Raw genomic sequence first — 70501 nt, 5'->3', positions numbered from 1 at the left:
GCTGACATTAAAATGTATATTTTGAGAATCATGATTTTTTTTATTGAAAAACAAAATATTGTTGTTTACGTTAAATAAAATAAATTAATTAATTAAAAATATATAAACTGATAAATCAAAAAGAAATTATTGACATTAATTAAATATTAAAATTAAAAAGAGAGAGGATATTGATTAAAATTAAAAACAATTAAGAGTAAAAAAAACTTCAGCCTGTGCACCTGGTTAAGCATGAAAAAGCCTGGGCATGCCTGGATCTAGAAGGTCAAACTCGTTCGCATGACCAATTTTTTTAATAAGTGGACTACACATTGTCCACTTTGCTTTTTCTTTAATGGACAACATGTCGTTTGTTGTTACATATGACCATCTGCTAAATAATTTTTTGGTCATCTTTGGTGATTTAAAACCTATGTCCGAGTTTTGTATTCTAAAAAGTTAATTTTTACTTTATTGTCTAAGAACCCCTAATAAATCTATTTTCAAACAAAAATACACTTTAATCACTCTAAAAAAAGTTTAAAAAATGAATAAAAAAATTATGAACTCAAATGTACTTTTTCTAGCATGGTTAAAGGCAATACTATCTTCATTAAAATCCACTTGATAAGATAAACTCATGATATCAAGACCAACTTTTTTAGTAGCTAAAATATGATCATCCAAATACTTTTCTTTTCTTTTAACATAAAAAACTGAAATGTAAAACAAATAAAATCTAGATTTAAATTATAAATTTATAAATAATAGAGATTAAATAATACATAACCTGAAACTTCTAACAACAAAGTGAATTTGTCCATGGAAAATTCTATATGGGGTCTATTTTTTCTATTAACCTTGGTCCCTTTTCTTTTAATTTATTTTTTTTAACTATAATCTAAAGTTTTATTTTGCAAAATTAATTTTTAATTATTTGTTAGACTATCTCTCTACACTTCATATATGAAAGTATGCAAATTGAAAAAAAATCTAAACACATAAACCATATTAATGTTATTTAAAATGATGAAATTAAAAAAAAAATAATGATAAAAAAAGTAAGAGGATCTAAATGAAAAAAATAAAGGATTACACTGTTCATAAAAGTACAGTAAATCCACCTGAACTTTTTTAATTTTGTTAGTAATTATGAGATCAATTTTATATATCAAGATTGGATCTGATCAAAAATTAATAATCCACCTTCAAAATTGATGAATGATTAAAAAAAAAAGTTATTACAAATGACTCCACTAAGAATTTGAATAAAAAAAACCGTCATGGATTTTACATTCATCTAAATAAAAGAATAAGAATGCATAATATTTTCCATTTTAGGTAAGTGTTAGTTTAATTGCTAAGATGGCATTAAAATACATTTTAATAATAATTTAAGTTATCATACATTTGTTTTTATTAAACCTAGATTGGATTATATGGTCCCAGAGGAAATCCAATGACTTGGATTACTAAAAACATCTCAATTTGTTCACATTCACTAAATATTTGTTTGATATTATAATAGTGGTTATTTTTTAAATTAATTTTTATTTAAAAATATATTAAAATAATATTTTTTTATTTTTAAAAAAATTATTTTTAATATTAACACATTAAAATAATAAAAAACATAAAAAAATTAATAATTTTAAAAACACCGTTTATATCACAAATACAAACATGCACTAATATAATAATTACTGAAATTTATATAATCGTTAATTTTAGAACCTGTAAAATTAATTAAGGTACGCGTAAACTGGTTCGGACATTCATATTAATAAAAAAACAAAAGTCAAAGATTAAGTAAGATTTGCTTGATTTAAATCTGGAATTAGATTTTAATTTTAACTTCTTGTACTGTATTTAATGATAAATTTTTTAAAAAAATCCTTGTGAACTAGAATTTTTTTATATTAAAAAAAATAATCCTAGCAAAAGAAATAACCCAGTTCTAACTTAAATCTACATCCCTGGGAATCAAGATTAAAAAAAAAAATTAGTTACCAATTGCCAAAAACAGGTACATGATAACCAAATCAAATTAATACCCTTTGGAGAGTTAGAGTTTAGAACAATTTCAATGAAAGGCCTTGGATCATAAATAAGTTAGATTTCATAAAACCAAACAAGAAATTAAACCCGCTCTAATCTTGTGGGTTAACTTGATAATTCTGTTGACCTGTTATTTGATTCAAGTTGAGTTTTTTAAAAAATTCAAATCACAATTCATCTTGTTTTATATTTAATTTAATTAACCCGATCCAAGGGATAGAAGGACTATAATATAATATAAATTATAATTAAATCATGAATTATAAATTTTTTTTATAATTAGGTCCTCTAATATAATATAAATTTATAATGATTTTAGATAGAAGGACTCAATTAAGGAATTTTAATAAGATGGAGACACAATTGAAAAAAAAAGGTTGAGGGACCAATTCAAATCATAATTCTTTGTCCTTTCTATCACCTAAAAAATGAGTGTACCATTAGAGCATAAGTCAAACAACTCCTTTTATAGCAAGATGAAGCATCCAGATCTAGATATGTATAAATACATAAAATACTTTTAATCCAACCTCCTTTCTTATTTTCCTTTTTCTTGTATTTTGGGTTTACAATCAATTTTAGCATTACTCTCAGTGTTTGCACTACATAGGTGGCTTTCACTATGCCGCAAGTTGCGTTATAATTTCTTATCATTAAAAAAAGAAATTAGACGGTAATGTTTTTTAAAAAGTTAGAAAAATCTAACAACCAAGTCATTGACTCAACTTGGTTCAGTAAGTGCAGTTAATTTAACAATATAATTACAAAAATAAGCAATAATAGAAAATAAATAGAACTATATGTATATCAACTAAAAACATAAACAATTATCAATATTATAGAAAGATATCCTCTCAATATTTGATAACGAAACAAAAATCAAATGAGAATGTAATAACCCATATAAAGCAAAATGAAAAAAATTCAAAGCTTGATATCAAAATAATACATTCAAAGCTCAATTTTCAACAAATCAACTGTGGAAAAATAAAATTAAAAGAAAAATCAAATTAAGAAAAAGAAAAAAAAAACAATCTGAGTCAGAGTGATCAGCCAACCAAATACGCGTGTATGAAAATTGAATAAAATAATGAAACTCAAATATCAAAAAACACAATATTGAAGGGCAAAACTGAAAAAAAAATCTCATCTAAAAAAACAACAAAAATAAAAACATGAGTTAACCTTAAGTTAACTTGTTAAGTCCATGACTCAGGATATAAAATCAGGATAATTTCATAGAAAGGAAATGAAAAAAATCATGAAGTTTAATCCCTAACTAGCTTAATGTTGAAGGATGAAATTAAAAAATAATAAATTTTAAAAAAGAACCTACAAAAGATTGAAATCAACTCGAGCTAATCTTCAAAACCCGTGACTCATGTCATGAAGCCAGGACCAACCTTATACAAAGCAAACCTGAAAAAAGCATGAAATCAAATCTTCCATCAACAAATTGTCGATGGATTAAATTAAAAAAAAAATCCAATTAAAGAAGGAATAGAAAATATATAGCAATTAAAATAATGAGAACTAAATTTGATATAAAAATTAAATGAATCTAAATACTGATGGATAAAATTAAATAAAAAAATTAAAACAAATACATAACAATAAAAAAAATATACCAAATTTAATACAGAAAATAAATGATAGGAATATTCTCAATTTTAACAGGCTAGCACCATTCCCGAGAGAAGAGAGAAAAAACATGAGGAAGAGAAGGTAAAAAGTTTGCAGGGGCTCAACTGCTATGCCGTCATCAACACACACGACACCATCAAAAAAGTGCGACACGAGGATTTGAACGCCGGCGTTGAAGTCACCATTTGTCCGGCAAGAGATGCTGCAAGAATCGCCTGAACATCGTCAACGCAATTTTTCTATTGAAACCCAAAAATTGCATTAAAGTATAAACCCACAGCTTTTCAATGATTTCCAGTTGCATAGTACTGCAATGCAAACCAAAAGTCTAAACCCACAGATTTCCCTGTCATAGGGTTAGATTTTTCTATTGAAACCTTCAAAACAAATCCTGACAAAATATAGCGATAACGAAAGAGAAAAAACCATACAATAACATAATAATCCATGGCAAAAAGTCCACCAATTCACCAGTCCTCCTGATCTCAAACCAACAAATAAGACTTTTCACAGTCAATCTGGAACTTGATTTGAATAAGAAGAGTTCCAAATCAATGAACAAAAGGCACTTGCCTACGTTATATATACATGAATACGAACAAATTTATCGCCCAAACCAAGCCTCGATGCACAGATCATACGTTATGGCCACTATGAAAACACTTCATGTAATGGAACGAACATCGCACAATGGAATCAACATTCTGTTCCTTGAACATGGCTTTGTGCATCCATTGATCATAAATTACAATATTTAAATAACTCGACATCAGCATGGAACAAAAAAGAGTTGTCAAAGATCCCATGCATCCAAAAAAAAAAATTAATTACAATGTTTTTTTGTATAAAAAATTATCAGATTGTTATTTTTGAATAATTTTAAGGTGCTGGTATTAAAAATTAAAAAAATCTAATATATTGTTTATTAGAAAATACCTCGTACCTTGCATTAAAATACCACCGAACACTAATAGACTATAAAAATATTACAGCAACTCACAGCTCGATCCCTTGAAGAGGTATGGCTTAGCCAATGACCATCTTGCTGTAGTCTTATTTTTAATGGCGACATTTCATTCAACGAATAGAGACACAGATCAGAATCGAAAGTCCAGTCCAAGTTTCAATCTTCATGCCCTTTCGTGGCTCTTTTGGCTTGTGCAAGACCAACACGTTCTTGCTGTCATCTGGTTATTGGATCACCTAATGAGGACATTGCTAGGTCACAGCTGCTAGCTGTGGTTGGGCAAAATTAGCAGGCACTACTTGCATTTCTTAGAACTCCAACCTCAAAGTTTATCCAAGTATGAAAAAGACGGGCGCCGCGCCCTTTTTTATCCTCTATAAAACAATGGCATGGCTAGCTGTGGTGACCCTCCCTTGAGTGACACCATTGCTTGCGGTGACCATTTTATCGCATTGCATGGCCACATTTTCATGTCTTGTTCTTGCTAATACCAGAAGGAGCTTGCCAGTTTTGACTGACTCCTCAACCCAGGCCGAGACGCTTTGTATACAACCGTTCTACTATCTGCCTAGCCACCACCACATTGCATGCACATTAGTGCCGTGATCCTTCCTCTTCCCTCCATCTAAAAATGGAAAAGAGAGGAGAGAACCGTTCTACCACCACCACATGGCATGGACATGGTTCTACATTGGTGCTATGCTTCCTTTTCCCTCCATGTAAATAAGAAAAAGAAAAGAGAGAAAATATATGGTTGCGTTTGTGGGATTTTTCAAAGTGGAAAATTCTTTATTCGTGTATCAACGTAGAAGTTCTAATTGGATTTCTTTTCCAATTAAAATTCATTTATTTATTATTTAGATTCATGCACAAAATTCATAATGAAAGAAAATATTTTGTGAGCTTTGACATATTTTAGTCAATAATTTGAAGATCTTGCTCTTATCTGTAAAGCCCTTAATTTATTTGACTAATGTCTTGTTGGCAGAACAAAATTATTATTTATCGTAAAAAACATTTTTATATTCCAGTGAGATTATTTTCAAATGTTTTTTTATTCTTCAGTTTTTCTATTTTTCAATCTTCTTCTCTCTTTTTTTCAGTTCTTTTAAACTAGCTCTTTGATCTATGACTATAATAGTTGTAATGGTGGCTAGAAAATAAATCTTTGATTCAAAAAAATATATTAAAATAACTGTTACAAATATTATAAATTTTTGACAGAACACAACACCATTGGTTGGGGACATGTCAAACTACGTCACCTGCGGGTAACAACCTTATTCGCCGTTGCTTCCTTCTTGAAGACCTTCTCTTCATTCTTCAATTTTGCCGCTTCCTTGATCCTCTCTTCATTATAAATACAAGGAGAAGAGAGAAATGGCTTCATGAGTATAAAATCTTGAGTTTTTCTTCTTTCTAGAAATGGCTTCTTTCAATGTTTCTTCTTGCCCTTCAACAACCACAAGAGCAGCTCGCTCTGGTTCCCTGTAAGTTTTTTTTTTGTTTTTTTATGCTTATTTTCGTGTTTTGACGGCTCTCTTAATGGCTTAACGTGTTAAAGTTTTCTACTTTTGGTTTTGTCTGCTCTTTTTTTATTTACATGTGTTTTGAAGGGTGAATGGTTTTCCATTTTGATTGTGCAATCTAGAGTACCGGTGTTTGGATCAGTTGAACCTTGTGTTTGATTTTATATTTTTGTTTAAGAACTTGGTTTTTTCTGTTTTTCTTTATGATGTGATTAGATCAAGAGTTTTTCGTCGTGTTTGATTTTAGAAGAGGAGCTAAAGAAAGGATAGGAATGATTGTTTGACTGCTAATGTCTGAGATTACTTGAAAAGAATCGAAATTCTTTATTGGTCATTCCGGTGACTGTATAGGATAGTTGACATGAATAATACTTTATCATGATTCAAAGTTCTGATTATTTTTTTGCACTTCTTAGCAATCCAGTGTAGTGTATGTATGTTGCAGCTTGATTAGTTTATTGTTTTGGGTTGTGAAATTTGTGATTATATGAAATTATCAGCATAATGGCCATGCTCTGTCTATTGTTTCTTGGTATTTAAAGTAGTTATTGAGCGATATTTATGTGTAGGGCATGTAGGAACTTCAGATTGTTTAATGGATTACATTGTGTGAATTCATTTTCTGCAAATGGGAATGCATTGAATTTGGCATTGATCCGGCTGGATGGTAGTAAATCATCTTTTGGTATTAAGGGTGCTAGCAAAACTCGAGCCACGCTGATATCTGGTGATGAGCTACTGTCCTATTCCAATGACAATGGTGTTGTTGCAAAGAGTGCTCTTCTAGATAATGGTTCTGTTGGGGTTGACTTACAGCCTGAGGCAGTAGCATTTGGAGCCCTATCAGCGGATAATGCTTTCAACACTAATGATTTTGCCAATGGTAATGATGACCGTCAATTGGATCGCCCCTCAGAAGGGTTCTCTTCCATCCCTGACGCCATTGAAGATATTCGCCGAGGAAAGGTAGTTTTTTCCTGGATTTTGTTGGTAGTTTATAGTAGCATTTTCATGCCTTATTGCTTCATAAAGATTTTTCATTACCGGTTTTCATTGCAGATTGTAGTGGTTGTAGATGATGAAGACAGAGAAAATGAAGGGGATCTCATTATGGCAGCAGAGTTGGCAACACCTGAAGCTATGGCGTTTATTGTAAAGCATGGCACTGGAATAGTTTGTGTGAGCATGAAAGGTGAAGATCTGGACAGGTTACAGCTTCCTTTGATGGTTAGGCAAAATGAAAATGATGAAAAACTTCGTACAGCTTTCACTGTGACTGTGGTATGTACTTTTCTGGCTTTGAGATTTCAAATCTAGAATATTGAGTCTCTCTTGTCAACATCGTTTATGAGGATTGCAGTTCACCAGAAATATAATAATTTTTTTCATTTCACTAGAAGTATATATAAACGCCCTGATTGTTTTAGCCTTGGAAAACACTTTCTTTGTAGAACGATATATTTGAAAAGTATATAAAATGATTATATGCAAAAGAATGTTTGAATTTTTCTATTTTTATCTGTGATGATCTGTTTCGAAGAAACAGAAATACCACACTAATAAAATAGTTCATTGCTCTACTTTCTGCAAAGCTTCACATTCAATGGTTTCTTCTCTGTCATGACAGAGGTTCTTAAAGTCATTCGCGGTCATTTCCAGACATGTGTGGCTACACAAAGATATTATTATTAATTGATCTTCTTATACACTACACCGTCATAGTTCTCAATTTTTCTTTTGCCTGTAAATGACGTTTTATTAGGATGCTAAACATGATACAACAACTGGGGTTTCGGCTAATGATAGGGCAACAACAGTGTTAGCTCTTGCATCCAAAGATTCAAAACCTGACGATTTCAACCGCCCAGGCCACATTTTTCCATTGAGGTATAGGGAGGGTGGTGTTCTGAAAAGAGCTGGACACACAGAAGCTTCTGTTGATCTTGCCGTTCTAGCTGGATTGGATCCTGTTGCAGTTCTGTGTGAGGTTGTAGACGATGATGGCTCCATGGCTAGATTACCGAAGCTTCTTCAATTTGCAGAGAGGGAGAACTTGAAAATTATATCTATAGCTGATTTAATCAGGTAAAGTGTTTTTCCATCTTCCTTCTTCTGTAGGAGCTTTATGTTATCATCATCATACAAGAGATTATGGTTGAGTAACTTTATCGGTGTCAGGGGTTGATCTGGTTACTTATGTAATAAAGGAATTATTTGCCATTCTGGGGTGTCTTAATGTGATTCTGTGGTAATATCAGTTAACTGAAGTACTATAATTGACAGGTATAGAAGGAAGACAGATAAGTTGGTAGAATATGCTTCTGCTGCTCGGATACCTACAGTGTGGGGACCGTTCACAGCTCATTGTTACAAGTCAATCTTGGATGGCATTGAGCATGTTGCAATGGTTAAGGTGAGCAATTATCATAATTTAGAGATCCAAACTCACAAATGTTACCCGAGTTGGGAAAATAATTGTGGTCATTTTCTCACAGCAGAAGACTAACTGCTTGCAAGGTTTTTGTGCTGTCGTTGCTACATTTCCCTTCAAACTTACAAAATGGCTTACAGAAATAGGATCGGGGAAAGGTATCTGAACCCCATGATATCAATTGTTAGAATTATTATGATGTAGAATAGATTCTCTGGAAAGAACCCAGGTTTGAGACCACATCTTGAAAGAAATGGGAATGAAAGAATGAACTTTAAACCATGCAGGAGGTCCATGCCAAGCCGGTTGGAACCTAGCTAATTCATAGCTTAATGTAGTTTGGTTGTTAGAACAGGAATACCTACACACACACACGCTCATGCAATCCTTCAGTCAACATATGATTTCGCTTCCAGTCAATAATGCAGAGAATGGGGAGTCGAATGTTTTCAATTTTCTGGTTTTTGAAACGCGAGAAGTCAGATATTTGGCTGTGCAGAGGCAAAAATGAAAGCAATTGTCATTTTACTTTTCCAGCTAGATAGAGTTTCTAAGGTCAAACACCCATTTTCAAACCTCTCACAAAAAAGAACTCCTTTAAGTATTCCATACTTTCAAATTATTTTTCTGGTTTATACAGGGTGACATTGGAGATGGGGAGGATATTCTTGTGAGGGTACATTCAGAATGCCTCACAGGAGATATATTTGGATCTGCTAGATGTGAATGTGGGAATCAGCTGGCACTTGCAATGCAGCAGATTGAAGCTGCTGGCAGAGGTGTTTTGGTCTATCTCCGCGGGCATGAAGGGCGTGGCATTGGTTTGGGTCATAAACTCCGTGCATACAACCTACAAGATGATGGACGTGATACCGTGGAGGCAAATGAGGAGTTGGGGCTGCCTGTTGATTCACGAGAATATGGCATTGGCGCCCAGGTATACCCTAAACCACACAAAATGAAAGCATTCCATTTGTAACTCTAGGCTCTCATGAACCGTATCCCATGATCAAACTGAGGTGATAAAGGCAGCTGTGTTTTCTCCTAATCTTACAATGAGATGCTCTGCATCCAGAGGTTTCAATCCTAGTTTCATTATGTAAATATGAACCACTTGGTTTCAACCCATTGGCCCATACCCTTTAACCATCTCAAGACATACTATCTCCACGTTGATGGAAATGAGTGTGGATCAACAAAAATGCAGGGGATCTAGCAAACCACCTCCATACCATCTAGTGTTGCTGTTTCTCCTCTTTTGTTTTTCTTAAGGTCAGAACAGCATGACATCAATGGAATTTCTTTGCAGATGTTACGAGATCTGGGTGTCCGAACAATGAAGTTGATGACAAACAACCCTGCAAAGTACATCGGGCTCAAGGGTTATGGATTGGCAGTTGCAGGAAGAGTTCCGCTATTAACTCCCATCACAAAGGACAGCAAGAGACAGCAATGGTAGTGATCATGGCAATGGTAATGGTAAATCCAGTGTCGACATTCCACCTGGTGTTGCTTCTGACAGGTAGACCAGTTGCATCCTCGCTTCAGACAGCCAGGAGTCAATTATGAGGTTCCAGTTGGGTTCTTTAACATGACAGAACGGCAAAATCATGAATTGGATTATGAAAAGAGCATAGATTCTTTCGTTGTACTCAACTAAAAATCAAAAACTATGATTACATTGCTTTGCGAGAGAAAAATTCAATGTCTTAGCGAGTGTATTGAACAGCCATTCATTCTTTGTTTAATGTGTAAAGTAGACAGAACAAAATAAATCTCATTTAATGCATTTGTAACTTGATCATTGTAAGGAAGTTGAAGCGATCTCTCTTGTTCACCCCATCAATTTAACAGTTTAAACATGAAAACATGCGAGGCAGAACTTGATTACTGTATCAAGATAAATTCCGTAATTTTTTTTTTCTTATCCGAGTATCTATATACCCTTTCAAAGAATAAAACTAGCCTCGTTTGAGTTCGTGGTTGCCTCTTCCAATAAATACGTTTCCCGAATAAATTTAGTATGGATAAATAAAACATGTTTTTGTGGATTTTTTGTTTTTAAAATATAAAAATTAACTCTAAAATTGTTTTGGAAATAGGTTTATTTTATATCTTTTTTCTTTAATGAATCACGTTTTTATCTCATTGTATTAATTTATTTTTTCGGTTTTGAAAAATTAACCAAACACATCTCAAAAGTTTAGTTTGATCTTGTTTTGGTATAAAAGTTTTGAATAATAAAGGAAAGTGGGTAACACAACAATTATGAGCTGGAGTGAGCTTTCAAGCAGGTACAAAATTGTGATTGTACAGATGTGTTTTTAAAAAATTTAAAAATATTTTTTAATTTTAAATTAATTTTTTTATTATTTTAATATTCTAATATTAAAAATATTTTTTTAATAAAAAACACTATTATTTTATTATATTTTTAAATAAAAAATATTTTAAAAATCAATATCTGTAGATAACCAAACTCATCTAATTCCTACAAAACAATTGTTTATTATCCAACTCAGTTTAAAAGAAATATTACCCAAAGCAGCAATTCTCCCATGAAAAAGTTTTTTGGTTGACTGTGTCTCTAAACTGTTAAAAAAAGTTATTCATGAACCCAAGAAAAGAAAAATAGAACTCATGGCAACCTGCAGCGTTTTCTTGATTATGGTCATGATCTGATTTGATTTGGCTTGAAAAAACTAACCACATCAAGTTATATTAATTTTAAAAAATATAAACAAGATCAGATTAAAAATCAAATTAAACCGAATTGGTTCGTTTCAATTAAAGCTGGTTTTTTTGGTATAAAACCAGAAAACCTAATTTTAAATTTAAAGGATTTGACTTGAAGGATTTAATTCACCAAACTGCAAGGAAAAATAATAATAAAAAGTACCAAGAACAAATATAGTCATTAAATTAAAAAAACTAAACCGAATCGAGTATATTTTATGATTTTAAAAATTAATTTAATCAGTTTTTCATTTAGTTTAGTGTTTTTAGTTAATTTTTATTTTATTTTCTCATTTTTCACTATTGAATGGTTTTTTGAACACCCAAGGTAAATATTTCTTTAGCTAGGTTTATATTATTATACTACTTCTATTTTAAAAAACTTGGGTGTCATTATAAAGGTAACCGATTATATAATCAATGAAACTCCTTTCTTTTTTTTCTTTTTAATTTAACCCTTTATTTTTTTTTCCTTTGTTTTTTATTTTAATTTCGTTATATTTTTTTAATTTTATCCTCGGATTTTTTTAACAGTTGTTTAAGTTGTCTTTAAACCAATCAAGTCTACAAAGTTATATTAGAACAACACTTACATTATTTAATTTTAAACTTGGGTTAGGTAAGGAATTGAGTTGAGAGGTTTTTTATATTACTCTCATCATTGTTTTTTTATTTCAACCTCAAATTTTTTTTACTAGTTAATCAAGATGTTTTTTTATCAGTCAAATGGATTGGATCAAGTCAGGGTAACTCTCATATTGTTTAATTTTAAATACGGGTTAGGCAAGTAGTCGAATTAGAAAGTTTCAAAGTTGATATATTGGGTTAGCTTAATAAAAATATCAAATAATTTTCTATAACTTAGATATATTTTTGTTACAAAAATTAATATGACTTGCAAGGTATTCATGTAAACTAGAAAAAAACTAAAAGATTTAGGTTTTCCTATCCATAAATTATAACCTCTTTCACATTACTGTTTATAGCCAAGTTTTTCCTTTCATAGTCCCTTAGTTTTTTACTATTTCATGATGCGGTCATTCCTTTAAAATTCTACTTTCATGGTATTGTAATTTAATGAATTAATGAATATATATATATATATATATATATATATATATATATATAGATTGCTTTCTACTTTACTATAGTACTAGATAATTGGTCTCCATTATATCATGGGATGATTCAAAAAAAAATGTAAAAAAAATATATCTGGGAGTTGTTAATGCTTTTTTAGTTAAAAAAATTTAACTATATAAAAATTGATTTGATGTGACTCGATCATCTTGTCGAGTTTAAAACCAATCTAGATAACTGGAAAAAATATAGTTTAAGTCAAAATAACTATTTTATATAAGATTTAAAAAAAATAAATATTAAGATAACAACATATTGGATTGATTCAGATCAATCAAAGTTAACATGTTAATTTATATACCGAGTCATAAAATCATGATAACCTCAAAGAAAACAAATAAAAAAAATTATAAAACTCAATTTCCAACAAACTCAATGTTAAAAGATGAAACTGAAAAAATTAATTAAAAAAAACCTAAAAAACAACTGAGATTAATCCGGGTTAATATGTCAAACTCGCATCCTGAATCATGAGGCATATATATATATATATATATATATATGGTTGTTATTATATTTGAAATGATTATTAAAGTGTCCCTAAGGTCTAAAAATAAAAAAAAAATCTACCAAAAAAAATGAAAAAAAAAAGTGAAAGAGAGAAAGCAAGAGGAAACAAAGAAAAGAAAAGGAAAAAAGAAAAAAAGGCAGTCCTTCTCTCCTGTTTTGGTACCACATCCAACTCCACCATTAATCACTCTACGAGGTTCTACAGCAGTCTTCCTTCCCACATTACCTTATAATTTTGGGTCTTCGTGTCTTTTAATGATGTCTTTAGAATGGTCCATCACAATTTATTAAAGGAAAAAACTTGTAATGAGAAAAAGCTTCATCGAGGTGGGGTGGGGGTGATGCCACATGACATGGCCATACTTTAAAATTGCTTGGATTATAATGCTAAATATGTTATTTATTCTTCCACTAGCTAGCATTAATTTATTTAAATTCATTTAATTCTTATATTTTTAGCATCTAAATGATTTTAAGCATATAATAAGAGGGTGTTTGATTTAGAGGTGTGGATGGTTTCTTTTTATGAAATCCACATAAAAAAACTTATATTTTTTATTTTTGTAAGGCATCGTTTGTGCTTTAAAAAGATTGTACTTAAAAAAATCATACCTTTAAACCAAACAGATATTAAATCCAGCTCGATCATAAATCCTTCTCTAAAGTTATGTAATCCTCACCCACCAAAATCTCTCCCACTCCACCATCAACAACCTAAATCAATGGCGAGTGGAGCTTTTCTAAAAGACATAAGATAAAATTGACCTTGTTACTTTGATTCGGACTTTGCTTCTAGGGCTAGAGAAAAGAAAAGCTAGAATTTTTAGGTGATTTATAATGAAATTTATGGTAGAAGCTCGTGTCGAAGAACAACTATTGTAACAAGATTAAGACGTGAGTTTAGAGAAAATTAGCGTGAAGAAAAAGAATAAATTGTGTGATAATAATTACTTTAATATTTTAATATATAAAATAAAGTTATTGTTATTTTGTTGATTTTTAAAATTTATTTTGATTAAAATGGTAAAATATAATATTAAAAAAAACTTGATTTTTAAATAAAAAATTATGAGATACTTAGGGTAATTTAAAAAAAAAAAAAAAACTAACGAAGTAATTGATGCGCTGTCCTTTAATAAATCTTACTTAATAAATTTATTTCCAAATAATGACCACGCGGCACCCTACGCGAACACGCTTTCCTTTTTCCGACCGTTAGCACATGGCAAAAGTTCTCTAATTATCTTTGCTGTCCAAATTTCTCCGACTTTGAAAACTCCTACGCGCGTGTACGTTCCTGATTCATTTGACAGCTGTACTTAAAACCGTCTGATTGCTTGCTTGGCCACCAACCCAAAAGGACTTAAAACCGTGTTTTTTCCTAATCTTCATGCTGACGCTAGATAATGTGAAAATACAGATTATTAACAATTTTATTTAATTCATAAATGATAAATATTAGGATATTATTTAAATTTACTTATTATATGCTTCTCTTCTTTTTATGATAATAAGATTTCTTAGATTACAGTTTACTAATGCTTGGTAGATTTTTAGTAATTTTTATATTTTTAAATAGAAAATATCCAAAAAAACATGTTCGTTTTGTTTTTATTATTTAAATTTCTACATGTTCCAAAATAATAATCAAATATTATCTTAAAACATAGTTTATGAATTATGAATTTAAAAATAATAATATTGTATTAGAATTTTAATAGTCATATTAAAAAAAAAATTATAATTATAACAATATAACTTTCATTTACTTAGAAGACTGTACACATGGTAAGACCTACATTATTTTTTATTTTTTTATTTTTGAAAATGAAAATATTTTTACAATATTGAGGAATGTATCAAAATTTTCGACATTGATTTACTTCTGAGTATAGTTGCGGTTGCTTTTTAAAATACTTTTTACTTAGAAATGTATCAAAAAATTATTTTTGAAATCATCACATCAAAATGATCTAAAAATACCAAAAAAAATATTAATTTAAAGCAAATAAAAAATTAAAAAATTTTAATTTTTTTCAAAAACATTTTTGAAATATAAAAACAAACAGAATGGATCTATACACATGGTAAGACCTACATCATTTCTTCTTTTTTTTTTTGAAAATGAAAATATTTCTATTGAGGAATTATTAGTACCCATAATAAGATTTTGATTTCAAAGCTGGATTTTTTATTAAAAAATAAAATAATTTTTATTGATATTAAATTAATACAAAACATATTACTATCATTACATCACTTAAATAATAATAAAAAACCTTTAATAAACTCTTTAATGTTGGATATTTAATCCTAAAACAAGCTAACTCATAAAAAAAAGAATAAATAATGTAGAGTAACATGTTTTTATCTTCATGCAAACTATAATTACAACTGTATTCATAATAATACATTCCAATTAAAAAAAAATTAATTACCGTTAATCTCCCTCGAAATTCGTGTCAAAAAATAAAGAAAAATCCTTGTAAAAAATAATAATCCAACGGCTCTTAAATTAACCAGAAGGTCCAGAAGTGTCCCCTCTCTCTCTCTCTCTCACCCCACACCCCTATATATACCCTCTCCATCCTCTGTTTCTTCTCGCACTTCACCAATTCAAGCAAATCTCTCTCTCTCTCTCTCTCTCTCTCTCTCAGCCTCAGCTTATAACAGCCATTATCTTCCTTGCTTCTCTCATAACTCTTCAAGAAATGGCTGGAATCAAGAGCATTGTTTTCTTTATGCTAATCACATTCCTAGTGAGCTCCACAATTGCACAATCTCCAGCATCCTCCCCTGCAACCTCACCCTCCAAATCACCACCAAAAGCCTCTTCCCCAGCACCAAGCACCGTGAAGCCACCGGCATCTGCACCTTCTCCTTTGACAACTCCACCACCCAGTGCAGATGCACCATCCCCCGTCACCACCACCTCTCCTCCTTCTCCTCCTCCAGCATCTTCCCCAACTGGTGTCCCAACTTCTACTATCTCTGACACTCCAGCTGCAGCTCCCGGCCCCAACAGCGGTGCCGTTTTGAACAGATTTGCTTTCGGTGGATCTGTTGCTGTCGGTGTTTTCGCTGCCGTTTTGGTGCTTTAAAGCGGAGAGAATTTAGGCTTATATCTGCTCTATCAATTTTAATTTAATATATTTTATCCTGATTACATTGCTTTATTTATTTGTACTTATTATATTATTTATTCAATTAAAGAGATTTTAATCATCTTTGGTGTGGTTGCTAGTTTATTTATTTATTACCTTCAAAAGCCATTGTTTCTCCTGAAATTAACTAAGAAAAAGATCAATCATGAATATTCTCTAATAGAATTGAACGAGAACGAGATGAGAAATAATAATGATACTTAAATGAAACTATTAATTAAATTCCATGACCCATTTCGCAATATTGCAATTTGATCCTTTATTTTTAGATATATTTTCAATTGGGACACACCTGTGCACTTTTATTTTTGCTATTGATTTCTCGTTCTTCAAATTTGCAACTTCGATATAATGAGTTTGTGTATCAATGCCCTAAAGATTATAGAAGCAATGTGTTCAAATAACTCATAGTGAGTGAATGGTGGAATATTCGGATTAACCCGTAGGTTAGTGAACCAACTCAGTATTTGTTGTTTTCTTTTTCTTTTTTGTTTTGTTAAAATAACCAGTTTAAAATGAAAAACCTAATCCAAGCTATAAAATTATTGATTTATTCGATAAGAAGAGTTTCAATGAGAAGTTTTTTAAATTAAGATTGATTTCATGTTTTTAGACCAATTATAATATTATTTAAAGTAATAAATAAGTTTATCATATCTCTATAATTTTGAAAACAAGTTGTTTAAAATGAAACCTAATTCGAGTTAATAAATTATTTTTAGACAAAAAATAATATGTATAGTTGATAGTCGTTAACTTCAGAGTTCATAGAATAAATCGAGATACGTGAAAGCTGAATCGAACACTCACATTAATTATAAAAAAAAACACCATCAACCATGGACATTATTTTTGCCCCTTAAACAAGGTAACCCTTATCATGAATTCAGTCCACGAATTTTTACCAAATACAACATTATGGTTTGTGGGGAGGGGGACACTAGGAAAGAATAAAATAGGGAAAATACCCCTTCTTCTTTTGGGCTTCTACTTAATCTTGGCCTTGTTTATATTATCCACGAATATGTTTGCAATGCATTCCATGTCAAAATATCAGCAATTGACGTGCATGTGGTGGATGATGTTGTATAAGTAATTTATATGATAATTGCAAGAAAATTATATAAATTTGTTATTTTTTAATATAATCTATTTATTTGCATAACCATCTTCTTTAATTACCAATAATGTTATGTTCAAAATATAAATATATAGAAAATGTTAATAAAAAAAATCCTCTTCTTTTAAGTAATTTTATAAAGGGAAAGTTTTTTAAAAAAATTAATTCGACCAAGCAAACACTCTAAATATACCTTTTTTTAAAATTACAGTTTATACCCTCTTAATTAATATTGTCTTATCAAAAAATGAAAATATAAAAATCTCTGTGTATATTAGTAGCTGGTTAACCCGGGTTAATCAAGACGGATCTAAAATATCATTTTCTTAATATTTAGAAGAAGAAAAAGTTAAAACAACATTATCTTTAATTTTTTTAAATCAAATCAAGTTTTGATTGGGTTTGACTGGGTTGCATTTAGACCTATCATGTTGATCGAGTCACATTATATTAACTTGAACCTGATGTAATTTAAAGCTCAGGCCAGATAAGTAGGTATTTAAAAAAAATTAAATTGCTTCTCGTGACATAAATAATTATACCTGAATTTATTCATGCATTTAATTATCAATTTATTTTATTAAACAAAATCATCATATTTTAAGTTTATAACTGAATTTTTATGTTAAGAAAACATGATTATACCTGTATATTTTTTATATTTAAAAATAATTTTTAATCCAACAAATAATATACCTGGTTAATTTGGCTAGTATAAAATAAATCTTGTTCAAGTGGGTCAAGTCTCAAAGTTGTAAACAATAATCAAGAAATAATCATCTAATAGGTGATCAAGTGATAAGAATTTAGAATTAAAAGATTTGTTTCTTCTATGGTTTCAAGTTCGAATCATATAGTTGTTAATATAATGATCACTGGAAACTTACATGATCATTAGCTTTGAAATCTATAAAATTAATTAAAATACACACAAATTAACTCAAACATCAAAAAAAAAAATAATAATCAAGAAAAGAAGTCACACATATCACGCAATATTCAAGAACATAAAATCACTGCCACGGGAAAAAAGAAAAGGGGATGTGCGTACGTTGGTGCTCTTTGATTTTGTTGACTTTTTACGAGAAAAGAAAAACGAAAAAGACAAAAGAGTCCTAAAACGTATCACTTAGGTTTCCAGCTAGTAACAGATTTCCACGTACGTGGTCCCCACCAGTCGTCGTTTTCTATTTCTTTGCCGTTACAATATTGATTTGACTAAAATATTAGTATTGCAATGGACGGTTTACGATAATTTATCATCACCGTTCCATTGCACGTGTACGTTCGTGATCAATTCACATCTGTATCTTAGTGGCCGTCCACGAACCACGTTGGATGCCTTCCCAAATTAACGCATGCCAAACCGTCCCTTACTAGTTGGCCACCCATTATGATGTAACATTACCTCTTTTATTCATTTAACTATACATTTTTTGTGCAAAATTAATGGTGGTATCCTCAAAAAAAAAAAAATTATATTTTCCAGAAATAATTAATTATATTTTATTAGTTACCTTTTAAATCTATTATAAAGAAAGAAAAAGATAAATACAAATAACATATATAAAATAAAATATAAAACTCATCAAAAAATAAAAATATTTCTTTTAATAATTTTTATCTTCTATTTTTATCTTTATTTTCCTTTAAAATAGATTCATAGATAATAACCAATAAAATACTATTAGTTATTTTTAGAATACTATAAAACCTCTTCTTGTATCCTAAAAAAATTATATTTTTCATTTTATATTTATAAAATCTTAATATATATTTCACAAACTATTAATTATAAATGATTTATTTGGAATAAAAACTTAAATATGCCATAATAAAATAAATATTCTTATTATGGCTCGATACGAGGTTTGAGTTATAACTAGTCCCACGAGACTCTTATTTCAACCATCTCCATACAATAAGATCAAAATAGTTTCTATTATAATATTGAGTGAGCAACTTAACTAGTCAGGTTATCAATTCGAGTTTTACAAACCTCAGGGCTACTGAAGGCTTACATGGTTGTTAACTTCAGGACTCGTGAGAGTAGTCGAAGTATACGCAAACTGACTCGGACACCTATATTAATAAAAAATATATATAGTTTCTATTGTTACCCTTTTTAATTCAAAATTAAAAGAAGGCTTGTAAAAAATAACTTCTATTGTTACCCTTTTTAATTCGAAATGGACTATTTACAATTCAATTTAGGAGATATTTAGTCACAATATATGAAAATTAGTTTAAAAATAATTAATTTCACAGTATATATATATATATATATATATTCTGTCATTAAAATCACTGCTAATAAATAAAGAAATAAAGAGAAACCTTCACAATTTGATTGGAGTCCAATTCAACGGTGGACTAACAAAGTCATCAAAGAGACGCGCACACACCGCACTATATATACCTCCGGTCACCCTCTCCTCCTTTCAAGCCACTCCTACACTTCTTTAGCTCTTTACTATCTCTAAATTCTCTCTGTGACAACTCTTAGCTTTTCTCTTCAACAATGGCCAGCTCAAACGTTCTAGCCTTGGTGGTGCTAACGGTATTGTTCTTGACCTCCACCATGGCACAATCTCCAACCTCCTCTCCAACTTCTTCTCCCACAAAATCTCCAGTGCCACCAGCCAGCACCCCAACATCTGCACCACCACCTACTGCTACTTCTCCTCCTCCAACTTCCAGCCCTCCTGTCTCTCCACCTGCACCCAAGAAGAGCCCCACCACTCCTCCTGTGGCATCTCCACCATCTCCCACAACCGTCAGTTCTCCTCCTCCAGCATCCAGCATCCCTCCTTCCAGCATCTCCAAGTCACCATCTGATGCTCCTGGTCCATCTGCTAACGATGCCGTTTTGAATAGAGTTACTGTTGGTGGGTCTTTGCTTGCTGGTCTCTTCGCTGCCGTTTTGGTGATTTAGAGTCGTTATGGAGAGTCGGTTGTCTTGTTTCGTGAAGAGTGGTGGCTTATTTTCAGTGTTTTTTGTTTCTTTTAATTGGTTCCGTGATTGTAGTTAATGTAGTCATTTCATAATTGACTAATTGTTGTTGTTGTTAATGAGTAATTGCCTATTTTCGTTTTTATTTTCCAAATCTTAATTTTTAAATAAAAAATACAATGAAAAAAAAAACAAGAGTTAATTTTCGTGAAAAAAAGGAACAGCATGCTGAGAATTGGAACTCGGAACTCAGCAGACACGGATTCCCTTGGACCGGTCCCACTCTCTAAGTCTCCTTTTCTTGTCAGAATAGACCCACTTAAAACACACCTGGGTCTTTTCCTGGGCTTTAAAGTAATTTATGTTAGGATAATAAAATTACTCAATTGATTAAAAAAATTTAATGGTTTAATAAAAACTCATTTATGTTTAAGTAAATATTAAAAACTTTGATTTTTATTTAAAATATATATATTTTTAATTTAAAAATCATTCTTTTTTAATGATATTTTTGTTACCAATTATAATGTCTTCAGATTTCTAAGAATAAGTTTATGATATATCAAAATAATTACTGTAATTTATCGTTTATATTTTTATGTGTCCATTTAAAGTCATTTCTATTGTATTTTAATAAATTTATTACAAAAATTGATAAATTTATTAAAATCTAGATAATAAGATGGGAAATAAATTAAATGGTCTCAAATTACTACCTGCAAAGTTATTTTATGTAATTATGGAGATTGGTTTATTTATTTATTCCTTTAAAACCAAACCAATGTATATTTGTAGTTGGTTGTTAGTGATTGAAGGAAAAAAAAATCCAAAATTAACACCTACCATAGAAAAAGATAACACAATAAGAATTAAAATAAAAATAAAATTTTAATTTTAGCTACTTTTTGTTAGAGAATAATATAAATTATATCATGAAACCTCATCTATCAGGTTAAGTTATTAGGTTGAGATGGTTCTTTGACATGGTATCAAAGCCTTAATGACCAAGTGGTCACGAGTTTAAACCTCATCATTCTCATTTATATAATAAAAATTAAGTACAAAATAGTATAAGTTTGTGTAAGTTTCAAGTCCAAAAGACTTTCACTTAAGGAGGGGTGAGACCTCACCTAATAGTTTAAATTATTAGGTTGAGAACCAATGTATTGCAAATAATTTTAATTACTAATATTCACTAAATATTAAATCCCTAATTCTTAGATATCTATAAAGAAATCACAATTAAAAAGTTTGTGTACTGTGGGTTAACATGGGGTGTCTGAAAGTGTGGTAACGATTATTTTTCAAATTATATTTTACTTAGAAATATATTATAATAATATGTTTTTATTTTTTAAAAATTATTTTTAATATTATTACATTAAAACGATATAAAAATATAATTTTTTTTTTAAATTCAAAATGCAATCAACCTTATTTGGAACACAATACAAAAAAAGAAGAAGGTGAAATAGCAATGGTGGACTGCCGTGGTGAAGAATCAACAAAAGCCCCGGTCAAGATTGGGCGTTGGGTTTGCTTTTCCTTTTCGATTTTCCAAAGCTAAGAGAGTGATTTTCCATGACCCCATGTGCCTTGTAAGCTGGAAACGATTCTAAAGAGAAAGAATAGTTGAGGACATGAGGCTGTCTTGTGCTTTGAATTCTAGACAACTTGTAGCATGTTTAGGCTAATGTTCGCCCAAGAATCTAAGTGCACTCTTAAACCCTCCAACATCTACAATAATCTACAATAATATTAGTTTACATGCCGCGCTACACTGTTGTTCAAATAAAAAAAAAATTGAAATATGAAAAAATTTAAATTAAAAAAATTATTTAATATTATTATTAAACTCAATCTAATATGTCAACTTTAAAATCTTTTAACCCAGACTCCTTATTTAACCCGGATTTAAAACTAAATCACAAACATCCCAAATATATATAACCTTTTAAAAATCACAAATAATATATGTATATATATATATATAATCGTTTATTTTATATAAAATAATAAAATAGTACTTAATGCATACTTAAACTTAATATAGATATTGTTTTTGATTTAGGAATTTATACAAATACACTAGATACTCAATTCATGGATACTCGTTACCATCCTTAACCCATATTGATAGCATTTTGAAACCACACTATTCTACTGTAATTAACTTTTTTTATTATTATTATTAAAGTTTAAGATATTTTTATGTTATTTTTTGTCTATTAAAATTAAATCTATCTATTTGGTAGTGTTATTAAACCTGGCCCGACCTGGCAGGTCGATCCAGGACCTGATGGCTGGACCGGTCCGGGTTTAAAAAAAGACCGGCTGAGGTAACAACTCGGGCGACCCGGCGGGTCGACCCATGACTCGGGCGAACCTGGATGAGACCCGATGTTTTGTTTTTAATGTGAAATTTGAAACCCATTAGTATATATACTCTATGTTCCCAAGAAAAAAATCATGTTTTTTCAATGTGGAATGATAAAAAACCTTTTGATTTAAATACTTCAACTTAAAAGGATAACATATTATCTTTTCAATGTGGGATTTGAAGCCCTTTCGTATATATACTCTATGTTCCCAAGAAAAAAGTCATGTTTTTTCAATGTGGGATAAAAAAACCTTTTGGTTTAAATATTTCAACTTAAAAGGATAATATAGTATCTTTTCAATGTGAGATTTGAAGTCCTTTCGTATATAAACTCTATGTTCCCATGAAAAAAATATGTTTTTTCAATGTGGGATTTGAAACCCATTAGTATATATACTCTATGTTCCCAAGAAAAAAATCATGTTTTTTCAATCTGAGATAAAAAAACCTGGTTTAAATAGTTCAACTTAAAAGGATAACATAATATCTTTTCAATGTGGGATTTAAAGTCCTTTCGTATATATACTCTATGTTCCCATGAAAAAAGTTATGTTTTTTTAATGTGGAATTTGAAATCCATTAGTATATATACTTTATATTCCCAAGAAACAAATCATGCTTTTTCAATGTGAGATTTGAAGCCCTTTCGTATATATACTCTATGTTCCCATGAAAGAAGTTATGTTTTTTTAATGTAGGATTTGAAACCTATTTGATATATACTCTATGTTCTTAAGAAAAAAATTATGTTTTTTCAATGTGGGATAAAAAAAATTTTTGGTTTAAATACTTCAACTTAAAAGCTTAACATAATATCTTTTTAATGTGGGATAAAAAACTTTTTAAAATATTCTCTTAAACTTCATTGTTTACAATATGTATAACCTATATATTTACATGGATTTTTTCATATGAAATAGTAAAACTTTAATTTTTTTTAATTTTTCTGGGTTAAACCTGGTTGACCCGGATTGACCCATAAAACCCGGGACCCGGCCCTTTAGCCGGGTTTAATAACTATGCTATTTGGTTCCCAAAGGATAAGCTACCTTACCACTCTAAAAAACTGAGTGTAATTACTTTCTTTGTTTTTCATATAGAATGTGAAGATGTACCCCTTTTTTTTCATTCTTTCTCTCTCTCTCTTTTAATTTTTTTAATTTTTTCACAATTTTATCCTTTTATTTACGTGATTTTGAATTTATTTTCATAAATTATTTTAATTTATTTTTATAAGATTATCACAATCTCAAACAAATATTCTAATATTTTATTTGTGCTCGATTTTACAAGCATCTATTTTTTTAATGTAACATTCTCATTTCCAGGATCAAACAAAGCAATTATACTACCAAAATTTATGGGTAATTTTTTTACACTTATTTTATGCTCATTCTGCAATCATAACATATTCATATTACATCACAATCACAATCATTGCTAGTTACAAACATAATTGATTGCATATTCATTTTTCCTTCTCATTTACAAAAACATACAAAATAGTAGTCAAACATGGATAAACAACATTAATATTACAAGCATAAAATAGTAAGAATCGTAAGTCTCGATAAATAATATAAAGAGATACTAATACAATTCAAGTTATATAATTAGTTAGGGCAAAATACATTAGCATTCATTTTATTCCTAATTCATACAAAAGGAACTAGAAACCTAGGACACTACTCTTAGTGTTAATGCGAAGGACTTGTAATATCAAAATATGAAAATAATTATATTAAAAGTAAAAATACAACAAAGATAAGGGAGAGTCACAAATACATGTACCTACATATATAATTGACTCCTCGATAGCACACAATCATAGTTGTCCTAAAAACCCACACTTAAAATTTTCCTTTACTACATCTAAAGCCTATCGTTCCGTAACCCACTTATAGTTTTTTTTTACGATTATTATCCATTATTCTTCACCGGGTACATCCATATTACTATCATGTCCTAAATTTAGGGAGGTTATTGTCGACATTAATAATTCCTACTAGTGTCATTAGTCGCCCTTACCCGAACCGACTAATCAAATCCTTAGTAATGCCGACACCAACTTACTGGTTGGTGCCGTTAACTATTTCCAACCTGAAGTAGTCAATCAATTCTTTTCCGCCTCACCTTGAAGATTTTTTCGGTAATGTCGATGCCAAGGTCTCTTGACATCATTAGCTTCCTTTTTGGGAAGCTAATCAAATTATCCTGAGTTTGTCGATACCAACATTGCCTATTGGTATTATTAATTTTTCTTAACTCGAATAATTAATCAAGTTCAACATTCATTATATTTCCATCAAGATCATGTTGATGTTAACAAATCTTGCTAACATCATTAGTCGCCCATATTCGGGATTGACTAAACAAGTCCAGAGGCGGTTGTTTTGGATTCATTATTTGAAATTGAAGTCCATAAGTCCACAACTAAAATTAGATTTCAATCCACATCCGCTTCATCGTATCTTTTCTTTTTTTAACTTTATTCGCAAGTGTTAAATTCCAAAATAAAATAGAATACTAGTTTCACTCTTAACTAAGGAGAGTATAGATGTGAACCTGCCACTGATGCTTAGTTTGCATTCCCATGCTGTTGTTGTACTCCTTATGCAATTCTTCCTGAATCCACAAGCATACCACATTGGTTCATGTTCAACTTACATTTTGCAAATAACAAGGCAACAATAACAACATTTACTCTTCGCATTCCGTTATCTTAAATCATTACACATATTATCAAATTCATTTTCAAATGTGATTTATTCCTTTTCGATGTCAAGGTATGACGTTACAAAATTCTGGTGGGAAGGAAACCAGGTTCTGCTCCTATCACGGCTAAACTTTCCCATTTTATCCATCTCGCCGAATATGCTAGCAAGGGCGACAACTCAACCTTTTCTCATACATTTATTTATATCTAGAGCTCTAGTGCTCCAAATCAAGCGAGATCAGATTTGTTGAAAAGTTAACATCTTCGGCTACAATTTCTATTAGAGATGTTTCCTAAATTTTATCGTTTTGAGGCCCGAATCTCCTCTAGAATAGGGGTGACGAACTTGCCCAGATTTTGTCGGCGATTCCTAAGTAAGTTTTCCGCCAACCTCCCTTCTCCTTTTCTTCTATGACATTTATTTTCTATGTTTTCCTACATTTTATGATTTCTCCCATGCTGAAATCGTGAGCTATACCCATGGTTAATAATTTTATCTTTTGCTTCACATAACACACATCAAACTCGCAAAGTCCCTTTCTATCAATTTTTTTCACACTTTTCCCTATTAGTGAGCTTTCCACTATAATTAATTCATGCATCAAGGTCATATAATACACCAGAATTCCTCTTCCCTCCCCTCAATTGACTTTTGGCCGAATTTGGCCTAAGGGAACTAAGGGTTCTCTTTTTCTTTCTAGTCAATTTTTTTTGCTTCATTCATTCATTGTTCACATCATATACATATTATAAGTGTTCATGAACATAAATTTCAGAATTCCCTTCTTCCCCCATTCAATCCTCTCATGGCCGGCCACTCAAGCCTTTGAGTTAATGATTTTTCTTTAACAATTTTGTATGTTTTTCATGTTCAGAACATCTTATGTTAGCTCAACTAACTTTATTCTAATAAGTTTTGCACTTCTCCTAATTTTCACTCAAGAACCCTAATTTTTAAAATCTGAAATTAGTGCATAATTCTTAATTAATTGTTAAAGTGTTTTTCACCATTAAGTCTAATGTTCATACCTTGAGAAATTTCAGAATTTCACTTCAATTTAGTTGAAGATTTTTGACCTCTCCTCTCTTGCATGTAGCCAGCCCTTTTCCCCTTTTTTCTCTAGTTTCTTCACTTGTTTTCCTTGTTAAAGTCCTTGTTAATAAGTGTCCTCTCTACTTAAGGGTCATAGGTTTGTATAGTTCTAGGAGATTTGGTGTTTTTTTTTTTATGAAGAAAAATCTGCACCCTCTCTTTTTTTCTATGGCGTTCAGCGGCCATGAAAGAGAAAGAAATGGGGTATTTATAGCCTTATTCTTTCTAATTACACATTGACCCCCCCTTTTTTTTCCTTTACAATTGGAATCACCCTCCTTGTATCTTTCATATTTTTCTCATTTGATTTCTTAATTATTATATTTATTTATTTTGTATTTCATTTCATCATTCATTTCATCATTTTTTTTCGGGATTTTACATTTAATCATATAATTAAGTAAAAAATAGTCTTAATAATATAAAGTTTTTAAACCAAATGGAGTCTATCACCCGGATTGTGGACTAAACGGGTTAAGCCTTGAAACTTGAGTCGATCTAATATGTTATTATTTTAATATTAAAAAAATCATCTTATGTTTTTTTTTAAATCAAACCACGTTTTTATTGGTTATTCGGATTGTTTTCAGATCCATCGAGTAGAATGGATCATGTTGAGGCAACTTCCACGCGATTTAATTTTAAATTCAAGCTAAATAAAAAGTCAAATTAAGAGGTTTCAAGATTAACTCATTAAGTCAATTTAATAATAATACTAAATATTTTTATATAAATTATTTTTTATTTGAATCGCAATGTAAAGCCCCTTTTAAATTTAAAATAGTTCATATTTCATATGTAGAAGACTGATAGGAATATTAATTTCAAGACTCTAGATTAACCCTTATTTCAATCAACAATAACTTGACATTATTTTACTATAATTTCCAAAGTGGGCTTACTTGGAATCCTAGATTTTTCTTAATAAATCAAGCATAAAAAAAAAACTTTGAATAGATTTTTGAAATTAACAATTAAAATGTATTTGATATTACAGTTAAAATATTATTTATTAAAAAATTAAACTTTTTAATGTTTTTAAAATGTGTTAATATTAAAAATTAATTTTTAAAAATAAAAAACTTATTTTAATATATATATATAAATAAAAAATATTTTAAAAAATAATAATTATCAAGAAAACAAAACATGCATTTATAATTCACATCAATATCCAATCATAAAAAGAAGTCGTAAAAAATAGTTCTTATGAACGCATTAGTTAAGAAAAACATTCTACTTAAAATCAATTGATGAAGCTTATTTTCAACCGGTGCATTCAGCACAAATTTCTTCACTTAAATTTTAATTCAAAATAATAATAATAATAACGTGAAGAACAAATCCATTTGTCATCGGAATCAAACCCGGGCAAGGCACGTGTATTCTTTAAGCCTTTTAACACGCTACCGGCCACGAGGCACGCACTCCACTCTCAGCAGAGACAGTAGTATCAAGTTCATGCAAGCGCCAGAGAATTCTAAAACCAAACAATTAGCGTTATGATCAATTTCCCAAAAAAGGAACCAAAATCAAAGCATAATATCTTGATAACTTCGTATGCTCATAAAACTTCACCATGATCAACAGCAATAACCAACACTCCTCCACACGCCACCACCACCACTCCCAACACCGTCAGTCGCAGCATTTCAACCGTCACCGGAACTTCCGAAACCACCAAAACCAAAGCCTTTTTGTAGTCAGGCTTTTGTCCAACCACCGTAATAATAACCGCACGCAATCCCCACTCGAAACCCTAATTTCCCAATGTAACCCTAAACCTGACAAATCCGATACAAACCCCACGTCCGCCGTTGCTGCTCGTTTGTTTTTCCACGACCAGAGCGATGCTATCGCCGCCGCCGTCTTCCTATGGGAACGGAGGCTGGCTGGGGATCATGTGTATACTCCGGTGACGGATTTTGATGTAAATGAAGGGGACTTGAATGAGAGGATTAGAGGTTTGTTTAAATTGTATGCAGAGAAGGTGTTAGAAGGGGAGGTAGTAAAGAAATTGGAGAGAAAGATTGAAATTTTGGCCCTGGAAATTGGTAAATTTACGAGCTTTTTCAAGCGGCCGAAAGGGGTTAGGGTTTATAGTGAGAATAAGGTGAAGAAGGAGGCGTTGAGGGTGGAAATGGAGGTGATTGTGAAGAGGGTGGAGGAGTTTAGGAAGGGAATGCGGTGTTTAATGGATTGCATTGAAGGGAAGGAGATTGGTGATTTGGGGGTTTTGAGGGTTTATGATGAGGGTAATGGGAGAAAGATGGGAATTTTTTATTATTGGAGCAGGATTCATTTTCTGATATTGAGAGAGTGTAGAAGGGTAGAAAATGGGTTGCCTATTTATGGGTTTAGGAGTGAGTTTTTGAAGATGCTGCATTCACAGCAGGTATGATGATTAGTGTCTGGATATGTTAGCTTTTATTGTATTTAAAGGAATATGCGCTGATTGTTTCTGATGTGATTTTGTGCTTCAAGCTTAGTGGTATATGCTTCTTGTATTTGGAGTATTATGATTTGAAATTCAACTTTAAGCTTAGTTTGTGTGCTTATGCATATTCTTGTATGATCTTTTATGAATGGTTGGTATGTAGTTTTAGGAGCCGTTTTATGCAGGTGATTTTGTTTGGTGATTGTGCCTTAGGGGGTGTTTGGCCTTTCGGTTTATCCGGAGTTTTCAAAAATTTTGAATTTTTTTTTGCTTCAAAATAATTTTTTTTTGTGGTGTTTTTGTATTATTTTGATATGCTATGTCAAAAATAATTTTTTAAGAAATAAAAAAAATTACTTTGATGTATTTTTAAGCGAAAATGCACTTTAAAAAACAACCACAACTATTGTTGCAAACAACCCCTTATAGTCACATATAGTTTTTTACTGAAATAAATAGTTGAAAGCGCAGTTCATCTTTAATACTTTTAGCGGGTCTTGGGTTGTAAAGCTTTGAATAATTAGAAGAAAGTATCTGGAGCTATGATGTTTTTATTATTCATTTAGAAGGTTACGTGAGGCTCAGTTGATTAGGAATGTGATCATTGATATGTCTATCCAGTTGAGATGCAGATTTAATTGATTCGGAATGTATTCACTGACATGCCAGACTGGTTAAAGATAATTATGACGATAATTTACATTATAATGTGAACGGGAATGGTGTAGTTTATATATATTGTTATCTAATTTGCTCATCTGGACTGTTTATCTGGCTATTAGCTTTCCAACTCTAGAAAAAGAATCAAGTACGTAGAAACTTAAAATAACATTTGAATCTATACCTGCAAATGAAGACGCACCTTGATTGGCATGTCTGATGGAAACTAGAGCTGTTTTTGTAGCTGCAGTTTTCTTGGTCTTGTTTCATGTCGTTGTTGGGATTTGGAATGATAATTGAATTAGTCAATGGTTTTTTCTTTTCTTTTTTTTTGCTGTCTGGCTTCAGAACTTAAATTTTGTTAAAAGTTGCATTAAAATAAGTTTATTAGTATGTCTTTATAACTTGTTGGTGTTGATAGATGTTTTGTCTTTCTCTTTTGACTTCTCCCACAGGTGATGGTCTTGATTGGAGAGACAGGTTCAGGGAAAAGTACGCAGTTGGCACAATTTATTGCTGATTCAGGAGTTTCATCAAGTGGTTCAATTTTGTGCACTCAACCCCGCAAAATTGCTGCTATATCCCTGGGAAAAAGGGTCGGTGAAGAATGCAATGGATGTTATGAAGATAATTCAATTATCTGCTACCCATCTTATTCATCTTCCCAGCAGTTTGGTTCGAAGGTAATATATATGACTGATCACTGTCTACTGCAAAACCTCATGAAAGATAAAAATTTGTTTGGAGTTTCGTGCATTATTGTAGATGAGGCTCATGAAAGAAGCTTGAATACTGATCTTCTTTTGGGCTTGCTAAAAGAATTACTTCAGGAAAGGCCTGACTTACAGCTAATTATAATGTCTGCAACAGTTGATGCAAGCAAATTATCCAGTTATTTCTTTGGTTGTGGAACATTTCATGTGTTGGGGAGAAGCTTTCCTGTTGAAATCAAATATGCTCCTGCTGCATCTAGAGAGTCCCTTGACCCCTTGCCAAGCTCCAATAATGCAGCTCCATATGTTTGTGATGTTGTTAAGATGGCAACGGAAATTCATGCAGCAGAGGAGGATGGGGCAATACTTGCTTTTTTGACTTCACAGGCAGAAGTAGAATGGGCATGTGAAAAGTTTCAGTCTCCCTCTGCAATTGCGCTCCCATTACATGGGAAGCTTTTCCATGAAGAGCAATGTCGTGTTTTCCAGAATTACCCAGGAAAGAGAAAAGTTGTTTTTGCTACAAATTTAGCGGAAACATCCATAACAATTCCAGGAGTCAAGTACGTGGTTGATTCTGGTTTAGTTAAAGATAGCAGGTTTGAATCTTCATCTGGTATGAATGTGCTCAGAGTTTCCAAGATCAGCCAAAGTTCTGCAAATCAACGAGCTGGCCGTGCTGGTAGAACAGATCCTGGCAAGTGTTACCGGCTGTACTCGGTTTCTGATTATCAGTCAATGGATTTGCATCAGGAACCTGAAATTTGTAAAGTTCATCTTGGCATTGCAGTTTTGAGGATTCTTGCCTCTGGTATTAAGAATGTGCTAGAGTTTGATTTTATTGATGCTCCAAGTGTGGATGCAATCAACAAGGCAATCAGGAACCTTGTTCAGTTAGGTGCTGTTGCCTGCGAACATGATGCCTTTGCATTAACTGTTGATGGGCACTACTTAGTTAAATTGGGTATGGAGCCTCGACTTGGGAAAATTATTCTTGAAAGTCTCCGTTATGGTTTGCTCAAGGAGGGAGTTGTCCTTGCTGCAGCTATGGCAAATGCCAGTAACATTTTTTGCAGAGTGGGTACTTATGATGAGAAACTGAAGTCTGATTGCCTTAAGGTCCGGTTCTGCCATCACGATGGAGATCTCTTCACTTTGCTCTCCGTCTACAGGCAATGGGAGAGTATGCGGCAAGAGAATAGAAATAAATGGTGTTGGGAAAATAGAATCAATGCAAAAACTATGCGAAGATGCAGAGATACAGTATTGGAGTTGGAAAACTGTTTGAAAAATGAACTCAATATCATTATTCCAACTTACTGGCTTTGGGATCCTCTTGTTGCCTCCGTGCATGATGAAAACATGAAGAAGATTATACTTTGTTCACTAGCAGATAATGTAGCTATGTATTCTGGATATGATCGCCTTGGTTATGAGGTTGTTTCAAGTGGTGAATACTTCCAACTTCACCCTTCATGTTCATTACAAGTGTATAACCAGAAGCCACATTGGGTTGTCTTTGCTGAACTCTTGTCCATATCAAGTCAATATTTGGTTTGTGTTACAGCAATTGACTTTGACAGTTTATCTACCTTCATCCATCCTTTATTTGATGTCTCAAAGATGGAATCTAGAAAACTGCAGTTGAGGGTGATAAAAGGATTTGGAGGTGTTGCTCTGAAACGGTTTTGTGGAAAGTCAAATAATAGCTTGATAGCACTTGTTTCTCGCATGCGTGCTATTTACATGGATGAACGCATTGGAATTGAAATCAATGTGGGTGACAACGAGATTCAATTGTTTGCATCGTCCAAAGATATTGAAAAGATTTATGAATATGTCAATAATGCCTTAAGATATGAAACAAAGTGGTTAAGGAATGAATGCTTGGAGAAGTGCTTATATCATGAGGTACGGGCTGGTGCTTCCCCCCCTGTTGCACTTGTTGGAGCTGGTGCTGAAATTAAGCATCTGGAGTTGGGAAATAGATGTTTAACAGTGGACGTGCACCTTTCCAATGTGAATGTGGTAGATGACAAGGAAGTTTTGACATTCTTAGAGAAATCTGTATCTGGAATTTGTGGTTATAACAAATTCACAGGCATTGGACAGCATGGTGATGATGCAGAAAGGTGGGGCAGGGTGTCATTCCTTACTCCTGAAGCAGCTAGAAAAGCTCTATGTTTTAATGGATCCGAGTTATGTGGATGTGTACTTAAGTTGTCCCTGTCTCGGTCATCTGTTGGAGGTATTCGAAAGTCATCATTTGCTGCTGTAAAAGCAAAAATCAGTTGGCCACGCCGGTATAGCAAAGGGTATGCAATTGTCAGATGTGAAAGGAATGATGCCCAGTTCATTGTTGATGATTGCTTTAATGTTCTGATTGGAGGCAGGTTTGTTCAGTGTCAGACCAGCACAAGAGACATGAACGCTGTAGTTATCAGAGGACTGGATAAAGAAACTTCTGAAGCAGAAATTTTAGAAGTTCTGCACAAGACAACAAATAGGAGAATTTTAGATGTATTCCTAATCAGAGGAGATGAAGTAAATAATCATTCTGTTGATGCTTTTGAGCAAGCAATTCTCAAGGAAATTGCTCCTTTCATGCCTAGCCAGGGCCCTTTGAGCAATTACTGCCATGTTCAGGTCTTTGCCCCTGAGCCAAAGGATAGTTTCATGAAGGCTTGGATCACTTTTGATGGAAAATTACATTTGGAGGCAGCTAAAGCTCTGCAACATATGCAAGGAAAAGCACTTGCTGGTTGTTTTTCATGGCAGAAGATGCAATGCCAGCAGGTGTTCCATAGCTCTGCATCATGTTCTGCTTCTGTTTATGCATTCATTGAGAGGCAGCTGAATATTTTACTGAAAAGCTTCAAGTTTCGACCTGGTAATTCCTCTCACTCTGAAGGAGTTTGTGGTGAATTGTTTTTCTTTTTTGACTGAATTGATGAATTCTTAATGCTAGATCTATCCTGGTAAATTTTTAAATAATCGTTTCTGAATTGACAATTAAATGTTCTTTGAATTAAATCTCTTTTATTATGACCTGATAACCTGTATTGAGGTAATGTGAATTGTTTTCTTGTTTTTCTTGACTGATGGCCTAATTCTTTATGGTGGACCTGTCCTGGTAATCTCTTGAAACCATCTTCTTTAAAAGCATTTTTTTTTCTTTTTGGCATCAAAGGATCTTGAGTTTGACAATCAATTTTTCTGTGAATAAGTACCTTTAATTATAGCTGGTTCATTTCAGTACTGATACAGAATTTCAAGCATATGTATGGGTCAAAACCATGAGCTTCAGGCGAATAGTGAAACTACATGAATGACTTTTGGATGGATGACACACTTTGGTCTTAGGAATCTGGATCTTTAAACATCTTTTGTTTGGGATGCACCACTCCTCTCTCTTTTCCTTTTTAATTTTACTTGGTCCTGATATTGGTTTATTCTAAATGGGTTGTTTCTGTTTTATTTTTTTACTTTCATCCCATCGAAGAAGTATGTGCAATGTGGCTCATGCTGTGAGGCTGTGAAGATTCAGTCCAAAATAGGAGAAATTCCATTAAAGCCTGTTTATATGCTTTAAGATTGATGTAGATAGTTTAATGTTTTTTAAACTTGATTGGGATTTGAGATTCTAGTGTAACCATGATAATTTTAGGTATTACTTTCATTTTGGTTGATTGGATACAGTGAATTTGACCTCGAGTATCGGTCTGTATTGTAAGTGATGATAGGAGTTGTTGTTATGCAGCCTAAATTAGATTAATTAAGAACCAGCTTTGATTAGGGAATGCCAACTTTAGAGAGGTTGCTTTTAAGCTTGAGGCTGGAGTAGGCGGAAAAGTTACTTATAGTGTGTGTCAGACTTCAGTCATGGAACCTCCTTCGACCAATCACAGGGATCTAGTTTGTTTCCAGATCTGGTCCTGTTTTTTGTAGGATTCGCCATGTACCTGTGGAGTGACATAGAGGAAGAAAGAACTGATAATTTTAGAATTAATTCATAGCCTAGGTCATATTCATGTGAGCAAGCCACTGCCTATTTTTTCTACTAGCCTGGAATTCTTCGGATATATGCTTGAAGCATGGAGCACTAATTTTTACGATAAAATGTTATTTATAATTAGAAGCTTTTGCTTCAACAATGGAATCTGACTTACCGGGATCTTTATGTATTACTCCATGCAGTAACAAAATAATAAAATTGGGGGTTTCTTTTATTGAGTAGCTACTTTTTGGATGATTTAATTTGGTTTTTATATAATGTTTTTGGTTTTGTTAGGTTGTTATTATTGAAAACCCAAAAGAAAAATTCTAAATCAAACAAATGGAGAAACTGAACGCACACCCCTAGGCTTGGCAATTTATATGGACGGGAATTATGGAGCTGATCAGTCCAGTAACAACTTGTTCCTCATTTTACATTATTGTTTAACCTAACTCCATGATTTAATACGAAATGTGCCAATTGTTTATTATTTCCTGAACGTTGTTTTATAGTAATCAGGTGCTGACAAATTTGACTATGCAGGTGTGTGTTGCAATTTAGAAAGGAATGAGAATGGCTCTTATAGAGTGAAGATATCTGCTAATGCAACAAAGACAGTAGCTGAGTTGAGAAGGCCGCTGGAGCAACTGATGAATGGAAAGAAGGTAAATCATTGTAGCCTCACCCCAATGGTTCTGCAGCTTCTTTTTTCCAAAGATGGCATCATGCTTATGAAGTCACTGCAGCAAGAGATGGGAACATATATTCTCTTTGATAGGCAGAACCTCACTGTTAGGATCTTTGGCCCCGAGAAGAACGTTGCTCTTACTGAACAGAAGTTGATAGCATCTCTTCTAGCCCTCCATGATAAGGAACAAACAGATATCCGCCTTCGAGGTGGAGCAATGCCATATGATCTTATGAAAAAGGTCGTGGAGAAGTTTGGTCCTGACTTGCATGTGCTCAAAGAGACGTTCCCTGAGGCTGAATTTATGCTTAATACAAGGCGACATGTTATTTCTTTTTCTGGAAAAAAGGATCTGAGACTCCAAGTGGAGCAGATGATTCGTGACTTTGCGCGGTCTGTCGGTGTTAATGGATCCATCAAACGATATGAAGATGACAATATTGCCTGCCCTATTTGCCTTTGTGAGGTTGAGGACTGTTACCAGCTTGAGGCTTGTGGGCATAAATTCTGCCAGTCATGCTTGGTTGAACAGTTAGAGTCAGCAATGAGAGGACGTGATGGCTTCCCTGTAGGTTGTGCTCATGAAGGTTGTGGCATGCACATTTGGCTTACAGATCTGAAGTCTCTTTTACCATGTGAAAAGTTAGAGGATCTCTTCAGGGCCTCCTTGTCAGCCTTTGTGGCATCTAATGGTGGAACTTACAGATTTTGCCCATCTCCTGATTGCCCTTCAGTATATCGCGTAGCAAGCGGGATGGTTGGTGATCTATTTGTTTGTGGAGCATGCTATGCCGAGACATGTACAAGGTGCCATGTGGAGTATCATCCATTCGTATCATGTGAAAAATACAAGGAGCTCAAGGAGGATCCTGACATGTCCTTGAAGGAATGGTGCAAGGGAAAAGAGCATGTTAGAAACTGCCCAGTATGTGGATACACAATTGAGAAGGTAGATGGCTGCAACCACATTGAGTGCAGATGTGGGAAACACATCTGCTGGGTCTGCTTGGAGTTCTTTATGAGTGGTGATGACTGCTATGCACACTTGAGGTCTGTACATCCTGCTACATTATAAAACCTGTACTGACTATTGTAAGTTATTTGTATATAAAAGTATATGATATCCACACATGTATAATTTAGAAATATTACATGCATATCAGTTCCGTGCCTCATGTTTTTCGTACTTGCATTTGCCTTCTTTCCTATGAATCTAGCACATTACTGTTTCTAATTTTGAGGTCTTCAAAACTCGTTTTTGCTGCTAAAGATTTGGTTTCTCTTTTTGTAAAATGAAAAAATAGAACCACTGAAGTGAGCCCCCCTTTTTTTTCTTTCTTTCTTTCTAATTGTCGATTACTGACTGGAAAATTGTCAACTGAAACTTTTGTATCCCTTGTTGATAAATCCAATTTCACACTGATACTGCAGTATATTTGTTTGTCTTGTGGCTGAAAACAATCAGAGTGACCTCCTTCTCGACCACAATCCATGAATCTTCTGTAGGCTATGTGTACCTAGAGGAAAAAATATCTATGAATATACTATCCTCGTCATTTTGAATAGATTATCTTTGTTTTTTGCTTTGTTTCAAATTTAGTGGGTTTGATTTTATAGTTAGCTGCAGTTGTTTACAAGTTTAGTGAATTCTTTTGATTTTATAGTTAGAATCAGTTTCTCAGAAGTTTAGTCACAATTCTATTGCTATTTGCTTTGTTCAGGCACCTTTGTTTTATAATGAAATTAACATTATCTCTGATAAGCATTCTCAAATATGAATGATTGCATAATTACAGAGAACTGGAGGAGGTCCATATAGATTCATTTCTTAATGCAAAGAAACATATGCTTTTGCTTGTGTTAATAGTGGCAACTGATAATCTCTCCCTTTCTACTTTCCTCGAGAGTTTTGCTGCACAATCTTTTCTATTACAGGGTCAACCATTATCTTCAAGTCATCAATGTCATGCTTCACAGCATCCACCTGCATGTTTTATCTAGAAAAAGAAAAAAGATTAACATTTGTTCAACAAATGCATGCATGTTTTCAAGTTTTGTTCTTCCATTTTCTTTGAACTTTATGCTATTAATGGCAGTTGTAATCTCTTGTAGCAACTCACCTTGTGAATAAAGTCTTGAGTTAGTTTAGCATCATGTGCAGTTGCTTTCGTAACGTGTTCTATCAACAAAGCTGTTTCCTTCAGTTTTCCGTTTTCAGGCAGCACTTCTGCCACCTCTTCTGATACCCTCTCCGCCACTGTTGCTACCTTTTCTATCTCCTCAGCTACATGTTCAACCTCGTCTACAATAATATCCGCCTCTCCTAAAATAAAATTCTCCCAAGTTGATAAAGAAGACTTAGTAAATTAATGAACATACATTATGAACTCATGTACCTTCTATCCTTTTCAGCTCCTCCCTTTTTTGCTTCCAGAAAGGCAGGAGGATGGACAGTATAGATCCCAAGATCCATTTTGCCCTGCATGGAGTGACGTTTCTTGCAATGTTATTCCTCAAATAATAATTCCTCAATTCATGTGGTGGAAGCTTGTGGCTTAAAATCCCAAGTGCAAAGTGAATTCATACCAAGTCGGGAAGTTGCTTCCAGGAGGATTTGGAACCGGTGGTGCAACCTTGTCGCTCTTCATCCTAGATCATAAAAAGAAATAAAATAAAATAAAATTGCATCAATATTTGTTAGATAAATAAAATCAAGCTAGTGAAATAAATGAACTGAGACAACAAAACAATGAACTTCAAAAAGGATAACAACATGTTGAAATGAGATCGTCTCCATTTATTGCTATTGGCAACGATTAACTGTAATCTTTGGTGCATCGATAAACCTTGTCCGATCTTGGACACTGTAGAACCAGACCCGCGGCTGTGAGAAACATTGCCGGAGCTGCCTCTGTAACGATGAATTAGTTCCAGAAAACTTCGTACATTGTAAGAAGGCCAAGAACCTTTAGCAGACATAGTGAAATGATAATATTTGAAACGTTCAAAAACCCTTCATTAAAAGCTGCATAAAGGGCAGATTGTGTGCTGTATTTAGGCAGGTGATTGATGCATTTTTCATGTGAGGATCCTTGCAGGATAAAGATGTTAAAATTGCAAAAGATAGAATACGAGCACGCCAAGTAATGATGTGTATTTGGTCACTTCAAGCTATTGTTTTACATCTAACAAAAGGCTTAGAGTGTGCCGTTCTCCTGACTGTTCCTTGCAAGCTAAAACTTGTTATTACTCATTCAAGCCTAAATTCCTTTGGGCTTTCGCGAACTTTTCTTAACCCTTTTTGGGAGAAGAGAGAAAATGATAATCCTTGAATCTTAGACTCTCGTAATTTTCTTTTAAAGTAGGGAAAATCCAAGAACCTAATCCATATCGTGGTCTTGCATAAATTAAAGGCATTTGCAAATCGTGTTCTCCACGTCATTAAGAAACTGCTTGCCCATGAAGTTTGGACTATTAAACAATCTCAAGAAGTAAAAAGAAATAAAAAAAATTAAGGAAGTTACGTTTGATACTGCATAATACAATTAAAATAATAAAAAAGAATAGATTTAACATAAATATATAGAAACTATATATAAGCTAAACAAAGAAAATTAAAAAGAAACTGTAAAGACTATTTTTATCCTTAATAAATAATAAGACAAAATAATCCTATGTTTCTTAACATCTCTCTTTAAACTCATGATGCGGTAACTATAAACATTGAGAATTTGCCAACTAGAAAATAAAAGTAGGAAATAGAACGCTACTTGGTAAAGAAATATGCAATCTACAAAGAAAAATGAACAAAGGGCAAAGTAATGGTGTCATGCTTGAGATCATGATGAGTAAGATGACAATCGATCTCAATGTGCTTATTTCGTTCATGAAAAACCGTGTTGTGAGCAATCTGAATAGAACTCTGGTTGTTACAATACATAAGAGTGAGATCAGAAAGAGAAACTCCTATATATGCAAGTAACCAATGTAATCAAATAATCTCTTTTGAACAATAGATTGTTTCTTGATCTTTTAAGAAATAAAAAAATCACCCAAAAAGATACAGAAATCAGTAACAAACTTGCGATATGTAAGATCACTGCCATGATCAACATCCAAATATGCACGCAACTCCAAGAAAGATGTGGATGGAAGTAAAAGATTCTGAAAGACTGTACCCCGAAGATATCATAAAATACAAAAAACAACTGCATAATAAACAGTAGTATGAGAAGCAACAAACAAACTAACAACATGAACAAGATAGACAATATTTGGACGAGTAATATTGAGATATACCAAGCTCCCAACAATAGTACAATATAAAGTAGGATCTGGCAAAACTAAACCATCAAAAGAAGAATACTTTGTGTTAACCTCAATGAGAGTATCTATAGTCTTATTATCAGTAAGTCTAGCCTGCTCAATAATATCTGCAACATATTTTGACTAAGAAAGAAGATAATCTTTAGGTAAGCAGGCAATCTCAATACCCAATAAATATTGTAGATAGCCCAAATCCTTCATTTCAAACTATCTAGCTAACTTTGTCTTCAAAAATAAAATATCATCAATATCATCACCAGTAATAATCATGTTATTAATATATAAAGATAGAATGATACGACTTGAATCAATACGCCTAACAAAAAGAGTAGAATCATGACTACTAAAAACAAATCAAAAGGAAAAGATCACAACAAAAAATTTCTCAAACCAAACACGAGGTGCTTGTTTGAGACCATATAATGCTTTTTTAAGCTTGAAAACATACTTAGAATTATATGAAACACTAAGAAGGGGCGCCATATAAAATTTTTCTTGAAGATCTCCATTCAAGAAGACATTTTTAACATCAAGTTAAGAGATATGCCACTAACAAACCGAAGTTACTACATTAAGAGTAAGAATAGTTGTCATTTTTATAATAGGAGAAAATGTCTCCTCATAATCCATACAATACTGTTGAGAATATTCTTTTTACAAATGACCTAGCTTTGTATCGTTCAATAGATCCATCAGAATTAGTTTTGATCTTATATACCCAACGACAACTAACAACATTTTTACTAGAAGGTAGAGGAATCAAATCCTAAGTATTTGTCTTATGCAAAGTTGAAAGTTCCTCATCCATAGCTTGCTACAAAAAAGGATCAAGAATTGTCTATTTATAAAAAGCGAGCTTAGAGAGACAATGAATAGAAGCTAAAAAGAAAGTAAAAGATGAAGAATATCAAGAATAGATAAAATCTAGTAACTTTGCGGACTTATATATGTGTATGGATTGATGTAGAGGTGGATTCACAATCTCAAATGAACTTTAAGGGACCATAGAAAAAAGGGGAGCTTTAAATGTACTAGAGAGTAAAATGTTAGTATCTGTAGAATGATCTGTATGAATTGGTCGAGTAACATGAGAAGAGGGATTTGAAGTACTAGGAACCTAAGATAGTAAACTATCAGAATCCTAAAAAAAAGGATCTATACGAATAAGATTAGATATAGTCAAGCTATGAGCAATGGATAAAATAGAAAATAAAGGTATATGCTCGAGAAAGATAACATGATGAGACACATAAAGTTTATGAGTTATTAGATCAAAACAACGATACCCTTTTTGACATTCACCATAACCAATAGATACACAAATAGCAGGTCGAGAGGACAACTTGCTACGTTCTATATGAGGATAAAGAACAAAACAAGTACAACCAAGCACTTTAAAGAAAGAATAATCAGGGACATACCCATATAACTTTTCAAAATGAGAAAAACCTAAAATATAAGAAGATAGAATTGTATTAATCAATCCTACAACAGTAAGAACAATTTCACCCCAAAACACACCAGAAACAAAAGCAGATAACAAGAGAGAACAAGCAATTTCAACAATATACCTATGTTTTCTTTCAACAATACCATTTTGCTCAGGAGTATCTGTACATGAATTTTGGTGAATAGTTTCATCTAGAGCAAATAACTCACAACTTATTAGAGGTGTATTCTCCCACCCAAATCACACCTAAAACATTTGATAACAACGAAATGTTGAGTTTTGACAAGAACACGAAAGGTTGTATATATCTCAAAGAATTCATAACGATGTTTCATTAAATAAATCTAACAATAACGAGTATGATAATCAATTAAAAAAACATAATATCGAGACTCTTCTTTTGTGGCAATAGAAGAAAGTCCCCACACATCAGAATGAATCAAATCAAATGGAGAAGAAGAAACAGAAATACTTCGATTAATAAGTAAAGCGGAAAATTTTGCTAGTTTGCATCCACAACAATAAGAAATATAACAAGTTTGTAAATTTTCTAAAGCTTTTATGGATGCCAACAATCTTAAACGACAAGATGAAACATGATATAAATGAGAATACCATAAATAAAAACTAGAAGGACTCAAAAAAAAAATCTACACTAATAGTAGTAACAATTGGTACATCAGGCAGCAACAACAACTAACACTTTTAACTTGTCCAAAATATATTGTCCCCCTTCCTACAACTTGTCCCAATTAGCTTTTGAGACTGTATATCTTATACACAAAAAAGAGAGAAAAATATGACTAAATAATTACCAGAATCACATAACTGACTAATAGAAGCAAGATTCAATATGGGGTTCAGAATAAAATACACATTAGAAAGAGACAATTAGGGTGTGACAACAAAACCAACACTTGTTAAAGGCACATGAGTGCCATCAATAGTCATGACAGGAATAGAAGATAAAGGAGACACAAAAGCAAAAGATGAAGAATCAGGAGACATATGATGTGAATCACCAGAATTCAAGACTCATTTAGAATCTGACATACTTGAACTATGAGGAAATTGACCTATGAAAAAAAAAAGACATAGCTTGTGGCTGTAAAGAGAGAAATTTCTGAAATTATTCAATCAAAGTATTAGAATTGGTGAAAGGACCTGATAAAACTATTATTGCAGTATTAAATTGTGGTGGTTTTGTAACCATGAAGTGGTTTAAGAGCATTAGATTATGACTAATTACTAGGCTTTTAAGCTTAAGATTGCTACTATGATTGATTCTGTTATCTCAACTTAGGACACTGAGTATTCCAATGACTTTTTTGTTTACAGAAACTGCACCCGTCGAAGGCAACCCTTTTGTAATGTTTATTCTGATTATTAGAGAGTGGTTTAAAAGGCACTAGTAGCATATAATGATTAAAAATAAAAATAATACCCTTTTCAGAATAAGACTGAATATGTATTTCTTCAACTAATAACTTATTAACAACTTATTCAATAAAAGAAAGTGGAGAATGATGCAAAATTGAACCTCTTAATCCTTCAAAATCATTACAAAGAGCCGTTAAAAATTGTACCAATCGTTGCTGTTATCTACAAGCAATATAGGCAACATATGCCTTTAATTTTATAGATTTTGTAAGAGCTAATTAATCCCAAAGATATGTCATAACAAAATAAAACTCCTGAATACTCATATTTTTCTGGTGAAGAGCTCATATGTCATTCTTCAATCGATATTGCTTTATAAAATTTGATTAAGTGAATAACCTTTATAAATGATCTCAAACCTCTTTTACTATCTCATACTTTGTCAACTGTGTATCTATGAAATGCTCAACAAAATTATTAATACAAGTAATAATTCTTGCATTGTTTGCTTCCTAGACATCTATCAAAGCAGCATAACCCTCATCAGTATTTCTAGATTTCACAAAAGTTTCACTAACATAACCCCACATCTTTTTACCCTTAAAATAATTTCTCATCACATAACTCTAATATGAATAATTATTTTCATCCAACCTCACACTCACAGACTGAAGTGAATCGCCTCTTTCAGTAGCTATAATCAACAAATAAAGAAAACTAGAACGCAAAAGAAAGGAAAATAAAATACCAGATTGCAAAAAAACAAATACCAGATCTATGAAAGTTGTGTTTGAGGTTAAGTCTCGTCTCATAAAACCTAACTCTAATACCATATTAAACAATCTAAAGAAATAAAAAGAAATACAAAAATAAGAAAGAAGGAAGTTAGGGTTTCATTGATACTGTATAATGCAATTAAAATAATCAAAAGGAATAGATTTAACCTAAATACAAAGAGATAGTATATAGGCTAAACAAAGAAAACTAAAATGAAAATGTAAAGACTATTTTACCCTTAATAAACAATAACAGCAAAATAACCCTATATTTCTTAATATGGACAAGTAATCTATAAAGGATGGATGAACATTTCTTATTATGTTCTTGAGACGTTAAACATCTTCATGTAGTTTTCACTTAGCTTACAAGGAACTTTCCACAAGAATCAACCTCTCATTTTCTCCATCTTGTAAGAAATGTCATGGTATTGAATAGACATCATCTTATGATCCATTTCTCATCAATGACAACTGACAATGCGATATGTCACATTACAGTCCCTTAAACTCGATCATGTATGCCTCCACCATGAATCCTTATGAACAACCCTTTACTGCACAAGAATTTATTTTAAGAAAATCATACATAGAGAGAAAGGATATACAGTTACTTGTTAATCTTGAAGGTTAAATATGTGGAGTCTACTAAAACTTAGAGTATGAGATTTTCTTTTGTTTTTCTAATTCAAACTCTATTTATAGGCCATATAAATTCCCAAAACCATACACTATAAATACCTAATTGATTTGGCACATTATTGAAACTTTATTTTGACTACTAAAAACTTTAAAGTACTAAAAACATGAGAAGGGTGTTTGACATTGAACATCGAGTCACAAGCATATGCCATAACTTTATCCTTCAAAGTGCTCATTGTTTCTCCATTGAAAAGTGATGAAGTCTAAAAAATCCAATTAGCCTAGTAATAGGGCTCCCGAGTTGGATAATTAACTATTCAATTGGTCCTAACAATCTCATCCATTCTCTCTAGTTAAGGTAATTGATAGTTTATACTTGGTACTTGGTAGGCCAATGTGACTTGTGACTAGTATTTACAAAAGGTCCTCTTTGATGAAGGTGAGAACTCTTTGATGCTTAAATAAGTATATTTTTAGAGAGAAAAAAATATAAGAATATTCTAAAGAGAGATGCTCTGAAAATATATGTACTGTAAAGAATGAAAATTATGAACCTTTGTTTTGAGGGTCTCATGATGTATTTATAGTCCATGAGTCTTATCCTTCTATGAAAAGGAAGGCCTGTAGTGTAATTACCCTAATATCACTTAATGAGGGATAAATACCCCTTACATCTGTATTAATGTTTGAGCGTGCTAAGGGAGAATGGTCATTTCTTTGGACTTGGTTAACTGCCAAGTCCAAATGTCTTGGGTCTAACATATTTGCTAGTCGTACATTGTCTTCGACTTGGTTGTCTGTCAAGTCCAAGTGTTTTGGGTCTGACAAAAAATATCAGACCCACACCCACATTATCTTATTTCTTTAGACATGCCAAGAGAAGATGATTATTTTCTTGGTTGTTCGAAGGGAGGATGCTCATTTTCATGGTCTTGCCAGGAGCTTGACTTATTGCCAAGCCTAGCTTGCTCGAGGCTTAACATGATGTCAAGCCCAAAAGCGTATGGGTTTTGGCTGGCACCAGACTCAGCATCTCGTGCCAAGCCTCCACTCATGACATACTCATTTTCTTGGACATGTTCAGAAAAGGAGGGCCATTAAGGTTTTTTAGACTCCTTAAAAATAAATTTATCAAAAAGAATGCTTTTTGTTTTTGTGACAATCCGACTTTTAACATATCCAGGGACTGGAGTGCCGAGCCTAAACACATCTGTTGCTGGATAAAGAGCTCCCGCTTGAAAACTAGAACAGATCATTTCATGCATCGAGGAAAACCAATGACCAATCCACCACAGTTAAACCTGTTGATCTGATCAGCTAATACTATAGGACTAAAGATCATTTCATCTCAAATGGAACAAAATTATTCAACAGCTTAACATCAATCTCTCTCCCCGGAGAAGTTGAGCTAGTTGGCCACTCACTTTAGCTTCGAAGAATAACACCCCTTCATCGTTACAATCAACCAAGTTTCTGTCTTCAGTATATCTTCCCGCTAGCATAATAGCAAGTTAGTATCTCTGATAGTGATTTTTCTAACAGGTCAAATCTGTCATCACTTTCGAATATCATTGCTTCGCTGTAAAGAGCAGAATAATGGAGAATCATAGGTGCATAAACCGGAGGAGCAAGTTGATCAATGAATGATAACTTCATGTTCGCAAGGTGATCTAGGGTTTGAATGGATGGTTTTATGAACTTCTGTGACAGGATCTTGACCTCCATCTTGTAACCTGCTACCTGAACAGCGCTGGGAAATTAATCAAGTGTTGTTTCAGAGATTTCCTATGAAAAAGACAAAAAATACAAAAAAAAATAATTACTGGGATTTGTATCAACCATAAACATTGATCCTTGCTAACATGTTAGGACAATAAAACATACCTTAATCTTTGATTGAACTTATTCTGTACGTACAGCCTACTTGTATAGGATATAATTCGGAACAAGATGAATCTTCAAATGATAAAACAACTATGCTGACATTTTTATTTTATTCTTTTTTAGTTTTTCTTTATGGATTTTATTGCTAGCTAGCTGTATCCTCGCTAAAATTAAGTTTATGTTTCTGGCAACTATGTTTCCACACTTTGACTGACTTTTGTTTCAGAAAATTATTTAACTTACTACAAACGAAAGAAAACCTTAATACAAAGTAATAATTGTTATACGTCTTTTGTGATTATGTGTGTTTGATATTATGAGGCAATAAGTTTTTCAAAATTATCTTTATTTAAAAATATATTACAATAATTTTTTTTAGAATTTTTTATTTATTTTTAATATCAGTATATCAAAACTATTAAAAAAATACTAAAAATTAACAATATAATATTTTTCAAATCCATCATACTCAAGTATAATTTTAACCGTAATCTCAAAAAACCTCTCAATATCTATCCTTAAAGAAAAAAAAACATGGATTTATAAATTACAAAAATCATACGGATTAAGTTACCCAAGAAGGATCAAATTATATAATGTGCTATAATGGAGAACTTCTTATCCTTCTATGAAAACAAAATATTAAAAATTATGTTTGTTAAAAATTATTTTTTAAGAGCAAAAGATAATTTTTATAAGAATAAGTTAAAGATATATTAATTTCTACTTTAAAAAGTATAGATAAAAAGTCTCAGGTAAAAAATTGTTTATTTTATTTAAAAGAAAAAAATAATTTAAAATTAACTAACTAACATCAATTTATATATATATATATAGTAATTAATTAATATTTAATTATATAGTTAATAATTTTAAATATTTTCGAATTAACTAATCTGAATTAAAAAATAAAGCTGGCATGCTATCGGGTCTTGGAGCCTTTGTGAAACGCTTTTGATCTAGTGCTATAATCACTTCCTCCTTCCGAGTAAGAAAAGAATCCATTTCCTCCACAACTCTATCTGCAGCAATATGAACTACTTTCTCCATGCTAGATTGGCTCTCTATGGTGTAAAGCTTATGATGAAACCTGGTCAAGACTCTACAAATCTCCTCCTAGTTAATCTAGATCCATCTCCCTTGATCATCCTGAATTTTCTCAATCCTTTTTTTTTCATGTGGCAAGAGATTCTACAGCGTTGGCACCCCATGAGCTCCTCTCTTTGCAGGAGTTCTGTCTCTTCACCATCCAAGACTTTGAATTGCTTACTCTGTTTGGTCCCTTAACTGGAGTTTTGCTAGCAACATTCTGTGTTTTTTTCTTCTTTTTTACGAATTAACGCTCCCAAATGGCTAGAATTTCGTAAGCCTCAGGGATCATTGCATCACACCCTTCGTCTTTTGTCCACATTTGCTCAAACCTGAAGGGTTTATCTGATCCTGAAAATTCATGACAAGGAGGGTGATGAACAGGCAGTATGGGCCAATGACCTGAGAAGTGAGGAGGTAAAGTTTCCACTGCAGCAAAAGGAGGAGGACTTCCCCAACTTTCTGAAACCCATTCCGTGTCTAGTTTTTTCACCATCAGTAGCTTTCATTTACGTCTCCACGAGAAAGACCAAGTTGGGGGACTTAGTTTTGCACAATTTTCCCAGCAAATCAATTGTCCACTGGTTCCCAAGCCGGAGACAATTCCAGCTACGACAACTCCCTGCTGTCGGCAAGGTTGATTATCAACCAATGCTGTTGCAGTGCTATGAAACTACCATCCCTTTGCCTTTTTCTCTGTAGATGTAAAACCCACCTCCATATCAGCAGGATCATCCAGAGAGAGCTTCCTCTTTTTATAAGCAAGGGTCAACTTTGATGAAGAATTTCTGTTACGATTTAGAGCCTTCTTGTTCTTGTTCTTGTTCTTGTTCTTGTTCTTGGGGTTTTAGTTTTGGGAGATTGTGGGGCTTAGGGTGGTCTGGAATTTGAGTCAAAAGTTTTGGGTTGGGTTTAGGTTACATGGGCTTGATCATAGACTTCTTCAAGACCTCCTTTCTGCACCAATTCATTAATGGCAGCTTCAACCTCAGTAGTATTATCTTCCTCCTCATGATTCTCCCCCACAAAATCAGCTTGATGAATCCCAACGTTATTATGATTCGATTGTGTTTTTTTTTTAAAAAAAATTAGTTTTAAATTAATGTTTTTTTTATTATTTTAATATACTAATATCAAAAATAAAAGATATATTAAAACAAATCATTTTTAAAAAATAATATCTATTACGTTTTCAAACATCCCTGTAACTTAGTTTGTCTCAGTGGTTAGGTCGGTGGCACATTTACTTTAACAACTTCAAAAATTATTTGGTTATAAAAAACATTTATAAAGTCAAATTGTAATAAAAACTTTGAATTTAAAAATGCAAAAATTTATACCCTTTTCTTAACATTTTGTTTTTCAAAAGGTAACTAGAAAATTTATTATTACCGAACTTAATTTAGTGTTTGTTTGGTAATATATTATTATTTTTTAAATTATTTTTATTTATAAAAATATTAAATTGATATATATATATAATGATTTTAACATTTGGATATAAAAAAATTATTTTAATATATTTTTAATTAAAATATATTTCTTAAAGTAGCGTTACTAAACACATTTTTAGAAACCGTTTAGGAAAACGGTGCAAACCGCATTCCCAAAAAATTTAAATATTATTTTTTGTTAAAATTTAATATGTTTTGGATCGTTTTGATGTGCTGATATCAAAAATAATTTTTTAAAAATAAAAAAATTATTAACATGCATTTCAACACGAAAAATTATTTAAAAAATAACCATAACTACGCGAACAAACATACTTTTAATATAGCTTATGAGCATTTCAAAGGACGTGGAACATCAAGTAGGGCTTTGGATATGGACGAACATTTCAATTTTAGATTCCCATCAAAAGCTCTACTTGAGTGGTTCGTTATCTAACGAATCATCACCTCTTCGGGTGTTCTTTGGGGCGTCTTTTCAATTTTATTTTTCTTACTTTAGTACATTGACTTTTAAATATGATCCAATTAAGTACATATCTTGATTATTTTTCTCAATCAGGTACATTTTCATCCTTGATTTTTTCTTTAAGGACTAGTTTGCATAACTTTGGTTACTTTAGTACTGAGTTGTAAGTTTGAGAAAAGAAAAGTCGGTGAGTTATGACTATAAGCTTAGCTAATATGCCCATTTGAATCATATTTTAAGACTTGACTATAAAGTTTGATTAATCAATTTTTTTAAAAAGGAAAATTCATGACGTGGAAGCGTTCTTATGCCAGCCCACTAGATAGAGGTGACTTTATCAAAAAAAATATTATTTTTTTTAATATTAAATTAATGTTTTTTAATAATTTTAATATAATAATATTAAAAAAATTAAAGTCATACTTTTACAAAATATACTGGACGTGGGTAAAGGTAAATTCATATATAGTTTGGAAATACCGTACAAACTATATTTTTAAAAAAATTATTTTTTTATTAAAATTTAATATATTTTATATATTTTAGATTATTTTAATATACTATACCAAAAAAAAAATTTAAAAATTTAAAAATATTATTAATATATATTTGAATACAAAATATTATTTAAAAAACAATACACCAAACCTCGAGAATAGTCAAGAGAAAGGAAAACGCGAAAACTCTATTCTCCACTTCGCTACTTTGTCAAATCAAGGCAGCTGCAAGGAACATTCAACTTGTCCCTCGTAGCTTTCATCCTCTCTCTTCCAAGCCAAACCCCTTCCATCTTTTGACTATGCATCTTCCCTTCATGTTCCTCTGTCTTCATCAAACTCAAAATTCTATCTCCTCCTGATCTTTAATGGGTCCGCAGTACAGAAAGTTGTTGTTCGATTCTTATGATGATTGTAAACAGTTCTGTGAGACAGCAGATGATTCGGGCGAATGCACTAATAAGTGCTTCGATGCCTACGACACTTATCAGAAAATTGGAGAATGTTTAGGATCCTGTAAGGGAACAACTATGGATGATTGTGACTATTGCTTTGATTGCTTGGATGCATCCACCTGCTCACAACACCACAAGCTTGGCAAGATTGCGTTAGCAATGATTGTGCTATCGGCTATAGCTCTTGTCCTAGCTTGTTGTGTTATCTATGTTAAGTTCATTAGAAAAAGAAGAAGGAGATCATCTTCACAGCAAGAAGATGATGAAGAAGAACAAAGGATTGAGACCCGTGATCAGCTTGTGGATCAAGATCAAGGTCCTGTAGTTGACCATCCGATATGGTACATCAGGACAGTAGGGTTACAACCATCTGTTATTAGTTCTATCACAGTTTGCAAGTATAAAAGTGGTGATGGTCTTGTTGAAGGAACTGAATGTTCTGTTTGCTTGAATGAGTTTCAAGATGATGAGACTCTTAGGTTGTTGCCGAAGTGCAGCCATGCTTTTCATATCCCATGTATTGATACCTGGCTTAGATCGCATACTAATTGCCCTTTGTGTCGTGCTCCTATAGTCACCAATACAGATGAAGCAACATCATCACAGGCTAATCTTGGTAATACAAGTAGTGGAGAAGAAACCCAGATTGAAGTTTTGGAAGATGATCAAGAATCCGATAGAGAAACGGAAGGTAGAGATGATGAACTAAGGATTGTAACAGAGGAGGAAAGTCGATTCCAGAATGAGAATTTGAATGGAGAGGAGGATGGGATACAGCAACTGCGAAGATCGGTTTCTTTAGACTCTCTATCAGCTTTCAAGATAATTCAGGCTCTCGCTAATGTTCTTCCAGTAGTGGAATCTGATAGGAATTCAGGTGCCGGGAGGGCAGGAATAGGAAATGAATCCACTAGGGAAATTGTTCAAAACAGAGGTGTTGGAAATCAAAACTTGATGAAATCCATGGCTACTTCTTCTTTTGGGAGATCTTTCCGGATAGGGCCAAGTTCATTGAAGAGGTCACTTTCTTGTAGTGGGAAATTTTTCTTGTCAAGGGCTTGCCGGAACCGAAACTCAGGCCTGCCTTCATGATGGTTTTGGTCTTTTTCTTGGTTTTCTCTGTCAGGTGAGGAAAATGAAAATTTACATGTTTTGAAATCTCTCAATCTCTCAACAAGCAGAAGATTGAATCATAGGTTATATAATATATATGCTAAAAATACTGTAGTAAAAAGACATAAAGAGCTGAAGTCTCGGACATCACAATGGAAAAGGAAAGTGATCCCAAAATGGGATCGTATTGTGTTTTTCACTGTTTCAGTTTTTCTGAAAAGAAGCGTGCAATTGTAAGTAAACTTTTTTATTTCAATGAAGTGATTGCAAGTAAAATGCAATTGTAACTAAACTTTATTCCTTGTATTTTGTGTAGAAATTACTGCTGCAAACCCAACTTTATTTAAGCAGAACAACACATGACAGCTATTGTCATGCTGCCTTCTTCTATTACATTTTTCTTTTCTTGAGACATTTGTGATTTTTAATCCTAAACATCACTTATTCCTGAAGTATATAAGAGTATTGATTCACGGCAGCACAATGAATAGTTCACTGATAGAAAATGGGTCCATTTTGTGCTTGTCATATTTGAGTTCTCTGGAAAGGAACATCCAATTGTGAGTAACATCTTTGTTTCTATGAAGAAACTATGCTGTTATTCTTGTATGCCACAGTCAAAGTTTTCTAAACAGATCATTGCAACAGTAAGTTTCATCCCATGTTTGTATGGAAGTTACCACTGCAGATGGAAAATTAAGCTTTTGGATTTCTATTTCAGTGAGAATTCCAAAATTCCATAAATTTAGCCTTGACTGGGATTCTATAGAAGAAAATCTCTCAATCTATGTGCTGCTGATTGAACTAGCTATGCTTTCTTAATCTTGAAGCCATTAGAAGACTAGCAAGGTCTGCACATGCTACTAGAAGAGATCACTGAACTTCTATAGGAAGCCCCTTTTGTTTCTACTTCCTGAAACTTAACTCTTTTTTGTGCAATCTTGGACTTGTATGATTTATGGATCATGAGATTAACAACTATTTATGACAATGAAGGCATATGTTTTCTTACAGGGGACCTTGAGGTGGATGAGGATTGTGCTTATCTTTAGCCTAATTTGCACTCCTTCATTAGTATAGCTGTAAGTAGGTCACCAATCAAAACCAGTAGCTTTATAAAACATATAAAAAGATGAGCCATTACTTGATGCAGTATACTTTACCATAGTTAAGAGATCCGATCAAGAGTCAAATCGATTCATGTAAGTAAGGTATAAATATAATAGAAACATGATACGAATTACGAGGATATCTACTACCATCCCTACATGTTATGTGCAAGACACCGGTCTTCCTAAAATAATCCCCACATTCAACATATTAGAAAACTGTTGCAATCATAGTTATAGAATCGAGTTGGATTGGTCAGTTCAATTGATGAACCAACCACCTAACCAATCTGATTTTGATAAAATACCAGACATGAAAATGAACTGAAAAGAACCGAAAAAACCAGCTGTTTTTTTTTTTTATGGAAACGACGACCCTGGTGAACTAGCTGGTTTAGTCCTGTTAGTAAAAAAAAAAAAAAAAAAACTAAGCCCTAAAATAGGATAAAAGACCTGATTCTTTCTACCTCTTTTCTCAGTTTAGAGTATTTTGCTGTCCTATGCCCTTCTTAATTCTCCGTCAGTCATTGGTTATTCTTATATATATATATAATTCATTGTTAATAAAAAAGAAACTGATGCATGGTTGTTAATTATCATTTGATTACAGAAAGAACTAAAGGATGTTTTATCATCATTGTTCATCCGGGCTGTAATTTCTGTGGATTGGAACAGTTCTTCATTTGTTTCTCATTCTGGGTGTCAATTGTCTACTTCTAGGTATGGCTTCCTTGAGTTTTTTGTGTTGTTGTTGGTTGGTTTCTGTGTTTCTGGTGCTAATTATTGGCTCCTCAGCAGCTGGCCTGCTATGTGTTTGATATTGGGTCTACAAGGATGGATGTGCTTGGTGTTCTAATGGAGCATATAGCAAAGATAGAAATTATGGTTATGAAGTCTTAAGGTTTACGGATATAAGTTGTAGAAAATTTAAATAATGAATTCTTGTATTTTATAAAATATAAATAATAATTAGAATCATCTCTTTATAAAAAAAAAATAGTTATAATCTTATTAGAAATCAAAATAAAAACTAAATGGTGTTTAATAAAATAATACCTCAAATATATTCTGAATTAATATAATAATTTAATATACAAACATAGCTAATATATTTTTAATTAATTAAAGTAAAAGAAACTAACTTTAAATTGAAAAAAATAACAAAATAAAGGGGAAAACAGGCCGGGTGCCCAGAAAGCCCAGCCCATGAAGAATCAAAATAGGAATTTGGGCTTTGCAAGACATGCAACTGTTTTCGGAAAGCAACGAGAAGGACTCAATTTTCATGGGGTAGTGGGCTGGGCCTACGTATCTCTCTTCCCTTACAATATTTGTACTAGCTAGATGGCCATGTCGTGGGCTTTTCCTCGCGCAAAAAAACAAATGTTCAGGTTACATTAAATTTTTTTATTAAAAACAAATACCATAAAGATAGTAGAAGAAAATATGCCCAAAGATACAATTCTTTACTGAAAATCACCGAATAAGAGTAGTGTAGTCCATGCCTAATCTTCTTGAATGATACAATATCTGCATTATAAGCCCCATTATCTCCTTAAGCAAATTCCTTGAGAACTGATAAACGATTAAGTACCCCTTCAACAATCAAAGTATCATTGACAATAAAGTTGTTTGATGGATTCTTGATATCAGACAATGATATGAAGCTCACCAGACCCCAATTATTCTCAGATGCACTGAACCACTTATGAACTGCCCAGAAAAATGGAAGATTAGTGACTGAAATAGGAACATATAGGTCCCTATAAAAAGTAAAATAAATAAGCAAACTTGATTATGCAAGAAGTATTCAGCGATTTTCATTTTTACTTGATTGTGTGCTTGAGAAGAAAAGGATTTGAAACCTTCCAAGAGCGAGATGGCGATGATTTCATTGGAAATGGTAACAAAATGTTCCCGTCTCCTTGCATCTATCTCACAATTTGCAAGTCTCAATCCATAGAAACACGACTCTTTTTTATCCCAAGCCAATACATTATTACAAGTAAAATTGCACTGTTGATGCCTAGTTGTATAGAAAAGCTAGAATTTTTCTTTTTTTGGCCAGATATAATGAACCAGATGGGAATAACCATCTCTCACCCTAAACATGAAGGAACAAGAATTTCAGACTCCACAACCAATTTTTCAAGGTGCTATAATTTCTGCCTCTATAACCAATTGTTCTAGTAAAGACTGACTGTGGGGTAGGGATAATAGGAAAAAGGAATATGAAGTGAACTCACTGGTTTTCTCATGGTGATGGCTCTGGACTTGATCCTTAATGCGCAGTGTGAATTCCACAAACAGTTTCCATCCAGTATGAGATTTGGTGCAATCATCCAGTTCCAAAAATAAAGACAAGTATTTGCCCCTTTGCTTTATATGTCCCTTCGGAAAGAGCTTTAACTTCCTGAAATCAGAAGGAAGCAAAACATGAATCTGGATATTCAGGTTCCTGAATTGACACAAGAAAAAAAAAGTCCAAGGTTTAAAATTTATAGCATATATACCATTCATGTCCTCCAGCCAAATAAACTTTAGAGTAATAAAATTCTCCTGTCAATCCAGAGAAGTATTGAACCTCCCAAGTAAAAGTACCATCTGAAGGATCCTTAATCATGGAAAAACGTTCCCCTTTACCCTCACTTTTGATAACAAAAACCTCCGCTCCAAACACACAGGAATCACCAATCAAGTAACCATTTGATGCATTGTTAAAAATACTTAATGGAAGCATCTGGGGAAACCCCCATTTATTCTTTATGGCACAGAATCGCCTCAATCTCCCATCTAACATCAATAAAAGAGTAACTTGAATCAAATGGACATTCTACTAGAGAAAATTCTCAGCACACATAAAAAGGGCATACCTCCAAATGTCAAGTATTTGTCCTGAAGTTGATCATACACAAACAACTTGAAGATGGCATTGATTTCCCAACCAGCAGGGAAACCAGTGGTGTCTGCCATTACCAAATACAGAGATATGTAGCCATCTCCATTCCTGCTCTTGTCTCCATTAGGGTACAGAACCAATTTCCTGCGAACAATAAACAAAGCATAAGTGACTGAAAAGGCACAACTAGCATTGGTCGCGACTAACACACTGACTACATGTATATGAACCTCGGGGAAGGCTATCCGTATCAAGGATGGCTGCAATTCTATGAGAATCCTGGCATCACAAAATTACCATGGTTTTATGATGAGGCACACCCTGACAGTACATTAGGAGACCTAAAAGTCTTAATAAACTACATCACTGGAGATACCCTCTCCTTCCCTAAATCCCTAAATCCCAGCTTCCATCTTAGGTGTATGAATGACATTCAATTGCAAATCACTTTGTACAGCATCACGTGACATTACAAGCTAAACTAGTTAGCACGCTCACACTATTTTGTTTTCTGTTTAATGATCCACGGAAACACAAAATCATGGAATAGCTCTCCTCCATCCTAAATCCCCCCTCCCCTTTTCCTTACTAGGTTTAACCCGAGACCTCTAAGAGGAAATCCAAAGTGTCAGCAGTTGGGGTTTACCCTTTGGGGGACCAAGTCTCACACTTTGATACATAGATGCAGTCTTTTTCTTGAAAATTACAGTACCACTCCGCCTTATAAAAAGAAAAACAAAAGGTAATACGTTGAAACTCACCACTTGTAGCCGCTGGCTTCAAATTCACGAGATTCATATTGTTCCAAGTAAGAATTAGCAACCATATCGGAAAGCAACGAGAAGGAATCAATTGTCATGGAGTAGTGGGCTGGTGCTACATGTCTCTCTTCCCTTACAGTATCTGTATAAGCCATGAATATGGCATAAGAAATCGTGCACTTAACGAAAAAAATCAAGAAACAACAAACTTGTTCAAGATGGTTATCATAACCTACCAAAAGCGACCTCCTCCATGGCTCCTTTTTCTTCTTCCGTAAGTTCCTTTTTCATCATTTCACCTCCCATCATAGACAGACAGAGGTTGAGTGTCCCGTTTACAAATACCTCGAATTCTCATTTATTGAAAAAAAGAAAAAAGGAGGGGGTGTCTGGATGCCTCACTGCTTTCCATGTTTAAAGCAAAATTCGAGGTACTTTTTGTGAATGGAGCAATCGGATATGGAGCTGTCACCCCCAAAAAGCTACTGTACCACGTCTCAAATCCAATTTCTTTGGCTGGACCAATAGCACATTTGTTTTTATTTTTTAAAAATATTTTTGAAAAAATATTTTTTTATTTTAAAATATTTTTTTATTTATTATTTTAATGAATTGATATCAAAAATAATTTTTAAAAATTAAAAAATATTATTTTAATATATTTTCAAGTAAAAAATACTTCAAAAGGTAACTATTAGTTTGTTACTACAATTTCAAACACTCAAAGAGGTTTTGATAATACCATTAAAATGTTGTTTGCTCAATTTAAATTATTTTGTATTTAAAATTAGTATTTTTAGATTGTTTTAATAGGCTGATTTTCTAAATAAATTTTTTTTTAAAAAATATTATTTTAATATATTTATTAATAAAACTTACTTTAAAATCAAAACATGTATTTATTTGAGTTAAAATATTATTTTAATATATTTTTAAGTAAAAAATATTTTAAAAGGTAACTGTTACTACAATTTCAAACACTCTCAAATAGTTTTTGACAATACCATTAAAATGTTGTTTGCTCAATTTAAATTATTTTGTATTTAAAATTAGTATTTTTAGATTATTTTAATAGGCTGATTTCCTAAATAAATTTTTTTAAAAAAAAATATTATTTTATTATATTTATTAATAAAACTTACTTTAAAATCAAAACATGTATCCATTTGAGTTAATATTTTATGAGTTAATTCCAAATAAAAATCTAAAAAGATTATTTTAATATATTTCAAATAAAAACACTATTAAAAAACGTCATCCATCACAAAACAACCTAAAACAAACACCTACTTATGATATGTAACATATCCTTTCAATTATTATTTTTCCTTTTTTTTATAATAAATTGGCCATGGGTTTGAACTCATGGCAGTATGAAATAAAGTTAACTAATTCTCATGCATTGCTTGTCCGTTCAGCACAAATTTTGTAAATTGATTGGAATTGTAAATTTAGAAATTCTGTTATTAATTTATTTTTTTTTCATTTTTTTCTTATTATTTTAATTCATTTTATTTTTATATATCACATTTGTTTTTTATTCTTCTAAATATTTTTTCTTTGTTATGCATCTATTTTTTAATTTGATTTTAGTTTTTTAATTTAATCATTTAATATTGAATTGGTTGAAAATTAAACTTTGTAATATTTTTTAGTATGGTAATCTTGTTCTCATATCTCAAGTCACATGTATAAAATGTTAACTTGAATCGATATTGCTTTTTTTTTCTTCTTCTTCTTTTTTTTTATATCGATTTTCTTTTTCAATTTCATCTCTTTCAATATTGGGTTTATTGAAGAGAACTTCTTAATTTTTTTGATTTGTTTTTTATGATGATAACTTAATCTCACGACTCGGCTCGCAAATTTATCATGCTAACTAAGATTGGCTTGAGCTTTTATATTATTTTATTTCATTTTATTTTTATGTCAAATTTGATTCTCATTCTCTTAATTGTTTTTTTTTCTCTCTTTAGGTTTATTTTTTAGATTGATTTTTTTTCTTCTAATTTCATCATTTAACATTGAATTGTTTAAGAATTGAACTTTATAATTTTTTTGATCAGCAATCTTTATCTCATTACTTAGGTCGCGAATATAAAATGTTAACCCGGATTGTCATTGATCTTCTTTTTAATCTTTGTTTTTTATAATATTTTTTTTGAAATTTCATTTTTCAATACAAGATTTATTGAATATTCAACTTCTTTATTTTTTTATTTTTTTTAAATTTACTTTTTATAAGAATAGTCTATCTTCAGAACCTTTGTTACAAGTTTACCTTGCTTGATTCAAATTGACTAAGAGCTTTTATATTATTTTATTTTATGTTAAATTTAGTTATCATATTTTTAAATTTTTTTTCTTTGGAACCTTTTTTAATTTTTTTTCTTTAATATTGAATTATTAAAAATTAATCTTTATATTTTTTACATGCAGTGATTTCAGCATCATAACCTCAGTCAAAAGCATAAAAAACTTACCTGGATTGTCATAAATATATTCTATCATTGTTTTTTAATTATATAATTAAATTAAACCATTCTATGACTCAAGCGACAAATTTTTTTTAATACTTTAAAACACGCTAGCTAGGATTGAACATTGCTTTTAGATAGTGTTTGTTTACGAAAAAAACACAGATACAACAATGTTTGGTAACAAAAAAAAATATAGGTTACTGTTTATGGAGCTCATGAAATTTTGCATTTAAAACGCATGGAAAATGAAATTAGGTGGGAGCTGTTTCTTGCGGCTGCACCATGCTGCACTGTTCATTGTTCATGTGAATAGTTTTTTTATTTTTTAAAAAATCAATGAACTTAATTAATTTCACTCAGACTGTTCACGTGAACGTGAATAATAATTTTTATTTTATTTTTTAAAAAAATTAGTTTAAGATGAATTAAATTTATTCGTACTGTAATCTCAATTTAATTCCTGATAATATTTTATTGCACACTCAAAAAATTATAAAAAATATAGTTCTTGTCAAATGAATTTTGTGTTTAATGGAATTGTAGATAATTTAATGGAACTATACAAAAAAAACTTATATAAATTATGATTTATTTCATGATGTAATAGCAATAGTTAAATCTACAATATTCAAATTAAAAACCATAAATATTAATATGTATTTTTTAAAATTATTTTATAACCTCAATTTCAAAAGCATTCTTAACCAAACACAATAAACTATTTTTTATTCAACCTCAATTTCAACCACAGTTTTAACTAAATATATATTTTTTCAAACCAACCTCAATTAAAAGTATTTTTTATAAAACAACTTTTTTCAAATTACTACAACAACAGCTACCGCAATATCAAACACAACCTTAAAATTACAAAAAAATAAAAAATCAAACTCGTCAAGATGAGTCAAGGTGAAACAAGGGCCACCTGTCTTCTTGAATGATACAATATCTACATAATAAGCCCCATTATCTCCTTAAGCAAATTCCTTGAGAACTGATAAACGATTAAGTACCCCTTCAACAATCAAAGTATCATTGACAATAAAGTTGTGTGATGGATTCTTGATATCAGACAATGATATGAAGTTCACCAGACCCCAATCATTCTCAGATGCATTGAACCACGTATGAACTGCCCAGAAAAATGGAAGATTAGTGACTGAAATAGGAACATATTGGTCCCTATAAAAAGTAAAATAAATAAGCAAACTTGATTATACAAGAAGTATTCAGCAATTTTCATTTTTACTTAATTGTGTGCTTGAGAAGAAAAGGATTTGAAACCTTCCAAGAGCGAGATGGCAATGATTTCATTCGAACTGGTAACAAAATGTTCCCGTATCCTTGCATCTATCTCTCAATGTGCAAGTCTCAATCCATAGAAACACGACTCTTTTTTATCCCAAGTCAATACATCATTACAAGTAAAATCCCCTGCAGTTGCACTGTTGATGCCTAGTTGTATAGAAAAGCTAGATTTTTCTATTTTTGGCCTGATATAATGAACCAGATGGGAATAACTATCTCTCACCCTAAACATGAAGGAACACGAATTTCAGACTCCACAACCAATTTTTCAAGGTACTATAATTTCGGCCTCTATAACCAATTGTTCTAGTAAAGACTGACTGCGGGGTAGGGATAATAGGAAAAAGGAATATGAAGTGAACTCACTGGTTTTCTCATGGTGATGGCTCTGGACTTGATCCTTAATGCGCAGTGTGAATCCCACAAACAGTTTCCATCCAGTATGAGATTTGGTGCAATCATCCAGTTCCAAAAATAAAGACAAGTATTTGCCCCTTTGCTTTATATGTCCCTTCGGAAAGAGCTTTAACTTCCTGAAATCAGAAGGAAGCAAAACATGAATCTAGATATTCAGGTTCCTGAATTGACACAAGAAAAAAAAAGTCCAAGGTTTAAAATTTATAGCATATATACCATTCATGTCCTCCAGCCAAATAAACTTTAGAGTAATAAAATTCTCCTGTCAATCCAGAGAAGTATTGAACCTCCCAAGTAAAAGTACCGTCTGAAGGATCCTTAATCATGGAAAAATGTTCCCCTTTACCTTCACTTTTGACAACAAAAACCTCCGCTCCAAACACACAGGAATCACCAATCAAGTAACCATTTGATGCATTGTTAAAAGTACTTAATGGAAGCATCTGGGGAAACCCCCATTTATTCTTTATGGCACAGAATCGCCTCAATCTCCCATCTAACATCAATAAAAGAGTAACCTGAATCAAATGGACATTCTACTAGAGAAAATTCTCAGCATACATAAAAAGGGCATACCTCCAATTGTCAAGTATCTGTCCTGAAGCTGATCATACACGAACAACTTGAAGATGGCATTGATTTCCCAACCAGGAGGGAAACCAGTGGTGTCTGCAATTACCAAATACAGAGATATGTAGCCATCTCCATTCCTGCTCTTGTCTCCATTAGGGTACAGAACCAATTTCCTGCGAACAATAAACAAAGCATAAGTGACTGAGAAGGCACAACCCTTTCCATCCGACACAGGAAAGCAAGTTCCCTAGCATTGGTCGCGACTAACACATTGACAACATGTACATGAATCTCGGGGAAGGCTATCCATATCAAGGATAGCTGCAATTCTATGAGAATCCTGGCATCACAAAATTACCATGGTTTTATGATGATGCACACCCTGACAGTACATTAGGAGACCTAAAAGTCTTAATAAACTACATCACTGGAGATACCCTCTCCTTCCCTAAATCCCTAAATCCCAGCTTCCATCTTAGGTGTATGAACGACACTCAATTGCAAATCACTTTGTACAGCATCAGGTGACATTACCAGCTGAACTAGTTAGCACGCTCACATTATTTTGTTTTCTGTTTAATGATCCACGGAAACACCAATCATGGAATAGCTCTCCTCCATCCTAAACCCCCCCCCCCTTTTCCTTACTAGGTTTTAAGCCGAGACCTCTATGAGGAAATCCCATGTGTAAACAGTTGGGGTTTACCCCTTGGGGGGCTAAGTCTCACACTTTGATACATAGACGCAGTCTTCTTCTTGAAAATTACAGTACCACTCCACCTTATAAAAAAAAAAAAAAAAAAAACAATCATCTAGGTGGTGGCTTAGTGATAAGAGCTTGGGACTAAGGGGTTTGCTCCCTCTTAGGTCTCAGGTTCAAACCCTATGGCTGCTCATATGATGGCCACTGGAGGCTTACATGGTCGTTAACTTCAGGGCCCGTGGGATTAGTCGAGGTGCGCGCAAGCTGGCCCGGACACCCACGATAATAATAAAAAAAAAAAAAAAAACAAAAGGTAACACGTTGTAACTCACCACTTGTAGCCGCTGGCATCAAATTCACGAGATTCATATTGCTCCAATTAAGAATTAGCAACCATATCGGAAAGCAACGAGAAGGAATCAATTTTCGTGGAGTAGTGGGCTGGTGCTACATGTCTCTCTTCCCTTACAGCATCTGTATAAGCCATGAATATGGCATAAGAAATCGTGCACTTAACGGAAAAAAAATCAAGAAACAACAAACTTGTTCAAGATGGTTATCATAACCTCCCAAGAGCGACCTTCTCCATGGCTCCTAAATTCCTTTTTCATCATTTCACGTCCCCAGCATAGAAAGACAGAGGTTGAGTGTCCCGTTTACAAAGCAATTCGAGGTACGTTTTTGTGAATGGAGCAATAGGATATGGAGCTGTCACCAACAAAAAGCTACTGTACCACGTCTCAAATCCAATTTCTTTGGCTGGACCAATAGCACATTTGTTTTTACTTTTTAAAAATGTTTTCGAAAAATTATTATTTTTAATTATTTTTTTATTGTTTTAATATTGATGTTAAAATAAATTAAAAAATAAAAAATATATATTATTTTAATATATTTCCGAGTAAAAAACACTTTTAAAATAGTCATTACTACATTTTCAAATATTCTTGAATAGATTTTGACAATACCATTGAAATGTTGTTTGCTCAATTTAAATTTTTTTATATTTAAAAACATTTTTTGTGTGTTTTTAGATTATTTTAATAAATTGATTTTATATATAAATTTTTTTTAATATATTTTTTAATAAAAATTAATTTAAAATTTAACTTTTATCGTAATCTCAAATAGTTTCAAACAAATAGTTCTGCCCTATTACAGAACCCTTTATAGGTGAGGAGGCCTAAATGGATTGAATTTGCTTTTGCGGTGGGAATTTTATTTAAATATATTTTAAAAGTATATTTGATTTTAAAAATATGAAATTAATAATTTTTTTTAGCATTTTTAATATATAAATTTAAAATAAACTAAAATAAATTATTTTAATATATTTTTAAATAAAAATATTTTCAAAAAACATCATCCACTACCAAAACACATCTATTCCCACACCAACTAATGATATGTAATATATCCTTTCAATTATTTTTTTTTTTTTTATTTTTTTAATAAATTAGACATGGGTTTGAAAATGATCGGAGAGGAGATTGAGATGCAATTGACAGGTACTTGGTAGTGTGTTATTGATTATTTTTTAAATAATATTTTGTGTTGAAATCTATGTTAATAATTTTTTTATTTTTAAAAAATTATTTTTAATATCAACACATTAAAATGATCAAAAATATATAAATTATATTAAATTTGAATTAAAAAAAATAATTTTTTTTAGGTCTGAATCATTATGAACGTAACTCATGGGAGTATGAAATCAAGCTAACTAATACCCATGCATTGCTAGTCCGTTCAGCACAAATTTTGTAGATTGAGCTCTGATAATTCTTCAGGGAAGCCAAAACTAATAAATTTTTTTTTTCTGAGGGGTGAAAATTTAATATTTTTTATTTATTTAAAGACCACACATATGAACAATGCATGCAACCTTATAAAAATTTAATTTTTTTAGGGGTTTGGCCCCTGCTTGCCCCTCTATCTTCTCCCTGTATGAAGATTTTGGTTTAACTAAGATTTAATTTATAATTCTTTCACAATGGTAATAAACTTTTTTTTTTAAATACAAGTGGGTGGTTATGCTTGTTTGATAATTTGGTCTTTTAGTGTTGATCTATCAAATGGTTTATCATGAAAATGAATAATTAAATCATATAAACTTCTACTAATCATTAGTGTTTGATTACTGTGCATAGACTGCTAATTTTACTTATTAAATTGTTCTTTACTATTATTAACTCCAATTAATTTTTTTTTGAAAATATATTAAATTAATATTTTAATTAATTAATTAATGCTTATAGTAAACAAAACCAAGCCAGAACAGAAAAAGAAATATTACATGTCTTTCAATGTGAAGAAAGCCGACCCACAAACTATTTAGATGGTGGGCCAGTAATAGATGGATCAGTGGTAAGAGTTTAGGACCAAGAGATTTGCTTCCTTTATGGTTTCAGGTTCGAGCCATGTGATTACTCATATAATGGCCACTGAATGCTTACATTATCGTTAACTTCAGTACCTATAAAATTAATTGAGGTACACACAAGCTGACCCGGACATCCATATTAAACTAAAAAAAAACGACCCAGAAGAAGACAGAAAGTGAAGGGAACAAAAACTCCCACACGAAATTGAATAAATCGATGGAGAGGCACGTGTCTCTCGGTTACTTGCAGAGCAGAGCTTCTTCCAGTGTTCGAAAACAATTAATATTAGGCATCCAAGTATATGCCACAGGTCGACGGTTCATATACATAACCAAGATAATAATAAGTATTGAATAACTTTTTTTTATGTTGTGAAAGAGGAAATAACCAAGATAATAAAATGTTTCTTGAAACAAGCAAAACCACCCACGCGGTTTTGTGAAAGAATTTTAAAAATACAAGTTTTTTTTATTGCAAACTTGAATGGGTAGATATTGAGAATTTTATGTGTAAGTTACTCGATGAATAATAATCCTAAATTTTAAAAAATATGGTAATTATAGATATGGCAAGTTAGATCCTTTAAAATATATTATATAAGAATATATATGTTTTAAAGTATAAGACTTGAACCAATTTAAGATAAAACAAATTTCTCAAAACATAGCTTTAATTTGTTTTTAGTCCATTTTCATCTTATTATTATTATTATTTTGAAAATAATTATTTTAGGAGTTAAAATCATAGTTACTAAGACATGTATTTGACAAGGACATATTACCAACTCTACTAAAATAATTCAGGTAAATCCAACTCCTTTATTGTTTATATAGACATTGAAAGATCTACCTTTATTTCTTTATATATATATATATATATATATATATATATATATATATATATATATATATATATAAGTTCTATTATATTTTTTTATTTTAATTGATTTTTTTTAGTAATTTTAATTTTAATTTTATTCTTCAATATTATATTAATTTTGAATTGATCTTTATAATTTATTTTGATTTATTTTTATGAGATTATCTCAATATCATACAATATCATATTGAATTTTTTAAGTCAAACTATATTTTTATCGATCATATGATCTTTAGGCCCGTTAAATCAATTAGGTTACATTGAGGTAACTTCTACGTAAATAAATTTGAAACCCAAGATAGATAAGGAGATGAATCGAGAAGTTTCACAGTTGACCCGCTAGGTCAAGGCCATTTCTTTCCTTTTTTTAAAAAAAAATTCCATCTTTCGATTTTTTTCTTATAATTTAATTATTATGTTTTTAATTTCATCATTTAATATTTGATTAATTTTAAACTGGTCTTCATAATTTATTTCGGTTTGTTTTTTACAATGTTATTGCAATCTCGAACAAATATTCTGGTATTTGATTAATACTAAATTTTTCAAGTATTTATTTTTGTTATCATATATCAAAATTATTTTTTTATATAAAAGAATTATTAAATCTAATAAGGTTTATAGTATCATGAGGTTAGCAGGTTAAATTATAAAACCCGAGTTAATCTAATATTTTATCATCTCATTAATAAAATAAAATAAAAATTTTAATTTATTTTTTTCAAATTAAACCATCCTTTTTACCTATTAATTTATTTCTTTTAAACTTACTAAATCAATTACATTATGTCAAGAGTCAAGACAGGAGTTAATATTAAACCTAAACTAAATAATAAATTAGATCAGAAAGTTTTATTGATTCCCACCTTGGTCGTCATCGAGGAAGAGAAAGAGAAAGAGAAAGAGAAACTCATTTGATTGATTTCATCACATAAAGAATTTGAACGATCAACACAACAAGTTCTTGCTAAAATCCCACAATCAACCTTGGCCAAGTCAAGACAAAAGTCCTTGAATAAACCAGATGATGCACCACTTTCTAGAACCACTTTGTTACTGAAATCACAATCGGGTTGCAACTCACTAGAACCATCAAAACCGAGCCATCCACACTCATGAGTCAAACCCAGCCGAAACCAGTCGCTCGCTGATGAGATGTTTAAGGAAAATTGACCTAAATTTAGGAAAAGAAGATGAGATGTTTTGAAGAAAATCACACCATGGCTCGAATCGGGTTGAAACTCACTAGAACCATCAAAACCGAGCCATCCACACTCATGAGTCAAACCCAGCTGAAACCAGTCGCTCGCTGATGAGATGTTTAAGGAAATATTGACCTAAATGTAGGAAAAGAAGATGAGATGTTTTGAAGAGAGAGAGAGAGAGAGAGAGAGATTTTGGTTGAAGAAAAAAGAATAAAAAAGGAGTATTTTAGTCTTTTTATAATATCTTAAAGTATACGTTAACATGAAAGAACAAAGAAATTTCCACTTTAATAATAATAAATAAATAAAATATTTGTTTATGTCTTTACGGTGATTTAGAATTGCGATGTAAAATATTTTTATTTAAATTTTTTTTTAAAATATTTTATTTTAATATTAATATTTCAAAATTATCAAAAAATTATTAAAAAAATTAATTTAGTATATTTTTTAAAAAATACATTTTAAAAAATATATAGAAGTTCTACATGTAGTTGCGATGATAAAAAATATTTTTTTAATTTTTACATTAACCTATTAAAATAATAAAAAAATGGTAATCATAAACGGTACTTCAGTCCACAACTGTGGGACCCCACCATCTCTTCAACAAATTTGCAAATTACCAGCTGATTGGAAGGCACCAGACAATCTAGTCTTGTCCACACTTGATGAAAGAACAGAGAAATTTCCCTCCTCTACAATGATTCAAGCCTCTTATTAATAATAATAATAATCATTAAAAAAGGTTTTCATGTCATTATAAATAAAAATAAATTTTAAAAAATAAATAAAATATTATTTTAATATATTTCTAAATAAAAAATATTTAAAAAAACAATTATCCCATTCCTAAGTTGTTGACGTGAAGCCACCGGACTTGCAAGTCCTTGTCCACATACAAAAATGATACTTGTCAGAGTGCCTTAATTAGATGAGTGTGCATATCCACATCCAAATCATTCAGCTCTCGCTCACTTCCTCTCCCTCTCTCAATGGCTGCTGAAACAGCTTCCCTTCTTCCCTCCCAAGCATTTCCTAGTCAACCTACCAAGATAACAAGCATCAAAACGTTAGCTGAATCTCCTGGTCTCACCTCCATCCCCGCCACTTACACCTTCACTCCTGATCTCCATGACCACGTAACTTGTGTCCCAGAAGGCTCCTCCATTCCTGTCATAGATTACTCTCTTCTTATTTCAGGCACTCCCGATCAACGGTCTAAAATAGTTCATGAACTTGGCAGAGCCTGTCAGGACTGGGGCTTCTTCATGGTATATCTCATCTCTTTTCATGTAGCAAGTAAAGCTCTTCATGTTTTAGAAATTTGATCTTTGATGGCTTGACGTGTTGTCGAATGACTCTCTCAGCAACTTTGAGGACTGAACTAGTTGACAAGTGCATGCCATGCTCTGTATTTTGTAAAAAAATACAAGTAAAAGAAAAACATAGCAAGAGAACTAGGTTGTTTTTCTTTGATTTATAACATAAAAGAAACTTTCAGCCTTCATATTTCTTAATTATTAGGTGATCAATCATGGGGTGCCGGAGAACCTTCTCAGCTCGATACTTGATGGGTGTAAAGGTTTTTTTGATCTGCCAGAAGAGGAGAAGCAAGAGTTTAAAGGGAACCATGTATTGGACCCAATAAGGTCTGGCACCAGCTTCAATGTTTCAGTGGAAAAGGCTTTCTATTGGAGGGATTTTCTCAAGGTCTTTGTACATCCTGTGTTCTACTCACCTACCAAACCTGCTGGCCTCAGGTAAATAAAACGATCATCACCCCCTTCATTAGTAGCTTTTAGTTCTAATGCGTGTTCCTTTCAAGTGAATTCAAAGGTGAAAAGATATTCCTTTTCTTTTGAGATAAGACAGAATCTTGTGAGAAAATTCATGATTAAAGTAGAGGGATCTTAATCTTATAGAATTTTAAGTTTTTGGTTGGATCTTTTTTTATGCAGTGAGATTTCATTAGAGTACTCCCAAAGAGTTAGAGAAGTAGCAAGGGGGTTACTGAAAGGAATATCAGAAAGTTTGGGATTGGAAGGAAGCTATATAGACAAGGCACTGAATTTGGAACTGGGGAAACAAATATTTATTGCAAACTTGTATCCAACTTGTCCACAGCCAGAGCTTGCAATGGGCATGCCCCCTCATTCAGATCATGGATTTTTGACACTCCTAATCCAAAATGGAATTGGTGGCCTTCAAATTCAGCACAAAGGGAAGTGGGTCGATGTCGGTGCCCTCCCCAACTCCTTCCTGGTTAACACTGGAGATCACCTCGAGGTGCATTCTGACTTCCTGGTCATGTTATCCTTTATCACAATTAGGCTTGGAGTCGATCCAAGATTCCTAAGGCTTAATAATCCTGTTAAAAATGTGAAGTTCTTGTTTTTTTGTTAGTAGATTTTGAGCAATGGAAGGTACAAGAGTGTTCTGCACCGAGCAATGGTGAACAGGAAGGCTACAAGGATATCCATAGCTATGGCACATGGACCATCACTAGACTCAGTCGTTAGCCCAGCACCAGAGTTATTAGTGAGCAGTAAAGGCAATGAGCCAGCAGCATACGTTGGCATGAAATACAAAGACTACCTGGAACTCCAGCAAAGCAACAAGCTGGATGGGAAATCTTGCTTGGATCGGGTTCGAATTCCAGCAGTTTAGCTACTGCTTCTGTGTGTGTACCAAACCATGAAAGTAATAATGATACTTCTGTGATTTCATGAATGCGAAAATGAATGGATGAAGAATGTGATTGTAATCAAAATAAAGACTTCTTGTAAAATATAAGAAGTGGGTCGGTCTTAAGGTCTTAAGACCAGCTCACTCTTGCTTGTTATGTAGACAGTGGAGCTCAGGAAAGCAGAATATTATGTGCTTCGTGTCTGCAGTGCCCTCTTATAGCTATGTTTCTTCCCGCAGTTGGTTTGCGTTGTTCCATGCATGCTATTACACTGGCTGCCCTGCTGCAAATGACAGGGACTTTAGCTGTTGTTTGTTATCCACCGTGAGAAATTTCATGTCAAAAAAAGGACTTTCTCTTGTTTTATCTCTCTGGGGCATCATTTCTTACCTCTAGGGAGCTCTCCAGAAGAACAAAAGCAGGAAACAAGCTTCAGGTCGAATAGGTCCTTTTAGTGTAGTTATATCCAGGAAGAATCTAATCATTGTAAAAACAAAAAGAACCAAACTTTTCTCTGAATCAAGATCCAATGTCCATGGAGTTCATACACTGAATCATGTCCTGCAATTCATGATTGGTTGAACTCTAAAAATTATCATAGCATGTTTTGTTTTTGCTTCTATCTCTTATTGTTACTATCCCAATTCATGATAAACTAGTTTTCACTATCAGCGCATGGTGCATGTACATTTTCAGGCTGCCAAGGTTGTGCATGTAAAAAAACAACCTCTAATAACAAAGCAATTCCATCAGCCTAAGGTTTGGAGGAACTCTCATAACAAAGCAACTCTTCGAGCAGCTCTGATAACGTGGCTGACAGAAATTATACATACAATAGAAATAACATTTACGGGATAGAAAAAAACAAATTAAAATAAAATAAAATAATATATATATTTTATTCTAATTATTATCTTTTTATTTTAGTTTATATTGAGTGTTGAAATTAATAAAATTATAATAATTATAGTTATAAAATCCAAACTGACCTGACAAGTTGATTTAAGACCTGGATCAGTCCAAGTTTAAAAAAGTAGAGGAAGAATTGACTCGATCTGATCTGGTAAAAACCTGAATCGACTTGGGATAAAACGTAAGTCAAAAACATGTTTACTTTTTAAAATTCTTTTTTTTTTATGAAAACAATGTTACTTTGATTGTTATTTTTTTAAAAAAAGATTTTGGGTTAATCTAGATTGTCATCTTGACCCCGGACCTTGTCTTGGTTCAATTCCCAGATTGAGTTTTAAAATTATGATAATAACTACTTTTATTTATACATTGACACGAGTCAACCTAGGTTGACTTCCGACCCGTGATCCAGAACTTGCCCCAAGTTAATTCTCAAGTCGGGTTTTGAAACTCTGATAATAACCATTTTTATTTTTATATTAACCTCGTCAACATGAATTGACTCTTCAAATCCATGCCCTAGCCTTTGCCTTAGGTCAGCCCCTAGTTGGGTTTTAAAATTATGATAATAATCATTTTTATTCTTATGTTGATCCAAGTCAATCCAAGTTGATCCTTTCGACTTGTGATCTAGGTCATGCTCCGGATCGACCCCCAAGTTAAGTTTTAAAACTATAATAATAATCATTTTGTTCTATACATATAATAGTTTGATAATTTTAGAATTGAGAGTTTTTTACAATGATATTTTATGAATAAAAAATAAAAAACATTGTCTTAGAAGATATGTCTTTTTTATACCTCTTGTTTTAAAAATATAGAAACTCCCTCTAAAATTACCAAGGAACAAATTTATTTTTATATTTTTATCTCTTCAACTAAACATATTTTTGTCTCTTTTATCACAAGATACTAATTAAATGCTACCTAAAATTTTCAATGTGTTTTTCAACATAAAAAAATAAAGTGTAAATTGAAAAGCCAATGCAAGTATCTAACTAAATAAATTAATAATAATTTGTGTAAATAAATGAGAAAAAATCATTGACAATGACCAAAAAAAATTTGAGAAAATTAAGAGAAAAATATAGATCAAGGCATTCCATCACACAAAATAAGGCATTCACTGATTGTTTACTTAATTAATAAAAGATAAATCCACTTTCTAAAAAACTCATGATCTAAAAGATAAACAAAAATGAAAATGATAGAATACACTCCTGTCCTATAAAAATAATGCAAGGGCGAACAAATCAGCAATGTTATTTAAAAATAAATATTTTATATTTTGAAAAATAAACTTTATTTGTATAAATAAAAAGAAATTATAAATGAATTAGAATAATATCTTGAAAAATCAAACACAAACAAAACAATTCTAAAAAACCCTTATATTCAAAAATCACATGCAAAACTCGTGACTTGGATCATAGGATCGGAATAAACTCATAGAAAAGAAATTAAGGATAATCACCAAATCAATATTTTTCTCAAAAAAAACTATAAAACAATAAGATCATATGAAGCCGAATCCCAAATAAATTAAATGTTCAAGAGATGATTTCATGAAAAAAAAGCATCTAACAAAAATAAAGGCGAAAAAGAAAAGCAATTAGAGGGAAATAAAAGTTTGATCTAACTTGCGCTCTGTAGTGGGTCGTAATTGATTTTAAAACGAAAAACACTCGAGTACAAAGACTATTTTGAATTTTTTTTTTACATAAAAAGAATTATA

General features: G+C 32.1%; 8 protein-coding genes across 11 annotated transcripts; 5 read left to right on the top strand and 3 right to left on the bottom strand.

Annotated features, from left to right (window-relative positions):
* The first annotated feature begins 5897 nt into the window (after positions 1-5897).
* LOC133671001 (bifunctional riboflavin biosynthesis protein RIBA 1, chloroplastic-like) lies at positions 5898-10422 on the top strand. Of its 2 annotated transcripts, none has more exons than XM_062091616.1 (7): positions 5898-6138; positions 6747-7143; positions 7237-7458; positions 7940-8262; positions 8461-8590; positions 9249-9545; positions 9918-10422. In XM_062091616.1, the coding sequence occupies exons 1-7, from the start codon at positions 6074-6076 to the stop codon at positions 10065-10067; spliced, it is 1584 nt and encodes a 527-aa protein (XP_061947600.1). In that variant the 5' UTR covers positions 5898-6073; the 3' UTR covers positions 10068-10422. The 2 variants fall into 2 exon arrangements, with proteins under 2 accessions (XP_061947600.1, XP_061947601.1); XM_062091617.1 differs by having other exon boundaries at positions 5904-6138; positions 6756-7143.
* A 5163-nt stretch (positions 10423-15585) lies between these two features.
* On the top strand, positions 15586-16219 carry LOC133670876 (classical arabinogalactan protein 1-like). The gene has a single exon (XM_062091470.1). The coding sequence runs from the start codon at positions 15706-15708 to the stop codon at positions 16093-16095; it is 390 nt and encodes a 129-aa protein (XP_061947454.1). The 5' UTR covers positions 15586-15705; the 3' UTR covers positions 16096-16219.
* An 11646-nt stretch (positions 16220-27865) lies between these two features.
* Positions 27866-36088, top strand: LOC133671211 (ATP-dependent RNA helicase DEAH11, chloroplastic-like). Its single transcript, XM_062091891.1, has 3 exons — positions 27866-28815; positions 29973-33120; positions 34771-36088. Exons 1-3 carry the CDS (start codon positions 28000-28002, stop codon positions 35988-35990), a joined length of 5184 nt encoding a protein of 1727 aa, XP_061947875.1. The 5' UTR covers positions 27866-27999; the 3' UTR covers positions 35991-36088.
* Positions 36089-36641: 553 nt separating this feature from the next.
* On the bottom strand, positions 36642-37994 carry LOC133671212 (uncharacterized). 2 transcript variants are annotated; one of them, XM_062091892.1, is made up of 5 exons: positions 37689-37994; positions 37502-37564; positions 37312-37394; positions 37036-37238; positions 36642-36912 (listed from the first exon to the last, which is right to left on the bottom strand). In XM_062091892.1, the coding sequence occupies exons 1-5, from the start codon at positions 37892-37894 to the stop codon at positions 36880-36882; spliced, it is 588 nt and encodes a 195-aa protein (XP_061947876.1). In that variant the 5' UTR covers positions 37895-37994; the 3' UTR covers positions 36642-36879. The 2 variants fall into 2 exon arrangements, with proteins under 2 accessions (XP_061947876.1, XP_061947877.1); XM_062091893.1 differs by having other exon boundaries at positions 36642-36899.
* An 11050-nt stretch (positions 37995-49044) lies between these two features.
* LOC133671207 (RING-H2 finger protein ATL54-like) lies at positions 49045-50840 on the top strand. The gene has a single exon (XM_062091881.1). The coding sequence runs from the start codon at positions 49248-49250 to the stop codon at positions 50424-50426; it is 1179 nt and encodes a 392-aa protein (XP_061947865.1). The 5' UTR covers positions 49045-49247; the 3' UTR covers positions 50427-50840.
* A 2102-nt stretch (positions 50841-52942) lies between these two features.
* Positions 52943-61425, bottom strand: LOC133671208 (MATH domain and coiled-coil domain-containing protein At3g58400-like). 2 transcript variants are annotated; one of them, XM_062091883.1, is made up of 6 exons: positions 61264-61425; positions 55217-55358; positions 54430-54599; positions 54070-54349; positions 53803-53969; positions 52943-53269 (listed from the first exon to the last, which is right to left on the bottom strand). In XM_062091883.1, the coding sequence occupies exons 2-6, from the start codon at positions 55312-55314 to the stop codon at positions 53112-53114; spliced, it is 873 nt and encodes a 290-aa protein (XP_061947867.1). In that variant the 5' UTR covers positions 55315-55358; positions 61264-61425; the 3' UTR covers positions 52943-53111. The 2 variants fall into 2 exon arrangements, with proteins under 2 accessions (XP_061947867.1, XP_061947866.1); XM_062091882.1 differs by lacking the exon at positions 61264-61425 and adding an exon at positions 55453-55694.
* On the bottom strand, positions 58671-61286 carry LOC133671504 (MATH domain and coiled-coil domain-containing protein At3g58400-like). The gene is made up of 6 exons (XM_062092274.1): positions 61264-61286; positions 60263-60334; positions 59998-60167; positions 59638-59917; positions 59371-59537; positions 58671-58828 (listed from the first exon to the last, which is right to left on the bottom strand). The coding sequence occupies exons 1-6, from the start codon at positions 61284-61286 to the stop codon at positions 58671-58673; spliced, it is 870 nt and encodes a 289-aa protein (XP_061948258.1).
* A 4661-nt stretch (positions 61426-66086) lies between the features above and the next one.
* Positions 66087-68061, top strand: LOC133670724 (2-oxoglutarate-dependent dioxygenase 19-like). The gene is made up of 4 exons (XM_062091305.1): positions 66087-66439; positions 66693-66928; positions 67127-67454; positions 67575-68061. The coding sequence occupies exons 1-4, from the start codon at positions 66161-66163 to the stop codon at positions 67833-67835; spliced, it is 1104 nt and encodes a 367-aa protein (XP_061947289.1). The 5' UTR covers positions 66087-66160; the 3' UTR covers positions 67836-68061.
* The last annotated feature ends 2440 nt before the right edge of the window (positions 68062-70501 follow it).

The sequence above is a fragment of the Populus nigra genome, chromosome 13 (genome assembly GCF_951802175.1).
Source record: "Populus nigra chromosome 13, ddPopNigr1.1, whole genome shotgun sequence".
NCBI classification, from domain to species: domain Eukaryota; kingdom Viridiplantae; phylum Streptophyta; class Magnoliopsida; order Malpighiales; family Salicaceae; genus Populus; species Populus nigra.
Note: the sequence above shows the minus strand (reverse complement) of the source record. Positions and strands in the feature narration are given on the sequence as shown.

What these genes read in the sequence shown, in the direction of transcription:
- LOC133671001 (XM_062091616.1), top strand. Translation starts at nt 6,074, where the DNA reads ATGGCTTCTTTCAATGTTTCTTCTTGCCCTTCAACAACCACAAGAGCA. An exon ending in TCTATAGCTGATTTAATCAG is followed by an intron (nt 8,263 to 8,460) that starts GTAAAGTGTTTT and finishes TATAATTGACAG; the next exon opens with GTATAGAAGGAAGACAGATA. An exon ending in AATATGGCATTGGCGCCCAG is followed by an intron (nt 9,546 to 9,917) that starts GTATACCCTAAA and finishes ATTTCTTTGCAG; the next exon opens with ATGTTACGAGATCTGGGTGT.
- LOC133670876 (XM_062091470.1), top strand. Translation starts at nt 15,706, where the DNA reads ATGGCTGGAATCAAGAGCATTGTTTTCTTTATGCTAATCACATTCCTA.
- LOC133671211 (XM_062091891.1), top strand. Translation starts at nt 28,000, where the DNA reads ATGATCAACAGCAATAACCAACACTCCTCCACACGCCACCACCACCAC. An exon ending in AGATGCTGCATTCACAGCAG is followed by an intron (nt 28,816 to 29,972) that starts GTATGATGATTA and finishes CTTCTCCCACAG; the next exon opens with GTGATGGTCTTGATTGGAGA. An exon ending in AAGCTTCAAGTTTCGACCTG is followed by an intron (nt 33,121 to 34,770) that starts GTAATTCCTCTC and finishes TTGACTATGCAG; the next exon opens with GTGTGTGTTGCAATTTAGAA.
- LOC133671212 (XM_062091893.1), bottom strand. Translation starts at nt 37,894, where the DNA reads ATGTCTGCTAAAGGTTCTTGGCCTTCTTACAATGTACGAAGTTTTCTG. An exon ending in AGACGATCTCATTTCAACAT is followed by an intron (nt 37,565 to 37,688) that starts GTTGTTATCCTT and finishes TTTATGATCTAG; the next exon opens with GATGAAGAGCGACAAGGTTG. An exon ending in GGAGCTGAAAAGGATAGAAG is followed by an intron (nt 37,239 to 37,311) that starts GTACATGAGTTC and finishes ATTTTATTTTAG; the next exon opens with GAGAGGCGGATATTATTGTA.
- LOC133671207 (XM_062091881.1), top strand. Translation starts at nt 49,248, where the DNA reads ATGGGTCCGCAGTACAGAAAGTTGTTGTTCGATTCTTATGATGATTGT.
- LOC133671208 (XM_062091882.1), bottom strand. Translation starts at nt 55,525, where the DNA reads ATGATGGGAGGTGAAATGATGAAAAAGGAACTTACGGAAGAAGAAAAA. An exon ending in CAAATACTTGACATTTGGAG is followed by an intron (nt 54,350 to 54,429) that starts GTATGCCCTTTT and finishes TATTGATGTTAG; the next exon opens with ATGGGAGATTGAGGCGATTC. An exon ending in TTGGCTGGAGGACATGAATG is followed by an intron (nt 53,970 to 54,069) that starts GTATATATGCTA and finishes TTCTGATTTCAG; the next exon opens with GAAGTTAAAGCTCTTTCCGA.
- LOC133671504 (XM_062092274.1), bottom strand. Translation starts at nt 61,286, where the DNA reads ATGGAGAAGGTCGCTCTTGGGAG. An exon ending in CAGATACTTGACAATTGGAG is followed by an intron (nt 59,918 to 59,997) that starts GTATGCCCTTTT and finishes TATTGATGTTAG; the next exon opens with ATGGGAGATTGAGGCGATTC. An exon ending in TTGGCTGGAGGACATGAATG is followed by an intron (nt 59,538 to 59,637) that starts GTATATATGCTA and finishes TTCTGATTTCAG; the next exon opens with GAAGTTAAAGCTCTTTCCGA.
- LOC133670724 (XM_062091305.1), top strand. Translation starts at nt 66,161, where the DNA reads ATGGCTGCTGAAACAGCTTCCCTTCTTCCCTCCCAAGCATTTCCTAGT. An exon ending in AGGACTGGGGCTTCTTCATG is followed by an intron (nt 66,440 to 66,692) that starts GTATATCTCATC and finishes CTTAATTATTAG; the next exon opens with GTGATCAATCATGGGGTGCC. An exon ending in ACCAAACCTGCTGGCCTCAG is followed by an intron (nt 66,929 to 67,126) that starts GTAAATAAAACG and finishes TTTTTTATGCAG; the next exon opens with TGAGATTTCATTAGAGTACT.